A 72,089-nucleotide genomic window follows, 5' to 3' on the forward strand; every position below is an offset into this window, starting at 1 on the left:
GCAGGCAGAGCACAGGAATGTGTGAATGAATGAACTACAAGTCCCATCTTCCACCACAGCAGACAGTTTGTAGTTTTCAATGGACTGCAGGGGCACTGATGAGTACCCTCATAGTCTGTCTACTCTTTCTGCAGCTCTAAAACCGATAGCCTATATGAAGGTATGGGCTCAGAGCTGTAGAAAGAGAATGCAGGAGCCTGACTGATCATGGGTGAAATGTTCTGCAGGCTCCTGAGAAAAAATAATAAATGCCCATTTTTTACCTCCAAAAATACTGTATGTGCATTTATTATTTTTCAGGTTTTCTAAAGATGAACTTTGCCTTTAAACTATTCAAACAGGAATAGAGGGGAAATTTTCTAATGGGTACACTGGTTCCGATTTTATCTGTCTAAAAGGGAATCTCCCCAATCAGACAGAGGGCGAAAATATAGCAGTTTTAACCCTTTCATACTTGCATTTATAAAAACGTCTTTAAATATACTTTCATCTTTCCATACATTTACTTTAATGATTATTTACCAAAAAATAATACATGTACAATATAATACAAATAAATAATACATGTACAAAAATTATCTGGGGGCTCAGATCAAAATGTTTTTATTTATTTGTAAGTGCGAATAGTAAGAGTGATATTGACTCCTGGCAATCACATGTTCATAATTTCTGTGACTTTATCCAGCCACTTTAATGCTGGTTGTCTTCTTGCATATTGGTCTTTTGCAGTGATTTGGTTCTTCCCATAACATGTCCAAAAAAAGACAGATTCAGCCTAGTCATAGGGGCTGCTAGTAGAAGGTTGAGCTTGATTTGTTGAAGGGTTCATTTGTTTGTGTTCTTTGATGTCCATATACTTGTAGAATGTTTTGCCAAAAAATCAAATTGAGATACCCAAATATAAATCAAGGTACATTAAAAAAATAACCTATGTAACCCTAATAAATTCATGGGGTGCATTGTTGCAAAATACAGCACTTTTAAGATAATAAGCATTAATCCCATCTTCCCTGGGTATTTACATTTTGCATTATTGAGTACAGGTATAACAATTTGTTTGTTTTTTCTTGTTGTTGTTGCTTGTTTTATACCTGGGATTTTTAATTTGAAAAACAATATATAAAATTTATTTTGATAGTATATTGTTAAAATGTGTTTTCCACATTTATCGAGCAGCAATCATTGCCTCAAACTCCCTTCTGTTATTGGGGTTTACTTTAGTTATGAGGTAAGAGTTTTTTAAACAAGGATTCACATATTTTTAAAATCCATGGGACAAACTATCTAGAATCAATGTGTCCTAATATAATTACCTTGAAATATAGAATACAATAGAGAAAACAATTTTACATGATTTAATACCCTGCAAGATTTTGACACATAATTGTTTCTTTCACTTACTACCAAATCTGTCTTATAGCTGTCTCTTGATATGAAGTAGATGGCATTGTCATTAGAAAAATGGATATTTATCAGAACAAAATATTTTAGTGACAGTTAATTAAAGCACTTTTTTAGGATAAGAATTATGTAAATAAATAAGAAAAATTATTTCCACTTCTCAGATATGATGAATTGCAACTTCCTTGGCACATGACAAGGATATTACGTTATAAATTTGCAAGATAATTAGAAAACGAGACAGATAGCCCGTTCCTGTTTTTGAGTAATGATCATGTATGAATACTTAATAACAACCCCCAAGTTACTGTATGTACTGCATAGAAAGCAAAAATTCCCAAATTCTGTAATATTAAATGTAAAGTCAGTTTTAAGTAGATGTGTATTTCAATGGACATACACATCCACTACACAATGAACCTGTAATCTATTTTCATGAAGTTGTTTCTTACTGTGTTTTTCTGCCTCCTTCTAAGGTCATCTGTGAGCCACAAAATCTCTACTTTTCCCCCCTTACTTTCATTTGTTTGGAACAAGCAGTGCACGTTAGTGGTATTCATAAACAATGTTCTATGCACATTACAAATCCCATAGTCCTTAGTCCAAGAGAGGGTGGCTATTTGTATCCTTCAGTGGGACCATGAAGAATAACTGTAGCCACCCTCTAACAGGTATCACAGCTGCAAAATCAAAGGAAGAAGAGAATTGGAGGTGGCTAAGGGTAAAAGAGGATATCTTTTTAAGTTAAGAATACATACACAGTGCAAGGGACCTGCAAATCCCAAGGGGGCTCAGTCTGGGAAGGTCCTGGATCCCCAGGTTCATGAAACCAAGGAGAAAGCCCCTGAACGTATACTCACCTGTCAGGAAGGTGTTCCAGGAACGCATAAAGAGAGGGCTCTGCTTACCGCTCAAAAATATGGAGGTAAGCAGCTAATATAAAGTAAGATGGAGGGAACAGTTAAAAAGCGTCTTCCTCCCCCAGCCCTGAGTTCCAGCAAAATGTATCCTGTTCAATGGAGAAAACACAAATACTGACCAGTTAAACGGGGACTTCCTTTTAAAGTAGTTTGGTGATATATTTCTATTCCTCTTGGAAATAGTGCCTATCTCCCATGTGCTGTCTCGGAAGATGATTTAGGAAAAAGGAATATGGAGCTTTGGAGGAGGCTGAGAGCAATAGAAGGTAGTTTTCTTAATTAAGAATACATACTTGAATATAATATATTTTTTAAACCAAAGTTTAGAGTCGCTTTAAAGGCCCTGGCTTATTGGGCATACTTGAAGATCAGGAACAGAGCTTCTTTGCTTGAAGACTGGAGTTAAGAGACAAAGTTGTATGGTGCCTTATTTATTTGGTCATTTGTATTTAACTGAGATATATTTCAGAGCTTTGCAGAGGGCAATAAGCCAGTCACACTAGGTATTGCCTTCAAAAGTGATTCAAATCTAATGCTGCAGCATCCTATATAGACTAGGATCAATTGGTTCAGGAGTTAGATTAAGATCAAGATTTAAGAGATTCAGGGTTAGATTAGGAGGCATGCTGGATACCCTGGTTGCTTATACTGAGAAAGGAGGTGACTTTCATGCACCTGAAGGATGCATGCCGACAACACTGAATTAGGTAAGTATAATATACTTCACATTTGCTTTCATGATTAGAACTACGGTTAGGGTTCAAAAGGTATATACTAGAGTGCAGATTAAATGTTCAGTGTAACATGAACAAGAGGAACTGGGCACACACCAATGAAATCCTGGAACTCCAGTCAGGTTTATGAAGCAGGCAAGAGTAACATACAGCACACAATGCAAACATTCCACCTCAAGGTATGCCACTAACACATTTCACCCATAGCAGGGCTTAATCATATGCCTACAGAAGACAGTAGATCAGCCTAAGGCCGGCCATAGACAGATAGAATTTTGAACAAAAATTCTTGCAAAAAGTATCAGAAAAATTTGTATGAAAATCCTCAGAACATTCTCAGATCATTTAAATGTTGTTCAAAAGATTTCATTTGCTTTTAACATTTGATTTTGGATTGAATGGACTTTATGGAAGGAAAACCACATAGATTGTTAGAAATGTGTTCACTCAAGAAAAATTTTCCATCCCTCTCCTTCAAATTTTCTCATCACTGCAGTTGAAAAAGAGTATATATTCGATCCACTAATGATTAGAAAAACAAACTTTCTTAGAACTTTTTTTCCTAAGAATTGTTGTTTGAATGTCTACCCAGCTACAGTATGACCAGTTTAACAGCCTGGAAATTAGCATTTTCAGAGATTCCACATTGACAGTTCCTTTGTTTATCTCAATACAGGTTCACTGTACAACATTGGAATATGCCTTGCATATCTCTGTACTGCTTCAGGAGCACCCTGGAAATCTCAAATCCTTGGATGCTCTAAATGTACAAATTCCAATACATCCTAGCTGTCTTGAGGGATGACTCTCTACTCCCACCATCTGTATTTTCCAGCTGGATAGTGAGCCTGCTTATCCCATTAACTATAGGTAGGTACAAGAATTGTGAAGCAGCAGGCAACCATAAAGGCAAACAGACACTGACTATTCTATGCTCTTATTTCACAGCAGCTGCTAATACTGATAAAACACATGAAAGTTTCTTTTGAAAAAGGATTTATCAACTAAACCAGGAATACCTATTTAACATGTAATCCAGTTTGGACATCATCCTTCACGTCAGTCTGGTGTTACTGTGTATAGTGTGCCTCCATACCTACAATACTTTAAACTCTTGGAGGTTTTGGAACATCACTGCTCTAGGAATGAGCAAATCTGCTTGTGGTTGGTGAATCCTGTTTGAAATTCAGCAAGTCCAAAGTTAGCTTCTATTTAAGTTAAAGGAAAGCAAATACTTTAAAGAGTAACTCCAATTTTATTAAGAAGAAAAACAATCTGGGTGATCAATGTGCATTGCATGGAATTTGACAAACTTTGTAGGAGATTCCTAGATATTGGTGCTCTGAAAAAATTGATGTTTGTTTCATCATGTATTTTGCAAATTGTTTATGAATGGGAGGGACTGATTCATTATCAGTTTTTGCAATGTCAATGCTCTAATGAGAAATGTTGCAGGGTCTGAATCACTTTTAAAAATTTTTAGCCCTTGGGTAATATCTCACCAAAACTGAAATTCCTACCACAGGGGGTGCCTACAGTTTGGCTTATATCTTAGAGCAGACTTTTGTGGGAATTAGGGAACCAATCACACAAGCAAAAATTACATATGTCATATTTCATTGAATTTTACAAAAAATGACAGTGGCTGCAGATTGAGGAAGGTAATTTTAATGAAATTAAATAACATGGCCTGGGTAGCAATTGTGTACAACCCTCCTCCCTTTGCTGTGCTTGAGTTTGTTGGGGTTTTTTTGAGGCTGCCTCAAAAAAACCCCAACAAACTCAAGCACAGCAAAGGGAGGAGGGTTGTTCCAATGAGGTAGCAATCAGAATTAACGCAGTTTCCTAATTGATCCCTATGCCTTTCTGTACAGTGTGCAATTTTTGTTTTCCCTTCCCTACATCTGCTTCAATACTGTTATAATACCCTCTGACAGGTGATGCAGGCACTTCCAAGTTACAGAATCTAAGTACCAGTTGGTCTTCACCAGAGTCCTCAATGATTGAGATGGCCAGAAAACTTAGTTGTCCCTAGAACTCTTTGTTGCAACTTGTTCCAAGTCACTGCTCCTGGGAATGGTCCTTAGGAGATATCAGGTACGAGATGGCTATGGTGAAGAAACAGAAGAACAGAGCTCAGCTGGGATTAAGCAGGTATTTTACAGGTGGAAAAAGAGAGAAGTCAGGCAGTCCAGTTAACCCTTTGAGGACCGTAAGGTTTTGGAACGCCAAAAGAATCAATTTTTTTGTTTTTAAAGTTCGTACACTTCAGTTGCTGTAACTAAGCCATTTCATGAAATAATTGGCAAAAAGCTAGATCCATTTGTTGTTTGTTGATAAGAATTAATATTTTGACTCAAACGAAAAAAAAAAAAAGTTTTAAGTTCTTAATCAGATGATACACGCAATTACAAACATGGGACAAATACGTCCCTTGGTCCTCAAAGGGTTAACTAATGAGTAAGGAGTAAACTAGGCTGGAGACCAAAGAGTAGTTAGGTTCAGGCAGGGGGCTTGGCAGGCAGCAAGCAAAATGTAGTCAGATAGTCTAGGCCAGCACAGAGGAAGTCAGGAGACAAAGCAGAAGATGAGAAAATAGTCAAGCAATCTAGGTCAGCAACAAGCAGGAACAGGCTTTAATATTATAGCTCTTGCTCCCAGGTAGCTGGTTTGGAGACATAGCACTATCCCCTTTTAAGACTAGAGCTTAACTACTCTCAGAGGACACATCTAACATTATTTCAGGAAACTCTGGAAGTCCTGGCAGGGATTCTGGGAGTCACATTGGAGGTCTACCTCGTATTACAGTAAATCCTCTGCTGGTTGAATGTCCTTAGTTATATTGTTAGACTATTTTCTCTATTGGTGAATGTTAACTCTCATGGTTGAATGCTCTTATAGCTATTTTTCTCTTAGGATCAAATGTTAGATGTTCCAATGTATATATTTGCTCTACCAAAGGCAACAAGGAAACTATTACACACAAATTACAAACATTACTGGTATTATTTTATGTGCTTGCACGAATGCAGAGACATTTGCAAAGCATTTTTTTTTAATAAATAGAACCCAATGACTGATTTGGGCACCCTTTTATAGTAAGTGGATTGGGTTATCCAACAGCTTCCTTATTGACCCTTCTATGCTCTACATGGTTCAAAAATCCATGCACTACATTATAGTTGAAAAACATTTTTCTTGGGCAAACCCATGATAGTGTTGAATTCAACTCTCATACCTACACTTAAATATTAATGTCAATTATGTTACAACAGGTGAAAAGTACAGTCTTGATCCAGGGCTTCTGATTATGTATGGGGCATAAAGCCCTTTTGATGTTCTGCAGCTGTAAAAACATTGCTATCTTGTTTCTCATTGTTTTAGAAACTATTATTACAAAATCAAAATACAAGACCATCAAATAACATTGAATCTTCTGATATTTAGGCATTAAAAAAGACTTTCTGGAGTGTTTTTGCAAAGAGCTTGGTGAGAAAATGTAATGTTAAATTGAGGCTATGTCCATGCTAGCTATTGCCATCATAAGGCTTACTGTATGTGGTCAGTAGTGCAGTGAAGAAATCCTCATATGACCCCTGGATTCTGGTCTCCCAATTGTAGGCCTTGGATGGGCATGGTGTTGTGTCACTGAGTAGAGCAGAGAAAGATTAGTTAACATCCATTTGCTTATCTTCCCTCTAGTGAATGAAAACAGACGCAACATGTTTTACATCTCTTCTGGGTTCAGAGCTCTCATTCCCCACCTGCTGTTGCTGGGGAAAGAATCAGTGAAGCACAATATCCCTGATGTCTCCTTAAAGTGGACCTGTTATATACAATATGCTATCACATACTAGCTCCCTATGTGTTAGCAATAAAGTTAAGTGAAAAAAAGTTGAAAAAATTAAAAATACTGTAAATAAAATAAAAACTGAGAACAAATTAAAGCATCCTTGCCTTCATGTAAATACACACACTGCTCAATAAAATTAAAAGAACACTTTAAAAACACGTCAGATCTCAATGTGGAAAAATATTATGCTGGATATCTATACTGATATGGACTGGGTAATGTGTTAGGAACATAAGGATGCCCAATCATTTGATGGAAATGACACCCCGAAAATCAAAGTCAGCAAAATGGACTAGCCTGCTGCATCATTTTTGCAAATTTCATTGCAGTAACTCAAAATGGTACTCAGTACTTTGCATGTCCGCCATGTGCTTGCATGCATGCCTGACAACATCGGGGCATGCTCCTAATGAGACAATGGATGGTGTCCTGGGGTATTTCCTCCCCGATCTGGACCAGGGTATCACCGAGCTCCTGCACAGTCAGGGGTGCAACCTGGCGGTGTTGGATGGACAAAAGCATGCTATCCCAGAGGTGTTCTATTGGATTTAGGTTAGGCGAGCGTGGGGTCCATTCAATGGTATCAAATCCTTCATCCTTCAGGAACTGACTGCATACTCTCATAACATGAGGCTGGGCAGTGTCGTGCACCAGGAGGAACCCAGGACTCACTGCACCAGCGTAGGGTCTGAAAATGGGTCCAAGGATTTCATTCCGATACCTAATGGCAGTTAGGGTACCATTGTCTAGTCTGTAGAGGTCTGTGCATCCCTCCATGGATATGCCTCCCCAGACCATCACTGACCCACCACCAAATCGGTTATGCTGAATGATGTGACAGGTAGCATAACATTCTCCATGGCTTCTCTAGACCCTTTCACATCTGTCACATGTGCTCAGGGTGAACCTGCTCTCATCTGTGAAAAGCACAAGGTGCCAATGGCGGACCTAACAATTCTGGTGTTCAATGGCAAATGCGAATCAAGCTCTATGGTGCCAGGCAGTAAGCACAGGGCCCACTAGAGAACATCATGCCCTCAGGACACCCTGATTGTTTGGTCAGAGACATTCACACCAGTGGCCTGCTGGAGGTCATTTTGTTGGGCTCTGGCACTGCTCACCCTTGCACAAAGGAGCAGATACTGGTCCTGCTGATGGGTTAAAGACCTTCTATGGCCCTGTCCAGCTCTTCTAATATAACTGCCTGTCTCCTGGAATCTCCTCCATGCCTTTGAGACTGTGCTGGGACACACAGCAAACCTTCTGGCAATGGCACGTATTGATGTGCCATCCTGGTGGAGTTGAACTGCCTGTGCAACCTCTGTAGGGTCCAGGTATCTCCTCATGCTACCAGTAGTGACACTGACCTTAGCCAAATGCAAAACTAGTGAAAAATAGTTAGAAAAGATGAATAGGGAAAAAATGTCAGTGGCCTCCACCTGTAAAACCATTCCTGTTTTGGGAGTCATCTCATTGTTGCCCATCTAGTGCATCTGTTGTTAATATCATTAACACCAAAGCAGCTGAAACTGATTAACAAACCCCTCTGCTACTTAACTGACCAGATCAATATCCCAGTTTAACCACTTGAGCTCCTGAGGATTTACCCCCCTTAATGACCAGGCCTCTTTTTGCTACTTGGCGCTGCACTAATTCAACTGATAATTACGCAGTCATGCAATGCTGCACCCAAACGAAATTTATGTCCTTTTTTTCACACAAATAGAGCTTTCTTTCGGTGGTATTTGATCATCTGTGCGCTTTTTATTTTTCACGCTATAAACAAAAAAAGGCCAAACATTTTGGTGAAAAACAATATTTTTTATTTTCAGCTATACAAAATATATAGTAAACTCAAAGTTGGTTATAAATTTAGGCCAAAATGTATTCTGCTACATGTTTTTGGTAAAAAAAATACCAATAAGTGTATATTGATTGCTTTTTGTGGAAGTTATAGCGTCTACAAACTATGGTATAAATACTGCATTTTATGCCATTTTTCTGCTAAACAGCGCTGCGCTAGTTTAACGGACAATTGCGCGGTCATGCAATATGGCACATAAATGAAATTTACATCCTTTTTTTCCCCACAAATTGAGCTTTTGGTGGTATTTGATCGCCTGTGCGGTTTTTATTTTTTGCGCTATAAAAAAAAAAGGCTGACAATTTTGAGGAAAAAAAACAATATTTTGGACTTTTTGCTATAAAACATGTCCAGTAAAAAAAAAATGCAAAAATCAAATTTAGTCATAAATTTCTGCCAAAATGTATTCTGCGACATGTCTTTGCTAAAAAAAAATCCAATACGTGTAAATTAATTAATTGGTTTACGTGAAAGTTATAGCGTTTACAAATGGCGGGAAAGATACTGGGATTTTTAGGTTTTTTTTATACTGATAATGGCGGCGATCAGCGAATTATGGCGGCGATCAGGGACTTATAGCAGCAACCAGCGACTTATGGCGGGACTGCGGCGGACATTTTGACATTGGGGGGTACTGACTTGGGGTCACTGACATCCCCAAAAACACTAATACAGTGATCAGTGCAAAAAAAAAAAAAACTGACACTGTAGTAATGGCAATGGGGAGGAAAGGGGTTAACTTTATTTAGCAGGGAAGGGTTATAGGAGTGAGGAGAGTATTTTACTAGGGGGCGGGGGTGTGTGCTGGGCGGGACAAGGCTGATCGAGAAAGAAAAACTGTTCTTTCTCGATCAGCTCATCCTCGAGCTGTCAGGGAAGTGACAGACAGCACAGCTACTGCAGCTGTGCTCTCTGTCACTGTTTGCCGCCGATCGCCGGGACATATCCGCTAAAGAGCGGCTGTGACCCGGAGACTGACATCTGTGGCAGAGAACCGCGGGACAAATAGGGCGGCGGCGCGCCTCGCGCGCGCCCCCTATTTGTTTACAAAACACACATCTTAAAATGTGGTTTTGCCTGTGAGTGCCGCCCTGCCGCCGTATATGTACAGTGGCTGGGCGGCATGCGGTTAATCTACTTGATGCTATACTCTGATTAAAAAGTGTTCCTTTAATTTTTTTTGACAGTGTATATAAATGCATGCAGAAATGTATGAAAAAAATGCACTACACAGATTACATATCACTGTGCACACCAGAGTGAAATCAAAGATTCTAGAGCCATTATTTCTGGTTAACACTAACCTGAAGACCTGTAAAGCCTTTCAAATGTGTTGCCTATGGACAATTTTGAGTGCTTGCCACTGTTTCACAGTTTTAAGGCTTGACATGTTTGGTATCTCTTTGCTTTACATACCACCTCATCATTTCCATTTCACCAAAAATTGGGTAATCTATTGTATTTGTGTGGATTAAAGTTAATGTTAGGGAATTTTGTACTGAATATATGCATTTGATAAATACAGTTGCAAGAAAAAGTATGTGAACCCCTTGGGATTACGTGGAGTTTTGCATGAATTGGGCATAAAATGTGCTCTGAACGTCATCTAAGTCACAACAATAGAAGAACACAGTCTGCTGAACATAATACTACACAAACATTAGATGTTGCCATGGTTTAATTGCACATAACATGTAAACATTCACAGTGCAGGGAGGAAAAAGTATGTGAGGCCCTAGCTTAATGACTTCTCCCAGAGCTAATTGGAGCCAGGAGTGAGCCAACCTTGACTCCAATCAGTGTGATGATATTGGATGTGTTGCTGACAGCTGTCCTGCTCTTAAAAAACACACACCTGTTTTGGGTTTACTGGTTTCAAGAAGCACTGTCTGATGTGAACCATGCCTCGCAGAAAAGAGCTCTCAGAAGACCTACGATCAAGAATTGTTGACTTGCATGAAGCTGGAAAGGGTTACAAAAGTATCTCCAAAAGCCTTGATGTTCATGTGTCCACGGTAAGACAGACTGTCTACAAATGGAGAAAGTTTAGCACTGTTGCTACTCTCCCTAGGCGTGGTCGTCCTGTGAAAAATGACTGCAAGAGCACAGCGCAGAATGCTGCATGAGGTAAAGAAGAATCCCAGAGTGTCAGCTAAAGACCTACAGAAATCTCTGGCACATGCTAACATTTTTGTTGACACATCTACAATAAGGAAAACATTAAACAAGAATGGAGTACATGGGAGGACACCACGGAGGAAGCCATTGCTGTCCAAAAAGAATATTGCAGCACGTTTGAAGTTTGCAAAAGAGCACCTGGATGTTCCACAGCACTACTGGCGAAATATACTGTGGACAGATGAAACCAAGATTGAGTTGTTTGGGAAGAACACACAACACTATGTGTGGAGAAAAAAAGACACAGCACACCAACATCAAAACCTCATCCCCACTGTAAAACATGGTGGAGGGAGCATCAGTTTATCAAGACATTTTGCAGGAAAACGTACGGCCATCTGTCCGCCAACTGAAGCTCCGCAGAGGATGGGTGATGCAACAGGACAATGACCCAAAGCATACAAGTAATTCAACAAAACAATGGCTGCAACAGCACAGAATATGCCTTCTGGAGTGGCCCAGTCAGAGTCCTGACCTCAACCCGATTGAAATGCATGACCTTAAGAGAGCGATTCACACCTGACATCCCAAGAATATTGCTACACTGAAACAGTTTTGTGAAGAGGAGTGGTCCAAAATTACTCCAGATCGTTGTGCAGGTCTGATCTGCAACTACAGGAAATGTTTGGTTGAGGTTATTGCTGCCAAAGGAGGGTCAACCAGTTATTAAGTCCAAAGGTTCACATACTTTTTGCTCCCTGCACTGTGAATGTTTACATGTTATGTGCAATTAAACCATGGCAACATCTAATGTTTGTGTAGTATTATGTTCAGCAGACTGTGTGCTTCTATTGTTGTGACTTAGATGACGTTCAGAGCACATTTTATGCCCAATTCATGCAAAACACCACGTAATCCCAAGTGGTTCACATACTTTTTCTTGCAACTGTAGTTGCACCAATATCATCTTATTCTGCAGGGTGTCTGCTGTCTGAAAATATACAGTTTGTTTGTGGGGTTTAAAATAGTTCTAAAACCTTAAGGTAAAAAAAACTTCTGTGTTCAGGATCCCACCAGCCCTCCTTTAAACTTACCTGAGCCTGATCTTGATCCAGCACTGTGCCCAAAAGCAGTTGTCCTCTCCCTTTTCCTCCTCACAAAGCAATTTAATAGCAGTGGGAGCCATTGGCTCCTGCTGCTATCGATCAAATGATATGATTGGGGGGGGGGGTTGGGCAAATCCCTGCTGTCTGTGTCTATGGAAGCAGGCAGCAGGGCTGGGGAGAGAGCCTGCATGAGTACCTCCTTAGAGAGGGTCAAAAGAAACAAGGATAATACAAACGGTCTTTATAGGCACACAGACTAAATACACGTATTAATAAAATCCGTATTACTTTATTTGACATTACGTTACATATGAACCATAGTATTATAAAACTTGTTAAGTAATATCCCCGCAATGAATGTCCCAATTTGCATATAAAGTCCAATTGTATTATCCTTGTTTCTTTTGACCAGTATAAATTAGGACGTGGCACTAGTGTACATATTGGGTGTGACCCTTCACCCCAACCTCTCTTCATTTACTTTCTTAGAGAGTCACTCACTAGGGAGGTACATGACAGGGGGCAGGAGCCAGGAGCACTGGTGGGGAAACCCAGATGAGGAGGATCGAGGTACTGTAAGTATAACATTTGTTATTTTTAAAAAAGGTTTAGAATCACTTTAACTAATTTTCAGATTTAAAATGTGCATTTAAGTGTGCAAAAAAGGCAAACATGTCTCTGTTAAAGTGTAAAGGTTAAAACCAAAAGTTTAATGATGATTTGAGTCACTGAGAAATGATGGCACCAGAAGTTGGTTCACCTTTGTGGGGTCTATGCAGAAAAAAAAAAAAAAAAAAGATAGTCTTTCTAAAGGAAGAAGTAACTACACAGTAGGTACACACAGCTCAAACTATATCCAGACACTAAAGGGAAAGTTTCTTCTGATGTACTGACAGAAGGACAGTAGCACAGTGACCTAGTTGAGTAGAAAGGGAGTGAGGCTCTATACCTCAACACAACCTTGTCCATGTGTAGAATCAGAAAGGGTTCTTTACAAGTCAAAGTCAGCAGTCCAAACACACACCTCACTGAGGTAATAACAAAAACACAACAACAGTGTGAGCAAGTGTGGAAATAAGAATATCCCTTACAGGTTCAAAAGTTGTTTTTTGAATTGCTAAGGGAATGAGACTGAAATCCCGTGGCGTGAGTAGACAGGGGGAGCCACATGAAAGACACACTGTACAAAGGTCGCAATCAAAGCATGGGAAGTTAGTGGTTTCTAAAAAAGATCACAAGTGCTGAGATTTGATCCTTGTACTCAGGGCCAAATGCTGATCCAGGCCTAATTGCAAAAAAGTAAGGATACATCCCACAGAATACTTTTGGAATAAAAACGTCTTTCTCCACACTCTGGGAATGTCCTCTAAGTGTAATGGTAGAAGTGGATTCCCTAACTTTTAGCATCATAGGAATCATCAATTCAAATATACTCCAATCCCTTGAAGTCTGGGCTTTGTCAGCCATGCTGTTATAGGTGAGGTGTAGGGATGTGGAGTGAAGCATTTATGCAGAAGTGAATAGTTAGTTGATCCATAGATTGAAGACATTGAATCTAGGAACAGAAAGTTTGAAGTTTTTCTTGGGGCAGAAAACTCTGGTTTGAGCTTTGTCTAGGATAAAACACAGATACTCCAATGTGATGAGTCAGCTCCAACACAGACTTCTGAAGGTTCAGGATCCAGCTGAACCTATTCAAGGCCTGAATTGTTAATGCTATATTGTTGGCAAGAACTTGTGCCTTCTGTTCCCCCAACAGGAGGTCATCCAGGTACTGCACAATGTGGATGCCCTGGGAGTGTAATAAGGCTAGCTTAGGGGCCAGAACTTTGGTGAACACCCAGCTAGATGGACTTGTGTCTTTTTTCAACCATACTATGTAACTACAGTGTGTCGCATGTAGATTTGCTAATCTGTATATTAGTAGGCAGGTTGTAGCCCCTAGAAAACACCAATTATACCCAGGCATCGGAGATGTTGAATAAGGTCTAGCAGCAGGTTTGGGGTATTTGGAAGACCAAGTCTTTTGGCTGAACTGTGTACCAGTCTTGGGCCTGGATTTTGAGTTTGAAGCTTTGTAGCCAAGGGGTACATAGTTAGTCTGGCTGAAAAAAGACAAAGGTCCATCCAGTTCCATCATAAAAAAAAAGTTATAATCCTATACCCACAATTGATCCAGAGGAAGGTAAAAAAAAACTCAAGCAAAGCATGATCCAATTTGCTCCTGCAGGGAAAAAAATTCCTTCCTGATCCCCCGAGAGGCAATCGGATATTCACTGGATCAACTTTACCTATAAATGTTATTATCAAGTTATGCTCTGTGTATCTAAGAAAGAATCCAGGCCTTTTTTAAATCAATCCACTGAGCTGGCCAGAACCAACTCTTGAGGAAGTCTATTCCACATTTTCACAGCTCTTACTGTGAAGAAATTTTTCCGTGTTTGGAGATTAAATTTATTTTCCTCCAGACATAAAGAGTGCCCCCTTGTCCTCTGTTATAACCTCAGAGTGAATAGCTCTATACCGAGTTCACTATATGAAGCACTGATGTATTTATACATGTTCAGTATATCCCCCCTTAATCTCCTCTTCTCAAGAGAGAATTCATTTAGTTCCTCTAATCTTTTCTCATAGCTGAGCTCCTCCATGCCTCTTATCAGTTTGGTTGCCCTTCTCTGTACTTTCTCCAGTTCCCCAATTTTCTTTTTGTGAATTGGTGCCCAAAACTAAACTGCATATTCCAGATGAGGTTTTATTAGTGATTTGCACAGGGGTAAAATTATATATCTCTGTGTGGAGTCTATACCTTTATTAACCTCCCTGGCGGTTTTCCCGAGTGTAGCTCGGGGTAGAATTTCTATACCACAAGCGGTAACCCCGAGCTACACTCGGGCTTACCATGCGGCGTTGCTCTGGGGGTCCCTGCAGCACTTACCTTGTCCTTCGCTCCCACGATGTGTCCCCTGCAGCGTCCCCGGCCATCTCCTCCGGCCGATGCCGGCATCCGGCTTCTGTGTTCCGGTCCCCGTGACGTCGGGACGTACGGGCGCTGCCGGCGGCGGGAAATTTAAAAAATTTAAAAAATGTAATTTATTTTTTTTTCAATTTTAAATAGTAAAACATTGCTGTTTCATCCCATTTCACATACATATTGTCCCTAGTGCTTTGCCCTGTGCCCTGCCTGCATTTTGTCTGTTCTTTCTGCCTGGAAACTTAGAAAAGTCCATGGCGTCCAAAAAGCGTCCCTTTACGTCAAAAGCGGTTTTAGACCGGCTAGAGAACAGCGATAGTAAATCAGAACCACTTACAGAATTGAGTGATAATGATTTGTGGGGAAATTTTCCTAAAAATTACAGCCCACAATAAAAAACTATTTCCATGCGAAAAAATGGTACCACTTTCAGCACAAAAAATCAGAAGGAATCATACTGCCAAGGAGGTTAATACAAGAGATGATTTTGCTTGCTTTAGAAACTTCAGCCTGGCATTGCATGCCATTATTAAGCTTGTGATCTACCAGAACCCCCAGATTCTTCTCCACCATTGATTCCTCCAGTTGTATTCCCCTTAGTAAGTATGATGCATACATATTCTTAGCACCCAATTGCATAACCTTATATTTATCAACATTATACCTAATTTGCCACATAGTTGCCCAATTAAACAGTGCATTGAGGTTAGCTTGTAAGTTGAAGACATCCTGTAAGGACATTATTCCACTGCACAGCTTGGTGTCATCTGCAAAGACTGAAATTGTATTTTTAATCCCAGACCCTATATCGTTTATAAATATATTAAAAAATAAGAGTCCCAACACTGAACCTTGGGGTACACCACTGACAACCCTAGACCATTCAGAATATGAATCATTAACCACTACTCTTTGAATACAATCTTTTAGCCAGTTTTCTATTCATTTACATATGGATTTTTCCATGCCCGTAGACTTTACCTTACACATTAGCTGTGTGTGGGGAACTGTGTCAAATTCTTTTGCAAAATCCAAGTATACCACGTCCACCGCCACCCCTCTGTTGCAAAAAAAGTAAGCGGTTTTGCTCACCTCCTCATAAAAAGAAATCAGATTTGTTTGACAACTTTTGTCTTTCATGAATCCATGCTGTCTGTTGCTTAAAATATTTTTTCCAGCAAGAACTCATCTATGTGGTCTTTTATTTTTTGTTCCACAAAGTTTATTGAGAAAAATTCAAAACATATAAATGGTATAAATTGTACAATGTAATACAATGTGCCAAAGAAAAACGCGGTAAAACACAAATCGCACATGCCAAACAATAAGAAATACGCAGGCAAACAAAATAATAAAGCCATCTCGTGTCACCTGTAACAATAATGAAGGCGAATTTGGAAAGAAAAACACGAGAACACAGCAAAAAAAAAAAAAAAAGGAAGGCAAACACCAATCATAATCACCACATAGCGTACAAAATATCACCAAACGAGCAGGATCATGTATTTGCACCCCCATATATCTTTTATCGTAGAGTAGCAGAGTAGGGGGGAAGGGGATAAAGCTAAAGGTGCTGGGCTTCTGGTGCAAGGAAGAAGTAGCGAAAACATAGAAAGCTCGGTGTTATCCATGAAGAGCAGCAAAGGTACCACTCAAAGGTAGCCAGCGCATATGAGAATAACTCCGTGGAATGGGAGAGGCACATGTGCAAGTGTAATCCGGGTGTGAGATTAGGTTGCCTATGGACAGAAGAATAAACGTATGTGTAGAGGAAAAAAAAAAGGAAGAAATGAAGTGGAGAAGATGTGAAAAACAGCAAAGACAGTAATGGCAGGTACAGGGCACAATGAGGAAGGAGTCGGGAGAAAATAAAAAATGGTGAGAAGCTGGAAAGCCAAAGAAGGTAGAAAAAAGGTGTAGAATAAAAAAAAAAAAAAAAAAAAAAAAAAAAGGGGGGGGGGGGTAAGGGTCAAAGGGGAAGGAGACTAAGGGGGGGGGGGCGGCATGGATAGACATGTCATATAGGTGGAAGCTCCAGGACAGAGCTGGTGTGCTCATCCCCTAGGGGATAGAGACATAAAGCAGACAATCGGGCACCAGGGAAAAGGAGTGTCTCACTACCTGATCAGGGAAAGGGATATAATATAAAAGTGTTATCGACAGCCTAGCAAGGGTCGAGGAGTCAATACAATACAGAGTGTAATACAAAGCCACAGGTCTGGCTCAGAGTCAGGTAGCAAGACCCATGATGGAGTGGTATTCGTGGGTCGTTCGGAAGTGAATCCAACACGACCAAGTATGGGAGAATTTAGTCGGGTTATCTTGGGAGGAAGCAATCAGCTCCTCCATCTCTGCAATTCTTCCTAGACGAGTGAACCAATCTTTTATTGAGGGGGGTTGAGTAGATCTCCAAAGCACAGGAAGACAGAGTCTAGCAGCATTAATCATATGCATAGCTAACGATCGGAAGTAGAGACGTTTGGGGAGCGGTGTATGGTGGAGGAGAAATTGGGCCGGGGAGAAATCGAGAGGTAAAGTAGACACAGACGAGGTTATACGGTGGACTTCCTGCCAGAAGGGCAGGACGATAGGACAGGACCACCAAATATGGAGAAGGGACCCATCAGGTGCTCCACATCTCCAACAATTATTGGGTAGAGAAGGGTTAAAACGATGAGTTCTGGAAGGGGTAACGTACCAGCGGGAAGCTAGCTTGTATCCGTTTTCTTGGGTCGATACATTCAGCGAACATTTGTGGGAGTATGTAAAAATTTGGTCCCAATCTGAGGAAGAAAAATCTATATCAAGGTCTCTCCTCCAAGCTCGGCAAGCAGGGAGCGAGTTAGGATTCCCATCACCGGTGAGAAGGAGGTACATGGATGAGATTAGATGCCGCTGGGGTTCAGCCTTAGAACAAATTGATTCAAAGGGGGTGAGAGGATGAGTCCATTTGTGGCGGTGAGTAGAGGATGTGAGAAAATGCCTGATTTGAAGGTAGGCCCAAAAGGGGAAGGTACGATCCTTCATGGTGCTCGCCAAAGAGGAGTAAGATTTCAATTGGCCTTTATGAAAAAAGTGTTCCGCTGTCACCTGGTCATACGGCCAATGTTCCGACAGGAAGGCCTTGTGCATACCCGGAGGGAAATCCGGGTTTAAGCAAAGGGAGCTTAAAGGGTTGGGGGCATCCGAGATGGAGGCCGACTTGCATGTCAAGCGGAAGATGCTCAAGGTAGGACCAATCAGTGGATGAGTGAGAAGGGCCTGGGGGGTATGTTTCGTCAAGAGCCACGGGATCGAAGCTATAGGAGAAGGAGAGAAGGAGTTTTCGAGATGCACCCAGTCTTTGGTAGTTGAATGGATATTCCAATCTATAATTCTGCAAAGATGGCAGGCCCAATGATATTGCCTGAGGTCTGGGAGCCCAATCCCACCCCTGGATTTGGGGAGAACCAATTGGCAGAAAGATATGCGCGGACGCTTGTGGTTCCAAAGGAAGAAGGAGCACATTCTCCTACATGAAGCGAAAAAGGCGGGTGGCAATTGGATAGGTAAGGTTTGAAATAAATAGAGGAGGCGGGGGAGAATGTTCATTTTCAATATAGCAGCTTTGCCGAACCAGGAAAAGCATGGTCGATGCCATTTAGTGAGATCTTCCTGAATGGATTTAAGTGCTGGGATAAAGTTTTTTACGTAAAGGTCAGAGAGGTCGCACGTAAGCTGAATGCCCAGGTAAGTGAGAGTCTCACTGTCCCATCTAAACGGGAACTGCGATCGGCAAAATGAGACTACATCAGAAGGGAGGGTGACATTGAGGGCGTATGACTTTGAATGGTTGATTTTAAGGTTCGATATGTATTGAAAAAGTGAGAAATCTTTAAGCAAATTGGGCAATGTGGTCCGAGGTTCCGTTAGAAACAGCAAAATGTCATCCGCATAGGCGGCGAGTTTATACTCTTGAGCCGGTGCGGAAACGCCCTTAACATCTGGGTTGGAACGGAGTTTACGCAGCAGTGGCTCTAACGATAGCACAAAGAGGAGAGGAGAAAGGGGGCAGCCCTGGCGTGTGCCATTGCCGAGAGAGAAATGGTTTGATAAATGGCCATTCACCCGAACCTGTGCCGTGGGTCCAGAATACAAGGTCATGATGAAATTAAGCATGTGTTCTCTCAAACCAATCGCCTGAAGGGTTGCCCTCAAATAATCCCAGGACACTCTGTCAAAGGCCTTCTCAGCGTCCAAAGAGAGAAGGAACCCAGGATTCTTCGATGTGCGAAGCCAATGGATAAGGTTTAGGGCCTTGATAGTATTGTCTCTCGCTTCCCTGCCAGGGATGAAACCCACTTGATCGAGGTTAATCAAAGAAGGGAGTAAGGGGAGGAGACGGTTGGCCAGAATTTTAGCATAAAGTTTCACGTCTACATTCAGAAGGGAGATGGGCCTATAATTGGAAACCAAAGTTGCATCCTTATCTCCTTTGGGTATGACAGTGATGTCTAGAAGGCGATGACACGGCACAGGGAGTGAAGAGAAAGAGTTGAAAGCCGAGAGGAAGGGGTTGGACAAGACGGTTAAAAACTCCTTGTAATATACTGCAGACAGGCCATCAGGGCCCGGGCTTTTACCAGACTTCATTTGTTTGACGGCCCGCGACAGTTCCTCTGCCGTGATATTTTGCTCCAGTTCCAGGGCGGATGTCTCAGAAAGTGCAGAAGGGCTATAAAGATGAAGAAAGTCCGAGATCACCGTGGCTCTGAGCTTGTTGGTTTCAGGTGGGGGACGTTCCGGAGGGAGGTTATATAATGCCTTATAATACTGCTCAAAATGAGAAGCAATGTCAGCATTAGTGGTGGCAAAAGAACCGTCTGGACCCCTGATTTTGTGGATTGTTAAGCTTGACTTTTTCGCTTGAAGGGATCTGGCGAGGAATCTCCCGCTTTTGTTCGCAAACTCATAAAATAATTTTTGAGACAAGACATATCTACGTTTGGCCACCTTGCCCAATTCGGTCAAAATCTGCGTGCGAGTGTTTGTGAGTTCAGTCAAGGTAGAAGCTGCTTGACTGTGTTTGTGAACTCTCTCCAAAAACTGGATGCGCTCCATAAGTCGTCGCAAATGTGCTTGTCTCTCCCTTTTACGCTTCGTAGCCATAGCTATGAGAACCCCGCGAATTACGCATTTATGTGCCTCCCATTGTGTCAAGGAGGAGGTATCTGAAGTCTGGTTGGTCGCGAAGTAATCCACCAATTGGGAGCGGATCTCGGCTTCGTTCGTTGGGTCGGAAAGAAGAGATGCGTCCAATCTCCAAATCTTGGAGCGGGAGTGTTTTTCAGGAAAACGCAACGTCAAGGTTATGGGATGGTGATCTGAGAGGACCATTGGTTCAATGGAGGTGTCATGAAGAAATGGCAGATCCACTTGCAAGAGAAAAATGTAGTCAATTCTGGAGTACTTATTGTGTGGAGGAGAAAAGAACGTATAATCTTTAACGTTCGGGTGTAGGATTCGCCAAGAATCGTGAAGTTGTAAATCTTGAAGTTGTGTGCGGATCTGTCTTAGGGATTTGTATGGTAAAAATGAACTGCCCGAGGAGGAATCCAGTAAGGGGCATAAAGGGACATTAAGGTCTCCCCCCAAGATCAGCACACCCGACTGAAAGGAAGAAAGAGAGGTGGTGATTGAGCGGAAGAAAGGAACCTGCTTGGTATTGGGCGCATATAGATTTGCCAGTGTAATGGGTCTGTTGGCAAAAGTGCCTTTTAGAAACAAGAACCTACCTTCTGAGTCAGGGAGCGACTCCGTGACAGTTAAAGGGAGATGTTTCGCAATCAAGATGGCGACACCTTTTGATTTGGCATGAGGGTTAGGGGCATGATAGACTGTCGGATAACGTGAGTTAAAGAGCTTGGGAATGACATCCTGTCGAAAATGCGTTTCCTGTAGAAAAACAATATCCGCTCTTTGTTTATGTAAGTATGAGAGCAGAATGGAGCGTTTTTCAGGTGTGTTCAAACCCCTCACATTAAGAGATAGAACTTTTAAGGATAAGTGTCCCGACAACGATTTGGAAGAAGACATGTCCAAAAAGGTATATGAAAGCAACCTAAGGAGAAGGAACACGGGGTACTAAGAGGATGGGAATAGGATTGAGGGGGGAAAGAAAAAAAAAAAAATTAAATTTAAAGAGATAAATGAAAGAAAAAGAAAATAAGAAAGGAGAGAGGAGGAGAATAGATACAGGTAGGAAAAAAAAAAAAAAAAAAAACAGAACTACCAGCGGGAGGAGTAGTCCAGCTAGTCCACCTAGATATATAAAAAAAGGGGAGAAGAGAAAGGAAGAGAAGATGGGGGGGGTTAAGGGGTAACAGAAAAGAGAAAGGAGGGAGTAAAAACAGCCGGCAAGAGTCAGTAAAAGCTCTCCGAGCTTACTGTGTGGGGAACGCAGTGGGTCGAAAACCAAAATAAAAAAAAAAGCCCGCCGTACGGAAGACCTCAAAAAGTGCAGGGAATGGAGAGGTAGGGCGAGGACAGGGCATGCACAGAGAGGGACTATGCCCAGCCGGCGAGGGAGATGTATCAACCCTCACCTGGTAGGGCGTATGGCTCAGGATTTAGCGGGAGATTGGAGTCAAGAACAAAACGGTAGCCTGCGCTAGGAGGGAAATAAGACAGACAGCAAGCCATATCAATGTTTGTGAGATACACATATGAACAGAGCACAACGTAGGAATGCTAGAGCGGAAATACGGTGTCACGAGTATACCGTGGTGGAACTACTAGGAATGTCGTCCTCAAAGGTATGGCGTCATAGAACGGTCAGACCGCCCTCTCCTCAGGGAACAGGCAGAGTCTCACAACACATGAAGTCATAAATCAGAGGAACAGTAAGGCATAACATGTGCAAAAAAAAAAAACATACAGATCAAATATTGCATATAAAAAAAACACAATATACTAAATTGAAAACAGCTAAAATGACATAACGACCCCCCCCCCAGCCTGGACTCTCAAGGTACCCCCGGAATCGAGCAGCACCTCATATCAGATAGGAGGAAAAGCGTGGGGAGGGAAGAAGAAGGCACAGACAGAGTACCTACAGTGGAGCCTCATCAATGGTACTATATTAGTATGCAGAGGGCGGAAAAGGATACAGAGCGGGATGGGAGAGACCGATCTCTGCTAGGAGTCTCCATCTGGAGAGCTTATTGAGGTGATGCTCGTTCCCAGGTGTACAATAACAATGTGATGGAGAAAAAAAAAAAAAAATTGTCCCAAGTCACCCCCCCCCACCCATCCCAATCCAAACTCAGCAACCCGCTCAGCTGAGTACATGAAAAAGGATAACTGATGCCGAGGACTTCTCATCATCCTCTCCGTACTCGGTCTTCTGGAAACGGTGGAAGACGAGTTGAATACGATGTGTGCGGGGGGACATAAAGTCCTTCAGTGGCGAACCCGAGATCCTCGGAGGTCCCCAGGGTAGGCTCGGAATCAGATGTGCAGGAGACGTAGGAGGATCGGAGCCCTCTGGAGTCCACCCGGGGTCTCTAGATGGCAATAGACCTGTCAGAGGTGTCATGGAGGAAGTTGGGCAATACATTGGTTGTAGACCCGAAAGTCCCGTTGCAGAGCGACAGTGGTGGTGCAAAAAATGGGCGGGTAGAAGGGAGGAGCTTATCGGAACGTTCTGTGCCAAACAATCTGTAAGGGTCAAGAATCGTAGGGATGAGAGCTCAGTGGCCCCAGCTGCATAGGGCCGCCAGTGTGCAAGAGTACCATTGAGTCCAGACCAGATCAGATGGAGGGAAGACCCCAGGATGATAGATCAGAAAGCTCCATAGGTAAGGCGAAATGGAACATGGGATTTTGCAGACAGAGTCTGAAGAGTGGCTGAACGGATCCTGAGCAGTGAAACCAGTGGTAATGTACAATAGATTAAGAAAATCAGGACAGAGCTTAGAGAAGGGTCTCTAAGCTTCATGACGAGGCCTTCGATGTGCAGGAGAGGCCGTCGGGCTGGTGATGCTGGTAGAGCCACTGGCTGGAATTCTCGGCGGGGTTGCGGGGACCAATCTGCGTCGGCAAGAGCCAGGGCCCTGCCATTCCATATCACTTGGTGTCGGTCCGGATTCCGGAACACCTGGGAGACGCATAGTGCTGTACCAATCGGGGAGGTCGATTAGTGGGATATCTAGGGAAGAGCAGAAATTAGGCAGATCCTCCGGAACTCGCAGGTAGGCTGTGCGCCCCTGCGCCTGTGCGGAGAGACAAAATGGGAAACGCCACCTATATGATATGTTATGTGAACGGAGTACATCCAATAGGGGGCGAAGTTCCCGTCTTTGTTGCAGAGTAAGATTGGAGAGATCCTGGAATAAATGTATTTCTGACCCCTGATATAAGAGGCGCCTTCTGTCCCTGGCGCGCCTGAGGATGTCCTCTTTTAGTGGGAAGCTGACTAGGCAACAAATTACATCTCTTGGGGGATCAGAATCTCTGCCCCTGGGACGGAGTGCTCTGTGTGCTCTTTCCAACTCTATAGGCGTGGCCGGCGGGCGACCTAGCAGGTCATTAAAGATCGCCACAACCGTTGTAGAGATGTCGTTCGGTTACACAGATTCTGGCAAAACACGGAGTCTAATGTTATGTCTGCGTCCACGGTTATCCAAATCCTCTATTTGTCTGTAAAATTCACGGATATGCGATGCGTGTGAGACTGTTGTCTGCTGTATTTCTGCTATGGCATCTGCATTAGTGCGGTTAGCAATTTCCACTCCCTCCAGCCTTGTGCCCAAGGAAAGTAAATCCTCTCGCAGGTCACTGAGGGCGGTGGTGAGTGTGACTTTAATGTCTGCAGCCACCGCCTGAAGATCTCTGAGGGATAATGCCTGGGAGTCAGAGGAGAGATCATGCTGTGGGACTGTGTCATGCTCAGTGTCACTGCTTGGAACACAGGCTGCCGTGGAGGAGGAAGGAGGGGGGGGGAGAGGGGGAAGCTGCTTGGGCCCTGTCCCTCTGCTGGGAGCGGAACAGCTCCTGTATATGCCGCGATTGCGGCTGATTAGGGACCCGTGGGGAATGGGAACGGGAACCGGGTGTGTTCCGGTCCGTTTTCCCCATGATTATGCGCCCCTGTCTCACCCGATCCTCTGTGAAGAGTGAGGAGAAGTCTTCGGCCGGCGGGAGCTCCTGGCTTAAGCGGCCATTCCGGATCGCGGCAGACCACGCCCCCCGTGGTCTTTTATTAAACTGTCCAGTATCTTCCCAACTATAGAAGTTAAACTAACAGGTCTATAATTACTTGGTAAAGATTTTGACCCCTTTTTAAAAATTGGCACCACATAGGCCTTACGCCAATCCAGTGGTACTATGCCAGTCATAAAAGAGTCCCTAAAAATTAGGAACAATGGCTTTGAAATGACAGAGCTTAATTCTTTAAGGACCCATGGGTGTATGCCATCCAATCCAGTTGCTTTATTCAACTTTGGCCGTAAGTCGCATAGGTTTGATTTTTAGCATTTTAAACTTGTTGCCCATGGGAATATATTTTTGCAGTGTGTTCACATACAGTCTTTTTGAAGAACTCCCATTTCTGTGTTGTGTTCATCGATGCCAATATGACAATATTCACTCCCAGTCTAAGTCTTGGAGAGCAGCTCTGAGCCTTGGAAAATTAGCTCTCTTAAAATTGAGTGTTTTTATTTTTCCCATATGTGGTCGCTGTTTACATCTAACAATAAATAAAATCATGTTATGGTCACTGATGTTCTTTTACATGGACATTCATAATAAGCTCTGTATGGTTTGAGATTACCAGGTCCAGCAGAGCATCATTCCTAGTAGGGGCCTCTATGAACTGTACCATAAAATTGTCCTGTAGTAGGTTTAAAATGTTTGCCCTTTAACTGGTCCTGCAGTACCATTACGCCAGTCAATTTCTGCCAGTCCATATCATTTCAATGCAGACCACTCTTTTGCTATTAAAATGCTGCTTGATTTCATAATATATGTGGGCAGCACACTGGCTTAATGGTTAGCACTTCCACCTGGCAGTACTAGGGTCACTGGTTCGAATCCCCACCAAGACACCACCTGCTTGGAGTTTGCATATTCTTCCTGTGGGTTTCCTCCAGGCACTTCGGTGTCCTCCCAAACTCCAAAGTCATGCTGTTAAAGTTAATTGGCTCCTGTCTGGCCCTAGTATGTATGTGTATGTATGACTGTGAGTTAGTGACCTTAGATTGTACACCCCTTGAGGGTTAGGGACTGAGATGAATGTGCAATATATGTATGCCCTTTAACTTTCCTGCAGTACCTTTACTCCAGTCAATTTCCGGGTAGTAAAATCCCCCATTATTATCACTGTCCCAGCCCTTGCAGCCCTTTTGATCTGTGCAAGGAGCTGAGTCTCCACCTCCTAATTATCACTGGGAGGCCTATAACAAACTCCAATGATTATCTTTGTAGTACGCACCCCCTATGTGCAGTTTCTCTCATAATACTTCAGCCTCATCACACTCTGCATCAACTAGGTCCACTTTCACACTCGCTTTGAGATCACTTCTCACATAGAGACAGACACCACCACCTTTCCTATTTACCCTGTTTCTCCGAAAGTGAACATAGCCAAGAATATTAATGACCCAGTCATGTGAAGATTGAAGCCAAGATTCAGCAATACCAATTAAATCATAGTTCTCTTCATGCACCGAAGCTTCCAACTCACCTATTTTGCTTGGCAGACTTCTGGCATTGGCGAACAAACACTTTGATCCATTGACACCTTGTTCACATGTTTTTTGCATATTTTTTATTTACATACAAATGGTACCAATTCCAGTGGTTGTTTGTAACATGGGAACCTTCTTATCTGCCATAGCCTTCCCCCCATCTTTCCCCGTCCACGCTCCAATAAGTACTGACCCCTGTCTGATCTGTCTATCCCATTTTAATCTAATTCTCCCACTCCCCTCAATCTTAGTTTAAATAACATGAGTTCTTTTTGGTCCCGGGGGGAGGAGGGGAGAAGTGGGCAGGTGTTGGAGTCTTCCTGGTCTGAGGTCTTGGTTTTTTATGCTGGGTTGGAGGAGTTACCCCAGTGACATCCTTCATGAGAGTGTCCAAAGTAGCTCCAAAGTAATATTATTTCACTAAGGACATACATAGCAAATGCTTTTTACATGTCTACTCCACATTTCAAAATTTCAGTAAGTGTCCAAATGGACTTTCTAGGCCCGAGAGCAATGGCAATTGTCAGCAAGTCTTCAGGAGAAACATCATCCATCAGGAAGACTGTAAAGAATGTAGGGACTCATTTCATACTATCCATATCAGGCCCTTGGGCAAGTTACCCCAGAACTGTTACTTGATTGTGAGCTGTAGGAATCCAGTAGAGTGGGACTGCCCCCATATATCTGGGATAGGATATGACACATTGGAAGAGATTTATGAAAACTGATGCTCAGAAACTGGCACAGCTGTGCATAGTAACCAATCAGCTTCTAGGTTTCATTGATAAAGCTTAATTGAACAAGTTAGAAGCTGATTGCTGTTTACTATGCTCAGCTGCACCAGATTCTGTGCGCACCAGTTTTAGTAAATCTCCCCATTGGAATGCAAGGACAGCTTAACCCAGGATACTAGGCAAAGCCTTGGTAAACATGAACTGACTGCTGGAAACAAAAGTGGCTAAGATGACCTAAGATGAGCATCTCACTACAGGCAGTCTCAAGGACTAATCAATATTGAACTGCAAGTCCCTTTGGATTAGGAGCAGTGGTGAAAAGGTGCTAACTCATACTAAATGATGGAAACAAGAGCACAAAGTGTGTTTGCACACATCAATACAGCAAGTGACAGTGTTTTCAAATGACAGCCAGGCAGAACTTTCATCTTTCCATGAGGACGTCAAATGACATCGACCACACCCCATGGGCACTATCTGTCACCGGCTGTGTCTACTGCTGCTGGTACTATGTAATCACTGTGACCAATCACAGCAGATCACATGATGATTGTAAATAATGAATAGCTTTGATTCATGCCATTCGTAGTGTAGGATTGTGTTGCCAGCTGTGATCACAGCCTATCTGCACCATGTGATTAGCTGTGGCCAATCACAGCTAACCAAAACAATACTCACTGAATGAATCAATTTCAATCCATAAAAATGGAAGCTTATACCAGTGAAATTCACTGCTAGAAAATTCCTGATCACTTTCCCAGAGTAGTACAATGTTACTATGGTAACACTGTACTGCTCTGGTCATGTTGTTTTAAAAAAAAATCGTAAAAAAAGAAAATGTAAAAAAGAAAGCAAAATTTGAATTGAAAAAATCATTATTATTTTTTTTTTTTAAATATTGCCACATTCAATCTGGACTTATGCTGATGATCCATGCTGGATGGATGGCCCATTAAGCAAGCTACCTTTTTCATGAGTGCATTTAGATCTCCAGTGCAGAGATCTATTATTATTGGTAAGCAGCTTTACAAGTTTGGTTTCACTCAAGCACTGAAGCACTGTGTTGGATTTTTTTTTGGCACTGTGAAGACTCACTGTATTTCATTGATTTTTATTTGGGACTTTTTTTTTTTGCACCTTATTTTGTGAGACTATGTTACCTATAAGTTTATTCATTTTTTTATTTAATTAATTTGTATTTTATTTTTGTGATTGAGTTACATACTTTCTTTACTTTTTTATTTAAGATTTTGTTACATATATTTTTTGCACTGTTTGGGACTTCGTTATATATGTTTAGAACTCTTTTCACTTTATATATTTTTGCAGTTTTTGAGTCATGTTTATAGCATACAATAATAATGGTGTAGCGCTAAATATATTAATTTAAACATACGTGAGCATGAAAAACATATACAATCACAAACTGGACTCGTGATTCCCCCACATATATATCCCCAATCGGGGGACCAATAATTAGTGAAGTGAGTGATTCCTCACAAGGGAACACAATAAATAGTACATGTGAAGAAAAATGTCCCAATGCAATGCATCATGCTATATTGCAGTCCATATTAGCAATTCCAAGGTGCAAGAATTTCCCGCACACATATGTGAATGTAACCACAGACAATAGGTGCAGCACACTGTGATGTGATATCCGTAAGTGGCCAAAGTGCCTCCTCACCTCCTTTATGTGACCACAAGGGCCTACTCACTTAGTGGAATTACCACATCAACCAACAGATAACCACGTCTCCAGATGTACCCTCCTGGATGCCTGGTAGCCTCCAATGTTCTGGATCACTCTCCTGTAACCTGGCGCTCACATGTATCCACTTTCCACCATAGGGTCATAACAAACATAAAAAAAGATCCTCCATAGGGTGATACTGCAAAAGCTTTATTGCCAGCCAGAATATATATAAAAAAATGCCCACTCATATATTCTGGTTGGCAATAAAGCTTTTGCATTGCCGGTCACCTCAGGAGGTGGACAGCAATGAAGCTCAGGGCAAAATAGCTACCTTTTCCCACAGTCCAATAACTCCTGGTTCGACATGAAAATGTTGCTTCGGCACCTGATTGAGCAGGCCAAAGCTGACGATGGTGAAGATTGGCTGAAGCTGTGCTTTGCCTTACCTGTGGGAGCAACAGGGCAAGAAGCTGGTGTGGGATCAGTGCCTGGAGGCGGAGGTGAGGAACTCCATGTTGTCCACGAAGAGTTGCTGGGGGAAGAGGTTTCACCTGCTGATCTGGCTCCGGTGTGCCAGTGGAGGCTGGCAGAAAGAGGAGACAATGGGGGCAAGAGGCTGGCAAAGAGGCAGAGACTGCAGAAGAGGCAGTACAGCCCAGAGACCTCTTGGGGATAGAGCGGTAGGATCATAGGGCCAGCCTCGCTTGGGAGGCGGAGCTCAGGTCATGCTGCCAAAGAGGGCGAAGAATCTAGGTGGAGAAGTCAGGCGCATCTGATTGCCCGGTGGTCTCCGTGGCAACAGGATGCCATTGCTACACCTCCTGATCCAACGGCTTTGCAGGCAAGCATGTCGGCAGGATCAAAACTGCTTTCACAGGCCTCTGTTGTCGGTATGGGATGGTTCTCTTATGATAAATCCTTTCATTATAAATTTTCTGCTCATTCTGGTCTACATTGGGACAATAAGGATGTAGGATTATGGTTGAATTTGTTTGTTCAACAGAGGCCTCTTCTGGGACCTCAAATTCTGTAACTTTGAGCTTGTCTTCTGGTTACAAATAGGGAATTTGTTTCTCTTTTAATGATGGCCTAAGGAAATGGACCAATACGTGTAGCTATAAACATGAATGCACATTTTGTTTTGTTCTGGCACTCATCCTGTGTCAAAATATTTTAATAAATAAGCTGCTAATGTTCAGCCTCCACAAAAGGAGTCTTTTCTTAAAATTTCGCACACTAGTGATTCTGGAAAATATGGTGCCGTAACTTCTAATATATCCAAATCAGCTAAGCGCATGGTTAATATTTGATGGTTTTCTTGTCAGTTTTCCGTTACCTTCCTTTAAGGGTGTGGGCTGTAGATAATTTGCCATCGGTATGTAAATTGACGTCCATTCTACGTAAAAAAATTGGCAAAGAATTGGAGGATGGCAGGATTTCAGGTCCTTTTCTTTCCAAGCCATTCCAGCTGAAAATTCTCTGAATCACCAGATTCTGGAAGCGGTTTCTTATGCTTCTTTTGAAGATGCAGTCTTGATTCTTCAAGAATTGGGACAGTCTGCATTATTCAACAAATATTACAATAGTGCCACGCTCTTAATTATTATTATTAACATAGTATTAAATATCACAAAAAATTATTTTAAATTAGGTCCATATAATAGTGTATACACAATATATATATATTAATAATAAAGTGCAACCATAAGTGACAATAAAGTGAAAATATAAATTATTGGAATTATTGGTGTGCTGACAAATGGCTTGCAAGTTAGAAGCTTAGAGGCATATTAAAAAATATGGTTTTGATGGAACTTTTCACGATTTTTGCTTCCATTGAAATTTGGGGTGAACAATTTTGTAATAGAAGACTCTTGTTTAGTACTGATAACAAGGGTGTTCTATACGACATAAATTGTTTATCACCCAAATCCTGGCATTAACCTGCTGAGATACCTTGTGTTTAAATATTTGAGTTTGAACATTTGGGTGAAGGCAACGTATAAACCGGATAAGGATAACCGGCAAGGATAATCTCATTTTCAGGTGCACCAAAAGAAAGCTCTATTTGTGTGAAAAAAAGATAAAAATTTCATGGGTACAGTGTGTTGTATGACCGCACAGTTGTCATTCAATGTGTGACACAGGTGAAAGCTGAAAATTGTGCAAGAAGGGGGTCAATGTGGCCTTATATAACCCTTGAAATTGCCTAATCCAGTGAAGTCAGGGTCTGGCTATGGCCTCCAAAGATATTGTTGAGGAAACACCAATCTGGATAACTGCATAAACAGGCCAGTTCAAGCAGCATGTAGAGAAGTCTTGAATGAAGTAAAAAATTATCTTGAACACTAGAAAAAAATGGCTAGCTCAAATAGATAAAACTTTGAGACAGTAGCAAAAAGCTGAAGCATGCTGGGAGTAGATGGGGTTTACACCAGGCTGGTCAGTGTTTTTTTTTGTTTGTTTGTCAGTGTCAAAATCATAATGTGGGTGGCAGCATAACCAATAGTCTCTAAATCCCATGTCCCTAATGATCAAGAAAAAAAAGCATTTCATCTATATAAAAAGTAAACACAAAAAGCAGGGCAGGTTGTTTAATCCTATTTACATGTGCAGATAAAAGTTAGTTGCATTAAACAAATAAAAATATTTTTGCTTTGAAAAAGTACGCACTGTTCTGTGAATAACATACAGCTTATAATTTGTCTTAAAACGACTGGAAAACCAAATAATTCCCATTTGGTAATACTGTGTATTTAGTTGCCAAATGGATTCAAGTAAGCTATTTTACCCCATTATTAAAAGCTCAAATTCATCCAAAACATTTATTTTATTCTAAGTAGAGCAACAAAGGTTTAAAGGATACGTTTTTCACCTTTCATACGTTACACCCATGTTTCAGTTATAACATGTCACATGTTACTGTAGGACCAGCCCCTGCACCCACCCCCCATTCCCCGTTGTATTTTTCATACCTTAATTAATAGTATTAATACCGTAAGATTGTAAGCAGAAAACATAAATTTTTTTTGTTTTTTTTGGAAATGATACCTGTTGTGAGAATTGAATTTGCCTGCTTCCTATAATATGTAATATGCCAATATACTTATACAGTCCAGTGTTCTTCATTATAGCACGCAATGGTAAGTGAGCTAATGTTCTGCTTAAATAAATAGTGCAGTCAAGTGAAGCAAAGAAACTCATTTCATTTTATGACAGAGGCGTGAATTCTGACTTGCTGGTAAAATTTATTGCTTGTTGCATCACTATTTCTCTGTGCTTACTGAAAATCCAGCATGTCAGATATCTGTTTCTTCTGATATGAGATCAAAGTGAAATGCTTTGATAGTCTAGATATAACATTTGGAAATCAGACCATGTTTTGCCAACACAACTGTCAGCCGGATTTCTCCAAAAGCCTTTTGTAATTTTTTTTACCTACTCTTGTAATGGTTTGATGAAAATTCAGAAATATTCTTCTATCAAAAGAACATATTGGAATAAACATAGCCAGCATGTAGCAGATTTATCATTACAAACTTATATTACTGAGAATACCAAAATGCAACACATTGGATTGATTTATAAAAAGCAGATAGACTGTTTCACTTTGCAAGTGCATTGTTCCCACAGTGTATTGAATGTTGTGGAATGTCACTTTGTAAAGAATACTCAACCAGATGCAAGCATAATAATATATAATTATATAACAATAATATTAACAATCATTTTTGCTTGCTGATGCTTGGAAGATTGGCCTCAGCAAAGCTTCACCTCATTTTCCAATTCTTTAATGATATGTGTATCTAAGCCTAACGTTTTTTTTTTTTGCTGTTGTAGCTATTTAATTCCAGAGGGATTGAAGGTCAGTTAGTAATATAAGATGTCACTATTTGGTTAATTTTAGCAATAGACTTAGTTTATGCAGACCATGACAAAATATTGGTTTAAGTGAAAAAAAGAAATAGCATTTTATAAGCATGTTAGGTGCATTACAATATTCATTTTGAAAACAAAGGTGCAGTTGTCTTTAAATAAATATCTTTTCAAAGTATGTTCAACTTTATGAATATTTTCTCTATCATGTGTAATTATATTGTTCTGGACATTAATACTGAAAATTTTAAGATAGTCAATATGAGGATAGGAGTTGCCTAATGGTTACAGAAGAAAAAAAACCCTTATGGGACTTTATTGCAGCAAACTGGGACATTGCACGTATACACCCAAGAAAACTGTTATTTTAAAAAATTCAACTTTATTACATAGACATGCTTATAAGAGATACATAATTTCTGTTAAAGAAAAAAGCTTTCTTCACAAAGTGAAAGGACACCCAAGAAAGGGAAAGCATTATTTCGACGAGTTTCGATCATTTCCCATTTTTGATCTTCAGGGGCCATAGATACAGAAGAAATTTCTAATGGACACATAGAGATAAATCGTAATATGTATATATCAACAATTAGTCAATGGCATTTATATCATTATCATGATAGTACTTACAAGAGATAAATATTAGTCAGAGGAATTGTAAGATAATAGCATCCAGGATAAACCCACATGAACCGGAGCCCCAATGGTGTGAACACTTGAGAAGAACAAAAATGGTCAGATGTCAATCCCATGGAACCATCAGCAACCAGGAAACACCAGATCACCCTCTGCACCTTCTACAAACATCACACAAAACAAAATGAATTACAGTATATACAAGGCTTATCTCATGGACCTGAAGGATGATACTCAAAATGATCTAAGAAAAGTAGGACTAACCATGTTGAAGCATGGCCAATACATGTGATGAATTGAAATGTTTCTGCATTAAATGGTGAAGGTATCATTAATCTCATAGGGCCACACCTCAAGGCAAATAATTACAAGATTCAAATGTTTTTTTCTTCAATGGTAAGAATCTCACAAATCCCATAGACCAAGAGCCTAAGATCATTATTTGAACTATAATAAAAATAAAAAAAATGATAAATGTATATACTGGAACAGGCTATCTTAGATAATGTTGAAAGTATTGTTATTACCCGATATCCCCTCCAATCGCTACATAATCCTCTGTTGTCGTTTTTACAAAACCCAGCCTTTCCCCCGGCCTGGCAGACGCCCCTTTTATTCAAAGCCTGGTCCTCTTCTAATTTGCTCTGCACGCATCATTTCCTGCAGAGGAATAAGTTTAAATCCTTTGCCTCGCTGCGGGAAACACATGGCCTCCCAGCTTCCGAGATATTCAGATACTTACAGCTACAACACTTTTACGCTCCCTACGCTACAACAACAAATCGGCCAGATGCTATGTCTTTCTTCGAACGAGCGTGCTACAAAGACCCCCATAGACGTGGGCTTATTTCTTGCTTATATTCACTCTTCATTACTTCGATTACCACGCCCCCCCCTCTGTATACCCATAAGTGGGAAGTGGATCTAGGCAAGAAACTCGACCCATCTGATTGGGATCACATTTGGGCTAACACAAAATCATCTTCGCAGAACATTGTAGCATTGGAAACAAATTATAAAGTTTTAACCCTCTGGTACTTGGTCCCAACGAGAATCACAAAATTTACCCCTAATTACTTGCCCAACTGTTTTAGAGGCTGTACAGACTTAGGAACACACTACCATATGTGGTGGGAATGCCCAGTGGCCCGAGTCTTTTGGGATGAAATTTTCACCATGATATCTACACTTAGCGCTACCACTCTACGACCTGATCCAACAACAGCCCTTCTCAATCAGTGCCCCCCTGGCGTCTCCAACTCGCAATTCAAGCTCCTTATGCAAGTTACAACAGCGGCTAAGCAGGTTATAGCGAAATCCTGGAAATCCCCCACCCTAAGTGTTGCTGCCGTCAAAACCAGAATAACACAAGCCATGATACATGCAAAGGTGGAAGCCACAATTCTAGACACGATCCCTAAATTTTTGCAAATATGGAACCCCTGGGTAGAGCGCTTCCTCCCGCCTAACTTTGATGAATCACTCCTTCTCCCTTGATTTCTATACTGTGCGCCTAGGATACTGTCAATAGTCCTTCGTAGGCAACACGTAGAGTCTGCTGTAAACTAGTTGAATGTTCATGGAGTCATTGTTGTTGTTCCTTTTCCCATACCCTCCCTTCCTCCCTGTCTGATCCCCCTCCAGACTTCCCCCTACTTCTTGAATGCACTTGGGAGACGTTGCTTTGATTGGCTGGGACGATGGTGTCATATATTGCCGACTCTTATGTTCCTGCTTTGCTAGAATTGTATAGACATCTGTAATGTGATCCTCATTCATTTTTCTTCAATGTCCTACTGCCTCTTCAATGTCCAATGTATATCAACAAAGTCTCCTTGGTTGTGTTGTTAAAGTTTTCTCTCTTGTTAATAAAAATGTTTGAACAAGAAAGTATTGTTATTGTAGTTATCCACAATACTTACTGGAATATAAGAATATCGAAGTATTGTTGCCTCAAATTGATTATAGAGATGTAAAAAATCTCACGGGGCAAAACTATATCCAAGTAGAGTATCTATAATAAACATCACACCAAAAGGTGAAATTACTGACAACTTAACATGATAATAAATATTGATCTCGCACAGAGGGGCAAGAATCATTGCTCACCAAGCCATCAAGATAAGACAGGGAACCATTCTAAAGACAGGAACACCAAACCACTGATAGAGTGTAGGAAGCTTCAGCAAATATGAGCTGCATCCAGCTTTTTAATCTATGGGAAAGGTAAAATCAAACCATTAAAAAATTGCTCACCAAACCATGAGGGTCATATAAAAAACCATCTTCAAGACAAGAAGCCAAGAACCAACTGCACTATTGCATCTAATAAATAGGGTTCAATGTGAGATCATTATCCCATCAGAGGGTGATCTAATGCACCTGTGCCACCAGTCCAGGGAAAGGGTGTCTGAAAACCACCAATGACACCAAAATGGAAACTCATCCAACACACTTCCAAGACAACACATTAGATGAGTCACAGGGTTTTATCATACGACCTCATATAGAAGGCAAAGCAGTAAGCGAGTTGGAATCTTCTTTTTCTGATTCCTCTAGCACAGTCATTCAACATTTGTCCCACTTCTTTGGAATGCACCAGCCACATCCTCCTGCTTTTTTAGGTCAAATTCATGGGAGAGGCCTCCGATGGGGGAGACCAGGTCGGGGTATAGAAAATGACCTGATTCGAACTTAACTACTACATTAAATATTGTCAATTTGTCCTCATATATGTTAACATAAACTGAAAAGAATTTGTTGTCTCGTGGGCTAAGTTTTTGTCCACATCAAAATGCTGATGAATTTGAAGTAGTTAAAGATATTCAGCTATTTGCCAGAAAACTTTCTCTTAGGTGTGCACATGCAAAATCTGACAATACAACAGTGTCATTCGATTGGTCTCAATATTCCAGCAGAGACTTCAGAGCCCTACGGGACTTGACTCTCTTGTTGGAAAAAAGCCAATAGAGTGACCTTATTTATCATTTAGATCTTGATTTATTATTGAGTGAGACAAATCAGCTTCAGCCTGACTCTCTTATTCAATTAAAAAAATTATCTTCCAAATTTCCTTTATTGAGTAAGTATCCTAGTATTGCAATATTTCTTAAGCAAACATGAAAAGATATTAAGAAACTCTCATATAATCAGATTAACAATGAGAATCTGTCGCAGATTGAACAAACAGCGCTACGCGCTCTACAGGAGAATGATAACATTACAATAAAACCCTCTGACAAGGGCGGTAACTTAGTTATTATGGACAACATACAATACAAGGAAATGTGTTATAAGATCTTGCTTAATAATAGTTGGTATCACCCCATTCCTGTTACTTTGTCCTGGATTTCTACAAACTACTTGATTGTGCTTTGGAGATGGACATTATTCAAAAGGAACTGTGGGAATTTATTAGGGTAAAATTTCCTAGAATTCCAGCTTTTTTAGTTTACCCAAGATACATAAGGACATCTGATAGTTTCGGGGAATGGAGGTTTAACAAAAAATTTGAGTCTGGTAATAGATTCATATTTACAGTCACATGTGTCATCATTGCCTTCATTTGTTAAAGACACTATCCACTTTTTTCAGATTATTGAAGACTCCAATATCTTCGAAGAAGTGTTTTTGGTTTCAATCGATATTGAGGCCTTGTATAGTTCTATTCCCCATGAATGGGGTATAGCGGCTATACGATGCATTCTCTCTCAACGACCTATTCAAGATTGGCCTTTGAATGATAGGATTAGACTTTATTCTTCGCCATAATTATTTTTCATTTGATGGTTCTCACTACCTCCAGGTGCAGGGCATGGCTATGGGGACTTGTTGAGCCCCATCCTACACCAATCTGTACCTGGGGGAGTGGGAACAGTGGTTCCTTGCAGACAAGAGCCTCACACTGTACACATGCATATCCATGTGGATAGGTATATCGACAATGCATGTTTGTACACATGCATATCCATGTGGATAGGTATATCAACAATGTTTTTCTCATCTGGGAGGGCCCTGAACAAATGCTTTTGGAATGGTTTGACAAAATGAATGTTAACAATTACAAACTGAAATTCACTATGTCTTACAGCATGGAAACGGTGACCTTTTTAGATGTCCACGTGCAGAAGGATGACAATGGCCACCTTTCTAGCGGACTATATAGAAAGGACACTACAGGAAATACCATACTACATGCATCCAGCCTCCACCCATAACCACTTAACAATTCTATACCTTACAGCCAGTATTTAAGGCTAAAGCGTAATTTTTCTACTGAACAAAGTTTTCATGAGATAGCAGAGAATCTAAGACAGCGATTACTTGATAGAGGATATAGCAAGACTTGTTTACGCAAAGCCTACAATCGTACTTGTCAGCAGTCACGACATGACCTTCTGTGTCAAAAAAAGAGAAAAGCAGATATGGCAAAAGTGCCCACTTGTATAGTGTTGAGATATTCCAAGCAGCATTCACAGATTAGACAAATCCTGCATCTATTTTAACAGATGATGACTGGTGAAACAATTTGTAGATGCTGCACCGTCCATAACTTTTAAAAAGACTAGTTTACTATGGGACAAACTTGTCCATAGTGAATATAAAGAAGAAGCTAGAGACAAGGACTGTCAGGATTATGGGACATATCCTTGCGGAAATTGCTTGTATTGTCCCTTGATGGACAAGAAGAAAGTAATTTTGTTACCTAATGGAACCTACCACACATTAAAACATCTTGCTAACTGCCAGATCAGAGGGGTGGTATATCATGTCATGTGAATGCGGTGCATTTTATATTGGTAAGACCAAACAGGAATTTTGGCATCGCATTTATAAACATGTTTATAGTATACAAATAGGAAATCCGTATCTCCCCATTGGAAGATATGCAGTACTAGTTCATAATTATAGAGTCCCTCAATTTAATTTTGTTGCTTTGGATAGTGTTCATATGCCTGACCATGGAGGGAATTGGAATAAAAATCTCCTACAGTTAGAACAAAAATGGATATATAGGATGCAGGCCACTGTACCCCCAGGCTTGAATGAAGCAATATCCTTTTGTCCGTTTTTGAAGGGATTTACTTCTGGTAAAACAGAATTCCTTCCTCACAAGAAACATTATTTTTTACATTCTAGTCTGCCTATAATCCCTGGACTCGCATATACCATATAATAAAGATGTTTTTTCATCTGCCTTAATTAGGCGTTCACTTAGGGGATGTGCACTATTATTATTATTATTGTTATTGATGTTTATGTATGTTGTGGAATTGAATGATATTGATATTTTTATATTTTGAAAATTTTCTTTGTTATTAATTTTTTGTTTTTTTCTTTGATTTTCTGGGATGGCGCTGGCCCTGGCCTTGATGTGTGGCTATCCTGTTGAACATCAGGCATGGGAGATAGCTAGTTTGGCAGGGAATTATTTCCTTGTGGGCCATCCATAACCCCTGACAGCGTGAAGAGGGTTTCCTCTCCTGTGGCCTGCAGGGGGCAATCTCCCATTCCAGCAGCGTTCTATGACTGCCCTGGATGTTGTGTGTCGCCGTGCATGCACCCTGCGTAGCTGCGTTTTCACGCCGGGTGCCGACGTGACATCATGCTGTCAAGTCCTTTATGACGGGTGTCAGCAGCGGATGCCGGGGGAGATGTTCTCCATCATGAATGCTGAGGTGGCCACATGGAGACACCATTTTTGTGTCATTGGTGGTTTTCAGCCGGCCTTTCCTTGGACTGGTGGTACAGGTGCATTAGATCACCCTCTGATGGGATAATTATCTCACATTGAACCCTATTTATTGGATGCAATAGTGCAGTTGGTTCTTGGCTTCTTGTCTTGAAGGTGGTTTTTATATGACCCCCATGGTTTGGTGAGCATTTGTTCTTGTTTTTTTCAGTGAAGATCAGCAGCTATCATTATGAAATACATTTGTCAATTTTTTCATGGTTTGATTTTACCTTTCCCATAGATTAATAAGCTGGATGCAGCTCGTATTTGCTGAGGCTTCCTACACTCTATCAGGGGTGTGGTGTTCCTGTCTTTAGAGTGGTTCCCTGTATTATATTGATGGCTTGGTGAGCAATGATTCTTGCCCCTCTGTTGGAGATCAATATTTATTATCATGTTAAGTTGTCAGTAATTTCACCTTTTGGTGTGATGTTTATTATAGATACTCTACTTGGATATAGTTTTGCCCCGTGAGATTTTTTACATCTCTATACTCTAATCAATTTGAGGCAATGATACTTCGATATTCTTATATTCCAGTAAGTATTGTGGATAATTACAATAACAATACTTTCAACATTATCTAAGGTAGCCTGTTCCAGTATATACATTTTTAATTAATTTATTTTTTTCTTATAGTTCAAATAACGATCTTGGGCTCTTTGTCTATGGGATTTGTGAGATTCTTACCATTGAAGAAAAAAGCATTTGAATCTTGTAATTATTTGCCTTGAGTTGTGGCCCTATGAGATTAATGATACCTTCACCATTTAATGCAGAAACATTTCAATTCATCACATGTATTGGCCATGCTTCAACATGGTTAGTCCTATTTTCCTTAGATCATTTTGAGTATCATCCTTCAGGTCCATGAGATAAGCCTTGTATTTAATTCATTTTGTTTTTTGTGGTGTTCATAGAAGGTGTAGAGGGTGATCTGGTGTTTCCTGGTTGCTGATGGTTCCATGGGATTGACATCTGACCACTTTTGTTCTTCTCGAATGTCCACACCGTTGGGGCTCCGATTCATGTGGGTTTATCCTGAATGCTATTATATTACAATTGCTCTGACTAATATTTATCTCTTGTAAGTACTATCATGATAATGATATAAATGCCATTGACTAATCGTTGATATTGACAGGGATCGCCGCGGCGCTGGTCCAGGCGCATGCGCATTAGGCCTTCTCATGCAGGGATGCGGGCGCTAGGTCCTGGCCCGCCGCGGCGACGGAGTTCGCCCATGCGCACTGGCGTTCACGGGTGCGCGCCTGGCACCAATGACAGCGCAGGGCGCGATATTTAAATCCCCCTGTGCTGTCACTGCTTGCCGAATGGTCTTCCTGCGATTCCTGTTCCCTGAAACCTGTGACTGTGAGTACTATTGACCCGGATTGTCTGACCTTTGCTGCCTTCTCCTGTCCTGACCCTTGGCTTGCCTGACCTCGCTCCTGAATGTCCCTATTTATATCTGATCTCCTGTTACTGACCTGGCGTGTGACCCGACCATTCTTTGCCTGCTGCTTTGTACCGCACCGACCCCCCGGCTACCGACTCGGCTTGTCTGACCTAGCTTTAGCTCATCCATCCATCTCACTGGGACCCCCCGGTCCCCTCACATCAGACTCTTACTCTGTGGGAGCCTCTGGCGGACTCCTCTACCACTGGTAGTCGCGACCTGGTCTCGGAGCGCTCCAAGTCCATCCCCACCATCAGGGGCCCTGGTGAACAAGTGCTCCGGAACTTAGACTCTGCGCTCCGGGGAAGCCTGACGAGTGGGATGCTAGAGGTGCTGTCAGGTGGTCCATTACAGACATATACATATTATGATTTATCTTTGTGTCCATTAGAAATTTCTTCTGTATCTATGCCCCCCAAAGAAGATCAAAAATGTGAAATGATCGAAACGCATTGGACTAACTCTCTCCTTTTTTGGGTGTCCTTTCATTTTGTGAAGAAAGCTTCTATGTATCCATTCAGGGACGAGAAGCCAGATACTCTACCGTTCTGGTAAATCATATTGATTAGTGTTTCCAAATAACTACTGCAGTAGGGAACAGACACAAAACGATAAACTCATCATCTTTCCAAATCACTGCTCTGTTTATTCAGCACATTTGAAGTTTTTTATACACTTGATTACGTAGGTATCACAGTAATATTACAATTGGAGTTATATGGTAATAAGGGGTGTTACATAGGTAGACTAATTTCTTTTTTTTTTTTTTATTATTATTATTATATTTTTATTAAACACATTTTACAAAATACCAACACAACACTAACACATAATCTTCCACAACACATTTTACAATCCAATCCCCCCCCATTCCCATCTCTCGAACCTCCCCTTCCCTTCTCTTCTTGTTCTTCTGTTTACTCTCTCTATGCCTTTATTAAACCTCATATCTCTCTGTTCCCCCTGTACTATTTCCTTCTCCTCTTTTTCCCACCACGTCAGCATATTTCTGTGTGAACTCGCACTATCTTCCTCATATTTTTTTGAATTTTTTCATTTTATCCTCTCCACTATAATAAAGTTCTTCTAACCTATAGCAATATTCCAACCTCCTTGTCCAATCCTTAACCTTTGCTACTTCTTGGGCCTTCCAAAATTTGGGTATTAATCCTTTCAGTGCATTTCATAAATAAAATAAAATTGTGTTCTTATATTGTTTTACTGTAAGGCCAGTATTATGAAATAAACACACCCATGGGTCCATTATTATATTTTCTCCTGTCATTTCTATTATTTGTTGTACTATCCTCTGCCAGAAATCCTGTATTATGGGACATTCCCACCATATGTGTATAATTGTACCCTCTATCCCACATCCCCTCCAATAGAGCGACAAATTCTCTAAATGGTACTTATGAACTCTACTCAGCATATTGTACCATCTACTCAGGAATTTATAATTAATTTCAACTGTATTCATATCAGTTGCTCCATGTGCAATTCTAATTATTTTATTTTTCTGTTGTTCATTTAACTGTGTTCCAAATTATTTTTTCCATATATTGTGGAAAAACCAGTTCATATATTATAGTGAGTGTCTTATAAATACGAGAAGTGTAATGTTTTTGTGCTTCTTTTAAATTCATAAAGTGATCTAATGGGTGCAAGTTTTCTACTGTTTTTATTGACTGTGGAAGTGCTACAACAAAATATTTAAGTTGGTGATACTTCCATTCATCTATCACATAAAACATATCCCTTTTGTGTTTCAGCTCCTGAAAAGAACACATTTCATCCTTATTCATAATATCTTTTAAACATGCATTCCTATCTCTTATCCACATCCTTGATATGTTCTCCAACCCAGGTGTAAAATATTTTGTGCCTACTACTGGTATTAATGGTGAATTACACACCCATCCCATCTGTTTATACACTAGATCCCATATCCTCAATACATTCCGTGTTAAAGTGTTATTATTCTCCGCTAACATTATTGTTGTGGAATCCAGAGAATCTTATCTAATTGAACTTCACTCAGTGTATTTTCAATCTTCACCCAATTTTTCCCCCAGAAAATTATACACCCAATCCATTATTCTTGAAAATATAGCTGCAAAATAATATCTTTTAATATCCGGCATGATTTGACCCGTTTATTTTTTCCCTACATAATACCTCCTGCTTTACTCTTGGTTTTTTATTTGCCCATATGTTTCTCATTATTACTTTTTGTAGGGCCCTAATATACACCAGCGGCAAATAAATTGGTAACATTTGAAATTTATATATTATTTTTGGCAAAATCACTATCTTAACCATATTTATTTTGCCTATCCAGGAAAGCAATCCTTTTGGGTTTTTCCTCAACTCCTCCCTAATCTCGTTAATTAGCAGGATAAAATTTGCATGGTAAATACCCTTCAGTCACTGTGTTAGCTTCACTCCTAAATATTTTAATTCCTTATCTTTCCAAATATAGGAAACCTTTCCTTGTACTGCCTGTTTCTCTGCCTTCTGTAGATTTATATTCAAAATCTCTGACTTTGCAAGGTGTATTTAAAATTTTGACAACTCTCCATATTTTCTTAATATACTCATTATGATTAGTAATGTTAGTCTAGGATTTACAACATAGAATAACAAGTCATCTGCATATGCCGCAACTTTATGTACTGTTTCTCCAACCTGTATCCCTTTTATATCTACATTATTCTGTATTGTTGCTAAGAGGGGCTCTAAAGATAATACAAAAGAGGTGAGAGTAGACATCCCTGTCTTGTTCCATTATACATTGTAAAAGGTTGAGACAATGTACCATTTATCTTTACTGCTGTCGAAGGGTAGCTGTGTAGATTTTTTTATCCATTGCATAATTTTATTCCCTAAACCTAATACCTCTAAAGTACCAACATAAATCCCCAGTCTACCCTGTCAAACGTTTTTTCAGTGTCTATTGACAGGAATATAACTGGGTACTTCTCTTTCTTTCCCTTCTGCAGAAGGAGCAACGATATTAGACCGTTGTTTCTTCCTTCTCTCCCTGGTACAAATCCCACCTGATCGGGGTGAATCCATTCTGGCATTAGGGCTTTTATCCTGCTGGCAATTACTTTTGCATATAGTTTCGTATCAGCATTCAGCAATGATATTGGTCTATAGCTCGCACATTGAGATGCATCTTTTCCTTCTTTAGGTATAATAGTAATATGTGCCAGAAGTGACTCTTTCCTCAATTCCATCCCTTTTCCTAATGCATTCATATATTCGCACATTCTAGGCACTAGGTTATCTTTAAATTTCCTGTAATATCTTACTGTGTACCCATCAAGCCCAAGCTCTTACCCACAGTTGTACTCCCTAATGCTGCTTGTATTTCCTCCTGTGTTATTGGATTATCCAGCATTGTCACTCTTTCTTCTTCTAATCTGTGTAATCCCCCTGCTTTTAGGAAAATCAGTATTTTCGTTCTTCTATCTCCCTTTGGGTCACTTTGGTCCTTTTTGTTTTTTGATTTTTAATTTTTTTTAATAAACCTAATTAACAACCAACAATTTAAACATTGAACTGATTGGCTTAAATTTACGGGTCTGTGGAATACGACGTCTGCTGTGGCACCCTAGCACAGAAAGGTGTCTGCTGAGGCCAGAAGGGCTGCACTATAGAGGACAGAGGCCTGCAGTGTGTTGTTCATTACCATGGAATTGATGGGCATTTTGGAACCCTGTGATGCACCTAAAGAACTGATGTGAGCCTTATTGAGGAGGAAATGAGGCCACATTGCCAGCTGAGGAGAGCAGTGAGGGGAATACCTGACCAGACCAGATTTATAACGGGAGCTTGGAGCATGCCCTACATGAGCATTGTCTCTACATGCGCAGATTAACTGTGCATCTGCTGCGTGCACAGCCTTATCATATATACTGACTCACTATCTGGTTTGAACGGACCACCTATTGCTGGAGATATTCCAATCTCTTATATTCACATTTGGACTATCTATTCCATTGTTCACCGTGAGTCACTTCTGCAGTGACGGAATACATGATATCATTAAAGTCACTTTATATGTTGGCACCTTGTCACAAGTCACTTTATGTATTTTATATAATTCTCATCTATACCTTTGATGCATTGATTATTGCTTGAGTGCCGCACCCTATATATGTTTATGTTTTGAAAGGTTTTTTTGGTATCCTTTGGTGCATTGGCTGCTCTTCTGATTTATAGCGCTCGCTTTTACTTTGTTTTTGATTTGGTACTTTTGTTTAACTGCATACAGTAGGCTACAATATTCTTGAAATGTGCTATCAATCTTTTTAGTTGGGTATACTATTTCTCCTGATTTTGTTCCAGATCTTCTCTAAAAGGATTTTTAACATGGTGGCAAAAGAAAGATACCAATGGGGGAATAGACCAGAAATAAATTTGGCAAAGATATTAAGGGAAAAGAAATCTGTAAATTATATAGTCTCCTGTTCCAGTAAGTCATTTAATTATTCTCTTTTTATGGTTATCTTATGATGTACCCTCCTCTCTAATGTATTTGTTCTACTTCCTGTATTAATGTTCTCACCTTTTTGGCCAGATTTCTTTTTTTTTCTGCCTCTACTGAAATCACTATACCCCTTATATAGGCCTTAAGGGCTTTCTACGTCTTTGCCCTTGAGATATCCTCTGTATTATTTAACTGAAAATATTGCTTGATTTCTTTTTTTATTCTTTCTTCAGTCTCTTGTTCTTGTAAAAGTTACTCATTTATTTTCTATGTATTTATCTTATCTAAAGCCTCTCCCATTATCAACTTTGTTGTCACTGGTGCATGATCTGACAATGTTGTAACTTCAATGTTGGCTTTAACCAGCAATTCCAGTAATCTATGCTCAATCATAATATAATCCAATGTGGTATATACTGCGTGTACATAGAAATAGAACATATAGTCCTTTACCCCTGGATGCTTAATTCTCCAAACATCTATCAACTGACATTAATGTAACATTTTTTTAAAGCTTTTAAACCTTTACTTCCATCCCCCTGTACATGCAAAGAAGTATCCATCTGCGGGTCCATGCACAGATTAAAATCCCCAGTCACAATTTCCCTTTCTTGAATTCTATCAGTTTCCTTAATGTCTACATTAAATAGATCATTGCATTCTTGGTTGGATAGTAAATATTTGCAAGCATCCATTCCATAGCATATAAATAACCCTTCAGAAACAGGAACCGACCTCCTGGGTAAACCAGTCTATATTCTAAGTTAAATCTTAAATTCCTTGCCATCCTGATTGCTACTCCTTTAGCTCATTTTATTGGAGAGTCTGCATAATAGTGATCTTGATTGTAATTTAACCATTGTATCTAAAGGTAAATGTCTCTTGTAAGAATGTGTCTCTAGTAATCTTATAGTATGTCTTTCAACCGGAATATTCAGACCTTTTACATTGCAAGTCATAAAATTAACTATATTCTTGTCAAACATTTCTTAATGTTAAAACCTTTTTTGCTTGGGTCACACAGAGAGAGCAATCTGTATAATAAATTTGAAATCAGCAAAGAGATTCGGTATACCCTTTTCTAGCTTTCCAAGGGGCCGTGCTGTCTTCCTCTAGCTGCTTCCCCTGTCACTCTCCATCAGTCCTCCTCTTCCCGTGATGCCGCACACTCAGTGCTACTCCAGACCAACAGAGCCAGTGGAGCCACCACACCAAGCCGAGGACCACATTCTCACCAGGTATGCCCACTACTGCCCTGCTTCCTTCATTCCGGCAGGCACATGGAGCCCTCTAAATGCTCCTATTCAGTGCCATGATCAGGAGGCAGGCTAATTTCTAATCAGGACTTAAAGGAATGTAAACGTAATGAAAATATTATTAGTGCCATGTGCACAATGAGTGCAGTGCACAATACATAGGCAAAGCATACACAATAGAATACAATTTTATACAGAATTTACAAATTTCCTTTACTATATGTACACAAGGATTAATTAGAAAAAAAAATTGATTCTCTGTAGCCCTAATTCAAAGGAATAGTGGATGCTCTATTAGCCAGAGAATAGGTGGCCTTACCATTTGCTCTAATTTTCAGAAGGGAGCTCTGAAGCTGTACTTGTATTACAAACCCTATGTTTGGCCCAGGTGTCCCCTCGTATGCCCATTTACATTTCTGATTTCCTGTTTCATACATTCAGTTTGTATTTTCTAGATGGTATTGCCTGTAATGGAAATGCTTCAATTCAGCAAATTCTTCAGATTTCATAAAATCCAAACTATCATGCATTGTTAATAAATTTTGAATTCCTTACTGGCTGGTATGATTCAGCTTTTCCAAGGACAGAGAGCAGTTAGTTACATCAATGAAACCACTACTAGTTAAGATTCCCACTTCATTAGACTTTTGGGGGGAAATGTATTAAAATTTTCACCCTAAATTCATATACCGTTCACGCAATCTGCACGTTTATTTTATTTAACTTTAAAAAAAAGTGTACATTTTTTATAAATGTTGTATAAATCTTTGGTAAAACCATTGGTAAACTGTCCCCTTAATGAAGTTTGGCTTGATAAACTGTCCCCTTAATGAAGTTTGGCTTGAAAGATTAGAGGCAGTAAAGCACTTTTATTGTGTAGCATAACCATACAGAAAACACAAATGAATAAGTAATCATCAACAGGGGTGGACTGACAACTCATAGGGCCCCCGGGCAATAGGGGATCATGGGGCCCATGTGTCCTTGCTCAAACTCAAAAAAGCATATGAAAAAGGTACCAGGGGCATCTCATGGGGCCCCCTACTGACTCCGGGCCCTCAGGCACTGCCCGAGTTTCCAAATGGAAACTGCCCCTGATCATCAAGCATAGCTATTCTGGGATACATAATTGAAACATGTAGAGAGAAAGGCTTTAAATAAATGTGTGCATATTTGCTTTTTAAAATTTGTCAGGAAAAATAAATACAATATATATGTTTTTTTAATTCAGTAAATAATAAAAAGTATTTAAATGTAATAATTGTTGCTAATATTTTTATTACACATTTTCAGCAAATAGAAATATTTAAAAATAGATCCAAAACAGATCAGGCAGTAAACAGTAATTGACAAACAACAGAAAACTACAGAAGGGGAACCTCAGGTACATATAGTTCAAGATGTACATCAGAAATCCCCAAACATGATTAAGAACCCAGCAGAAAAAAATTATTATATAGGGTATACCCACAAACATATCTCAATTTAAGGGAGAGACGTTAGGGTCTGGAGACCTAGATCCCAGAGTAAAGCAACAACTCAGAATAATAAAATAACATATAAGTGTATACAGCGCCAAAAAAAAACTTAAATTATATTATTGTCATAAGCTGTTAAACATCACCCTCTAACAACGGTAACAGTATAAATAAAAAAAGGCAGCGCTTATTAAATCAACTCAATAATAATCATATGACAAATAAATCAACCCTTATTTGTGATGGTGACAAAATAAATAAAAAAGAATATAAAATTATATATGAATTTTATAAAATACAATAAATGTGCTTCAAAAAAATATTTCTGATGTCTTTCAATTCAAATAATACGATGTGAAGAAATCCATCACCAATGTGTAACAATCCTTCACAAATAGAAATAAACTCACCAGAGCAAGTTGCTAGTAATATTATAAACTAGCAAATTGCGCATTTGCTCTGAGAGCAATGATCTGCAGACTGGTAACCAAAGCAAAAAGACTCTCCAATATTATCCTATAGTATATAGGCTCAAAGGGAAGAGAACAAAGCAGGCGATAGTGTAATACTATAGATAAATAAGTGGGGTGTAGCGCTCAAAACAAATAAAAACAATATGTCCACATATATAAACGCATGTGAATGCGTAAACGGATATAGAGTCTGTATCAAGAAGAAATATAGCAGATGAACTTGTGACTCCAACCAAAAGTGAAAAATGCGCACTCACCGGAAGCGCATAGATAATGTGCATACATATATAAATTTCCAGAGTAGATTGGCCAATCCGGTGAACTTTATCCTATGGTGCAGTCATCAAGCCCTTGGAGAACGGTGTTGAATCCCTTGACCAGGAGTTCCTTCTTTAGGCTAAATGAGGTAATGAGCCTGGATACGGGGCTTCTGTTCCTCCAGATATGTTGGATACTGACAGGTACCTGTGGGCTTAATAGCTCCAAATAGGAGCCATAAAAAAGGTGCCCATAGTGTAGTATGTTAATAAACCTTTATTTGCAGTACCACATATCACAGACAGGGAAAAGTGATATACAATAAAAAAAGCACTATACCTTCATTTAAAATAGCCGCCCGGGCTTCAATCCAGCACCAGGCGGCAGAAGTGTGCTGTACTGTCTAGGAGGAACTGTTTACGCATTCACATGCGTTTATATATGTGGACATATTGTTTTTATTTGTTTTGAGCGCTACACCCCACTTATTTATCTATACTTTTACAGAGTTTTTATTGGTACCTCTTGGTGTTTTAGCAGCTACTTTTAGGAGCGCTCACTTCTATTTACTTTTATTTTGATAGTGTAATACTGTATAGCAGGTATTTTGTTTATACAATCATATTCAAACCAGTCACATGGTAAAGTGCCATAAGCCGACACTAGCATGAACCGCACAAACACATAAGCTGTCTCAGAAGCCGGAAATGCCGGCAGCTATTGGAACATAGTGACATCAGTCCGAGAACCCTAAGCGTTTCGTCACTTGACGTCTTCACGGAGTGGAAGGATAAACGTCACTACATGCCATCAATTTATACCCAGAATGCATATCTTTGCTCACCAGCATTTCTATGAGCCCTTGCCTTTAGCATACCCAGCCTCTAATATTGGGAATGGCCATGACCATCAGCTATAAATGGCCATAATGCAGCAAATACTGTGTCTAAAAGGATGGAGGAAACCATCAAGAAACTGCTTAAGCTATCGCTCAAAGATATACGCTTAGCCTGGAGTGAGGGGACATTCCTTGGGCAAACACTGGAATCGTCGAAGGACTGGCAGTGTGAGTCCAAGGAATAAACTAAATCAATGAAAACATGTAAACAATAATCTAAGGTGGTGTCTAGATAACACCATGGACCCAAAGCTTAAGTTGATGGTAAAACAGGATGAGCTTATCCTGGCGGGGTCAGCCAGTTAACCTGGATTACAAAAAAAAAAAAAAGGAGAGAGAAAAGGGGGAGAGAAAGAACAGAAAAAATAGTAGACAGTAGTTCGAGACAGGTAAGTATCAGTCATCGAGAAGAGAAGCCACCTGATGTGTGGGAAGAGCAATCATATTGGAACCTTCATGTAATGTTGTGCTAATATTTTAATGTTCTTTTTGAGCCACAAGGTGCAGTATTAGGCTCCTTTTTAACATTTTTCAGTTTAATTACTTAATAAAGCCTGTCATTCTGTGAGCTCTATAAGTGGCACAAGGTGAATTTTACACAAAGAAATGATTGAGTCCAAGCAACACTGTCTAAGGTTTCAATAAGAGCCAGTTTGCTCAAAGCCCAATATCAGATGATTTTTTTTCTAAATTGGTTTACAGAGGGGAGGAACTTACATTTTTGGCAAGCTGTTATTTCAGTCTGACATTAGGCAGAATTTCCTCATTGCTGTACCTGTGACAGGCTGGCACAGATAAAAATATTGTCATAAATTCTAACCCATTCTCTTCATTCTCTTTACAGAAAATGAGGGAACATCTTTCCAATAGGCTCTGACCTTAATCTCTCTATCCAAAATAAAATTAAATGCTTGGGCTGAAGTCTTTCTTTCAGGGGAGATGAGTGTTCCTGTGTTTTTTTTAGCTAATCACAAGTGCTCTAGAAATCCTTTGTCATATATTAGATATGTAGCTAAAGAAAGCATACATGCGTATACAGTATAAATAATGCAACATCAACAAACGTGAATAAACTAACATGACAATAAAAATACATTTGACTCATCTATATACTCTACAATGCTGCACCTTATTTGTTCACATTCGTGTATATATCCACAAGTGCTTAAAAGTAGCAATGATGAAATCAGTTGCAAATGCAAATAGGAGTTGTTGATTCTCCCAAATATTTGAATGCAGTTCTCTTTGATCTGTGGAGAGTCATCCAACTCAGGAATCTAGGAAATAAGATTTAATTATTGCATGATTCTTCACTGAGTGAAAAAAGCTGAATACGTACTTTCAGAAAAATTGCTGTTAACTCTATTTACTGATTGACTTTTCCATCACTATTTAAGACTACAAAATCCTTTACAGATTCCACTGTAGCTTTCACTTGGGAAGGAACTGATATTAATTTCACATGTTAGGAAATATAGTTGGATGTGATATTTCATAGATATCAGTTTGGACCACTTTAAGTTCTCACCAGCAAAATTTCTGTTTTTGAATATGAATGAATGCTGGACAAAGAAAATAAATGAGAACATGAACAGCTATATTAGTGTTGGCAGTATCAAGCCTAGCAAGCAAAGTTTGAAAAATTGTGTGTCATTATAAAAATAAGCAAACAGTTTTGGAATAGAACTAAACAATCATGTTTTGACACTTCATATTTTTCACAGTACTTTATACACAGGAAATATTTTGGTATTTCTTAGCAATCAATCTGCTTGGCAAATCTCAGAGTGATGCTAAAGGTTTCTGCGAGTTGATAATGGAAGTTGCATAGTTTATAGCATTAACACATACAGAAGAAAATAAAATATTGTTCTAAAATACAGTACATATATTAAATTTACACATAAGTAATTAGCATTAATAAAAAGTTATTTAAGGAGTAGGGAAAAGTTAAAACACTTGTCAATCTTTTTTGTATTTGTGTCCCATTGGAGATTTTTTTTAATTTACTTCCTATTTCAGAAACATGACAGGAAGGGAGAGAGAATAGGTCTTCAAAGTAGGAATAGACAGGTGTCGCTGGAAGAAATGTCCACATTGGAAGATTTCTATCTCTGTTTCAGTAACAACTTTACATTTTTTCTTCAATTTCAGTGCCAGTGGTCACCAGAACAATGGAAACAGTAAATCTCCCTAGCTGGGACAGAGACAGATGGAAAAAAAAAGTGTGCCTGAAGCCAAATCACTTTAAAACATGTGAACCAAAAAAATAAATTAAAAATTATTTCCACTAAAGTGAAATCATGCACCTAAAGCATATATGTGAAAATGCTACGTAAATAAAGTGAACTAATCATATAAAAATATTAAGTGCTCATTATAAATGTGCATATATATATATACACATATACATAACACATACAACTCAAGTGTGTATTAACATATATATATAAACCCCATAAAGTGCAGAAACTCAAAAAGTGCATATATGTGAACTTGGTACATGCACCTAAACATCAAAAATAATATTTCCGTGTATATAAAGTCCAAACTTAAAAATGATCACACTCAAGTGAACAAAAAACACTCGTGCTGTTATTTGTGTATAGAAGTGAGTTGATAGTTGAACTCATCAGAACACCGGCTGAATCAGCCTCTCACCTTAAGGATTCGACCCTTGCGAGTCAAAGCGCTTATTAGGATCCCTCTCACAGATCCTCCAGGTAAGTATCTCTCCAAAAACTGCTCACATAGTATCTGAAACTCCCCCCAGGGATCCGCACTTCAACACTGGCTCCTTTCTCCAAGTGGAATCAAATGCTGCGCCAATCACTCATATGAAACATAGAACACAAGCCTCCATTGTGTAATATGTTTATTATCAAAAGTCATAAGCACATAGAAAGCGCACTTACATAAAAAACGTTCAGGGCTCCAATCCCACGCTTTTGGATCCAATCTGCATGGGTGTAGAAGGGTATACAGAGGTGTACCAAAATGGCCGCCACGCTGGAAATGCGTCACTACGTTGGGCCGACGCGTTGTGTCACAGTATCATGTGACTTCCTCAGGGCTCTGACTCTAATAAATTAACTTTTGCACAATATTCTAATTTTTCGAGTTTCACCTGTAGATCTATACTGTAGAAAGGAACACTGAAATACACCTGGGTTAAGTCTAAGTGTCCTGGTCCTCAATTGAATCTGGAGAATCCACCCAAATATCCCATATTTTATGAAATGTATAAGGGCATCCCTTTGAGATGTAGGCGGCCTTATACAATGACAACATCAAATTTATTATCTTCTTCTAGGAGTTAGATGTAGGGGCATTAGGGGACTTCCATTGCAACACAATGACTTTCCTGGCATAAAACAATAAAATGCCCACTAAGGCTCTGGTGGCCCTACTGTGCATCAGCAAATCAACCAGCCCCAGCAGACATACATCAACCGAAAGTGGTACTTGAACGGTAGTAACTGAAAAAATACAGGCCATTACCGATCCCCAAAAAACTGAACATGTGGGCACTGCTAGAAAATATGAATGAAATCTGCTGGGGCTGCCCCACATCTCCAGCAGTCAGCTCGAACTGAAGGATATATTCTGTGAAGACAAATGGGAGAACGATAAATATGGTCCAGAATTTTAAACTGGATCAGCCTATCATTAACTGAGATCAACGGTTGAAAGGTATTTGAAAGACCATATTGCTATTTCAGACTATCAATTATCATGTAATTATCCCCGCAATACAAATTTGAATAATATACTTCATACCATATGAGGATCAGGGATAGTGAAGAATTAAGGTAACCTAGGATTACACCATAATAGAACATGTGGAGAAACAGCATGTTTAGGGGGAAGCCCCTAAACATGCATGTGTTGTAGACCATGCCCATAATACTGCTTGCATCACCCCTGTCAATGACAGAGGAGCCAGAGGGCCACGATAAACCAGATTCCGCAATGCTTCGTAAGATCCCAAATAGGAAGCTTCCAACCAACCGACGCATTAGAATCATCCACGATCATCTAATTGTGGGTGTGGGTGAGCGTAGCAGCCATGTAATATTTAAATAAATCAGGGAATGCTAAGCCCCCCTGATGCCAGGGTCTTTGCAAAAGCATTAAACAAAAGCTTGGCTGTTTTGACCCCCCCAAAAAAGTGAGACATGTATTGACCAAACGAAAATATTTTTTTGGGATCCAGACAAGTGAATGGTGCAACACATAAAAAGGAAGCCCGGAAGCAACCTAATTTTAAAAATATTGATCCGACCCACCAACATTAGAGGAAGACCTTCCCAGGCCTTCAATTTGATTTTCATGTTAGTTAACAAGGAGGCCAGATTCATGTTACAATAATCATTGGTATATGGGGAGATCGAAATGCCTAAATATTTAAATTTGAATGGCCCACGCCAAGGGAATATTATTATTATTATTATACAGTATTTATTATACAGTACTTATATAGCGCCAAAGGGTATGCTCAGCGCTGTACAGTAGCAAGGGGAAAGAACATGAGACAAGACAGTAACAATACACTACAGGAGGGGTTCAAGGGCCCTGCTCTTTCGAGCTTACAATCTAGGGAATATTGGGAACAGCCTGTCCGTGAGCGCCTGGGTCGATAGGTAGGATTTGTGATTCCAGCCAGTTGACATGCAACCCCGAGTAGGCAGAAAAATCAGAAATAATTTTCAAGGTCTTCTTAAGGGAGGGGCCCGCATCATTAAGAAATAAAATGAGATCATCAGCATACATGACCAATTTTTCACACAGTACTCCCACCCGGATACCAGCCACCTCTGGGAAACAGCGAAGAACAACCCATAAAGGTTCCATCATGAGGCAAACAGAGTGGGCGAAAGCGGGCAACCCTGTCGAGTGCCTCTGCCAACCTAAAAGGAAGCCGGGAGTGTCCCATGCAATTTGATTTGGGCTGTCGAGGAAGAGTATAGTAAACTAATCCACATTCTAAATTTAGGCCCAAAACCCATGCGTTCAAGCACCGCAAACATATAAGGCCAGGCCACCAAGTCGAAAGCTTTCTCTATATCTAGAGCCACAAGTAACCGAGTAGAAGAGGTCCCCGGGGTAACTGCAAATGAGTAAGTACCCTGCACAAATTCACATCAGTCGATTTCCCTGGTATCAAACCGGTCTGATCAATGCTAACTAGGGAAAACAAAAGTTTCATCAATTTGGTGGCCAGTATTTTAGTTAAAATCTTAACATCATGGTTGAGCAAGGAAATAGGACTATACGATGCACAATGAGACTGGTCCTTGCCGAGTTTCAGCAATAAAACTATATGGGCCTGATACATGGAAGGGGGCAATCATACCTGGGTCCTACACTCCTAATATAAATAAAGAAGTCTAGGCACCAGTGTGGGAGCATACATCTTATACCACTCCCCTGGTATACTGTCTGGGCCAGGAGTCTTGTTGCCTGACAAGGGCTGTATAGCAGACTTGATTTCCTCCACCATGATATCCTTGTCATGTTTCTCAGCCTCCTCCTGTGCAAGTCAAGGAAGATCCAGAGCGGACAAAAAAAACAGAAAGGTCGGAGCCAACCACACTAGAACTAGCACCATAAAGACCACTATAGTAATGCATGAACTCCTGAAGGATACGATCAGGGTCAGAAGTTACAGTGCTAACTGCACACTTGATATTTGAAATAACCATGTGTGCCCTAGAATTCGCTGCCAGATTAGCCAACAATTTGCCATTTTTGTCCCTAGACTCAAAAACCCTGCCCGCCAGTGATCTGAGATCCATTTGGGTAGCAGAGGTTAGGTGGAGGGACAAATTATGTTTCGCTTGGGCAAGTAAATTAAAATTAGCCGGGGTTGGCGAGTCAGCAAAACATGTTGCTGCAGACTTCTCACACTCTATCTGTTGTAACTCCAAGGACATCCCGCCTAACCATCTTAATGGCCGACACATATTCCCCCCAAACATGTACTTTAAATGCGTCCCATACCATAGGAGCAGAGGCAGAACTGTCATTCACCTCCCAATAAAGGGACATGGTGGAAGAAATCGCATCCCCAACCTTGGGGTTCTGTATACATTTTTTGTCTAAATGCCAACAGCCAGAATGATGGGCATTGGACAGTGTGACCCTGAGCTCCACAGGAGCATGATCCAACAGACTGATGGTAAATAGGAGACCTCTCTAACCGAGGACAAAGCACGAGCATTCAGAAAAATGAGGTCTAAGTGAGAGGCCGATTTGTGCATGGAGGAAAAACAGGAGTAGGCTCTGGTGAGGGGATGTTTCCATCGCCAAATTTCAGTAAACTCAAATGCCTAGGCCCAGTGAAGCAAATCTAAATGTGCATCAAGTATCAAATTGAAATCACCAGCAATATACAATTGTGAACACTGAAGAAGAGCTAGTTTCTGTAAGGGAATTCCTGTACGGCAACTGGCTAATAGAAATGAGCATAGGCGCGCGCACATGGGTGCACACATGCGGGAGCGTGACCACTGTTTCTGGCACCAGACAGACTATTTAAAGGAAGCTCTTACTCTCTGCCAGTGCTGACTGGTTTTCAGCTAACTTCCTGTTTCCTGCTGTATCCTGTGTGTATCAGTTACTAACCCGGCTTGCCATTGACCTGCTCTTGGATCCTGTTTATGCTTCTGCTCATCGGTTTCTGATCCTGGCTTCCTCCTGACCACGTCTCTGTCTGATGTTCTGGTACCTCATCGCCTGCTCATCGCTGACCCTGGCTATTACTCGGACTATGCTTCTGGTTCCAGTTTTGGCTCTACAGTCCTGCTGAGTGCCTGTCCTGGCTGTCATTACATCAGCTCCTGTTGTCATGGTGTGCTCCGGCCTCACGCTCATCAGAAGTTCCGGAAAACCACATACCCAGATCTTGCAGTTCCAGTGGAGTGCTTCCTAAACTTTAGCTTGCTGTTTCGGCATCTCCTCTGTTCCTGACTGGATGCCCTGTCTGATTTACCGAGGTTACATCACCAGCTGCAAGTTCCACAATCAATATCCACAGGCACTCGTGTTCCTCCTGTCCCTCGGCACCATCTGTTTTACCTTCAGTGGGGCCTGGGTTGGAGATACAAGAGAGGTTGACCTTGTCAATTCAGACTTCTATCAGGTACGTAGCAGTTTCTCATATATGGTGTATAGAACCTGTGGATTGAAGGGAGGAGGGACATATACATTAACAATAGCAAACACGACCGCTCCAATTTCCAGTAACAAAATAATGTACCTGCCCATGGGATCAGTAATTAGGTGCACTGCCTTATATGCTAAGGGTTTATTTAGGATAATGGAAACTTCCCTGACATAACAGGAATAAGTGGAGTGAAAGGAATGTTGAATCCAGGATCTACGTAAGGCCAGAGTTTTATTACTCATGAGGTGGGTTTCTTGCAGGAGCAAGATATGAGGCTTATAGCGGTTCAAATATTTAAACATAAGCATTTGTTTGAATTTGTCATTAAGACCCCTAACATTCCACAATATTACTTTCAACTCCATAGACTAAAGGTGGCATAGAGAAGCAGTATCGGAGATCCCCAATCTAAAAACCGAGAGTCCTCATAGAGCCCCAGGGAGTTCCAGAACCTCAAAAGCATAAAAAGAGAGATAAAGGATAATTCACAAAAAAAATCATAGAGCCACATGAGAAAATGAGCGTACACTTCCAAAACAATAAATAACTCCCTACTGACCATAATCCTCAACAGACAACTGAGGTCAGTTTATTTCCCTAAACAAAAACTGCAACTTCTTCAGTACTCCAACATTCAGTCACTGAAAAAGAAACTGGGGGGATAGCTAAAGTACTCTGTATAGAGGCAGAAACATGTCTCAGTGCAGGATACACCCAATAAACAGATGGTGGTAAGGGGAGAGCTGACACTGAGTAATTATGCATTATGTTAGGCAATAGAGATGAGCGAATCGAACTTGGCGAAGTGGAATTCGTTTAGAATATTAGGAAAAATTCAATTCGCGCCGAATCCGAAAATTAGCAAACTTCGGATGCACGAATCGAATTTTCCCCGATCGGCCGATTTTCATCCCTTCTACAGCCGGCAAAAAGTGTCCCTGCAGAGAGCTCCGCTATTTCTGACAGTTCTCTGACAGTTCCTTCACATTTACAGCGGTTGAAACATTGTATCTATTTGTTTCCATTTAGGATACAGATGTTTTTATTCGGAAACAAATAGATACAATGTTTCAACCGCTGTAAATGTGAAGGAACTGTCAGAGAACTGTCAGAAATAGCGGAGCTCTCTGCAGATACACTTTTTGCTGTACTGGAATTCTTCTTATTTTCATCCTACTTCTTCTTCTTCTTCTTCTTCATCCTCATCCTCTTCCTCTTCTTCTTCTTCTTCATCCTCATCCTCTTCTTCATCCTCACCCTCTTCTTCTTCATCCTCATCCTCTTCTTCTTCTTCTTCTTCATCCTCATCCTCTTCTTCTTCTTCATCCTCATCTTCTTCTTCTTCTTCTTCATCCTCATCCTCTTCTTCTTCTTCTTCTTCGTCCTCATCTTCCTCTTCTTCTTCTTCTTCTTCTTCATCCTCATCCTCTTCTTCTTCGTCATCCTCATCCTCTTCTTCTTCGTCATCCTCATCCTCTTCTTCTTCGTCATCCTCATCCTCTTCTTCTTCATCATCCTCATCTTCTTCTTCATCCTCATCCTCCTCTTCTTCTTCTTCGTCTTCTTCTTCATCATCCTCATCCTCTTCTTCTTCTTCTTCTTCCTCACCATCATCCTCTTCTTCTTCATCCTCATCCTCTTCCTCTTCTTCTTCTTCTTCTTCCTCCTCATCCTCTTCTTCTTCTTCATCCTCATCCTCATCCTCTTCTTCTTCTTCTTCTTCTTCCTCATCCTCTTCTTCTTCTTCTTCTTCCTCATCCTCTTCTTCTTCTTCCTCATCCTCTTCTTCTTCCTCATCCTCTTCTTCTTCTTCTTCTTCTTCCTCATCCTCTTCTTCTTCTTCTTCTTCATCCTCATCTTCTTCTTCTTCTTCTTCTTCATCCTCATCCTCTTCTTCTTCTTATTCGTCCTCATCTTCCTCTTCTTCTTCTTCTTCTTCTTCCTCTTCTTCTTCCTCATCCTCGTCCTCTTCTTCTTCTTCCTCATCCTCATCCTCTTCTTCTTCTTCTTCATCCTCATCCTCTTCTTCTTCATCCTCTTCTTCTTCTTCTTCTTCTTCATCCTCATCCTCTTCTTCTTCTTCATCCTCATCCTCTTCTTCTTATTCTTATTCTTCCTCATCTTCTTCTTCTTCTTCTTCTTCCTCATCCTCTTCTTCTTCATCATCCTCTTCTTCTTCTTCTTCTTCTTCATCATCCTCATCCTCTTCTTATTCTTCTTCTTCATCCTCATCCTCTTCTTCTTCTTCTTCTTCATCCTCATCCTCTTCTTCTTCATCCTCATCCTCTTCTTCTTCTTCTTCTTCTTCTTCTTCTTCTTCTTCTTCATCCTCTTCTTCTTCATCATCCTCATCTTCTTCTTCTTCTTCATCCTCATCCTCTTCTTCTTCATCATCATCCTCTTCTTCTTCTTCTTCATCCTCATCCTTTTCTTCTTCTTCTTCATCCTCATCCTCATCCTCTTCTTCTTCATCATCATCATCATCCTCATCCTTTTCTTCTTCATCCTCATCCTCTTCTTCTTATTCTTCTTCTTCTTCATCCTCTTCTTCTTCTTCATCCTCATCCTCTTCTTCTTCTTCTTCATCCTCATCCTCTTCTTCTTCTTCATCCTCATCTTCTTCTTCTTCTTCTTCCTCCTCATCCTCTTCTTCTTCTTCTTCTTCCTCATCCTCGTCTTCCTCATCCTCATCCTCTTCTTCTTCTTCTTCTTCTTCATCCTCATCCTCATCCTCTTCTTCTTCTTCATCCTCATCTTCTTCTTCTTCATCATCCTCATCCTCTTCTTCTTCTTCTTCTTCTTCCTCATCCTCTTCTTCTTCTTCTTCATCCTCTTCTTCTTCTTCTTCATCCTCATCCTCTTCTTCTTCTTCTTCTTCATCCTCATCCTCTTCTTCTTCATCCTCATCTTCTTCATCCTCATCCTCTTCTTCCTCATCCTCATCCTCTTCTTCTTCTTCTTCATCCTCATCCTATTCTTCTTCTTCCTCATCCTCTTCTTCTTCTTCTTCTTCCTCATCCTCTTCTTCTTCTTCTTCTTCTTCATCCTCATCCTCTTCTTCTTCTTCTTCATCCTCATCTTCTTCTTCTTCATCCTCATCCTCTTCTTCTTCTTCTTCTTCTTCTTCATCCTCTTCTTCTTCAATTGAAGCTGCTTCTGCTCCGCCACTCTGCCATTGGACTCTTGATAGTCGTCTCCCCACACTGCTGCTGGGGGGACATTTTTTTAAACATAGGCCTCTGTATGGCCTTCAATTTAAGCTGCTTACGCTTCGCCACTCTGCCATGGGCCCCTGTACCGCCTCCTCATGCTGCTGCCAGGTCCAGAGTGTGTCATGGGTCCCTGTACGGCCTCCCATTGCTGCTGTCTCCATCGCCACACTCTGCCATGTGCCACTTTCAGGTCTCCTCACACTGCTGGTGGGTTCCATTTTGTCATAGGGTGCTGTATGGCCTCCCATTGCTGCTGCCTCCACCGCCACACTGTGGCTCCACACTCTGGTTTTGGCCCCGTGACTGCCCAAATGAGAGAAGTGTGCGGTGATTCTAAGATCGACGGCACTCATCTGCATGTCATACTGACTGACAGTATTATTTCTCTTCCCCAGCAGACTCCAAGGGCATTTAAATTAAAGGTACAGTGTTCTGTACTAATATAAAGGCTCTCTGAAGCCTAGAAACCCTTTTAATAAGTTAAATTTGCAGCGAATAAATTCGCATCGAATTTATTCCGCAAATTCGGCGAATCAGCCGAATCAAATTTTTGAATAATTCGCTCATCTCTATTAGGCAACATTACCCACCAGCTAAAAAAAAAAAAAAAAGGAGAACACAAGTTTCCCTATATATAAAGGAAAAAAAGGAGGCAACATGGAATAACTAAAACAATAATATAGCAGGTCCAGGTGTTCGGCACATCACCAGGTCCACAGAAAGAAAGGACCACAATCTTCCCATGGGTGACAAAAAGCAAAAGAAGTCAGAGGCAGTGTCTTAATCTGAAGAAGACAGGCATAGATCTTACCTCAGCATGTTCAACCAGGTGTCCACCTCTGCTGGGATATCAAAAACTTAGCTGACCCTTCATATGGTACACACGTAGATGACTAGGATACAGCAGGCCATATTTGATGTTATGATCCCCTGGACATTGGTGAACTTCAGTGAATGTCTTATGTTTCTTTTGCAACTCTTGTGAAAAATCTGGAAACAACATAACGTTAGCATTGCCAAACTGTAGTGAGGGGTGTTTTCTGGGCTCTGTGAGAATACAATCACAATCCCTATAATTAAGTAAACAAACTAAAAATGGGTGAGGGGGTGCCCCAGGAATAGAGTGGAGAACAGGTACCCGATGAGCCCGCTCTGCTACATACATAGGAGAGACTGCGGTTAAATTTAGGTAATCCTTGAAAAATGTCTCTGTAAAGTCCGTCAGCCGGTCCCCCTCAGCCCTTTCTGGCAATCCTAAGATTCTGATGTTGTTACACTGAAGACGATTCTCGGTATCATCCGATTTAGCAGTCAGGAGCTTGACTGTCTGCTGAAGATCCACAAGCAAATCATCATGGCGATTAGCACAATCCTCCACATGTGACATCCTGGCTTCAGATTCTGACAGGCGGCTTCTGATCTTATCTAAGTCTTATCTGATAAGGCTGCATTCTTCCCCCATCTTGTCAATCCAGACTAGCAGTGAAGACTTACTGTGCTCAATGGCCTCAAGAATTAAAGATGTATCCTCAGCAGGTGGGTGATCGGAATGAGGAGCAGGAGACTCTGCTGCTCTGCTCTCTCCCATCTCCATCAGAAGGGCCTGTTTTTTGTTGGCCAAGAAGGCGTTGACACATGGGGAAGGTGGCACTGCCGCATCTGTCTCCTGTACTTTGCTCGTCTGAGCAGCAGAGGAGCTGTGTTTTTTTTTTTTTTTTAATTTAAATATTTATTAGTTTTTCATATTATTACAAAAAAATTCCATAAAAAGAGACACAATACATTTAAGTAGTCTTAACATTTCTACTTTACCCCTTCTAATAACTCTTTTCTTTCCCTCCCCTCCCCCCCCCATTCCCCTCCCCCCTCACCCTCCCTCCCCTCTGCAAGTTCTCCAATCTCACGAGGCCCAATCACTTTAAAATAACTTCCTAATTTAAGATTTTCTATATTTCTCTTTCACTTCTGATTTTTCCCATTTTTCCCATCTCGAATAGTATGTTCCCAGACTATCTTCCTGCATATAGTAAGATTTTTCCATTCTACTGATCTGATTTACTCTGTTGATCCAGTCTTCCTCCTTCGGCACCTCTGTTTTCTGCCAGAACTTGGGTATCAACCCTTTTGCAGCATTTAAATAATACCATACGCCTGATTCTTTATATTTATTTACTGTTATCTCAACGTTATGTAGGAGACACATCGTTGGGTCTAACCCTATGTCATTTCCAGTTATTATTTCTATCAATTTAACTATTGTTTTCCAAAAGGCCTGAATGTTCGGACATTGCCACCACATGTGAAACACCGTGCCTATCTCTCCACATCCTCTCCAACACATTTTTGAATTCTCCCCACTCATCTTGTGCTCAATACTCGGTTTAATGTGCCATTGTGTCAAACATTTATAATTAACCTCCACTTCTCTCATACTAACGTTCTCGTGTATCAATCTAAATATCTTTTTCTGTTGATCCTCATCTAACACCACCTCCATATCTCTTTCCCACTTCGTTATAAAAATTAACTTTGTGTCTGTGTCTAATTCTGTGAGTATTCTATAAATTTTGGCAATACCATGTTTCCCATCTCTACGTGTTTCTAACAACCTTTCAAACATATTCCACTCCTTTTTTAATCTCAAGGGTTTTGGTAGTTTCCCAATAAAACATTTTAGTTGATGATATTTCCACTCATCTATTCTAATAAAAATGTCTCCCTTCTTCTCTTTTAATTTTTTAAATGATCTCAATTCCCCCTCTACCAGTACATCTCTCAGTTGGACATCTTCCCTCTCACACCATCTCCCTGATATCTCGTCCTTTCCTGGGGGGAAATAATCAGTATTTGCAAGAGGCATTAATATAGAGTTGAATTCCCATTTCATATTTTTGTGTAAATTATCCCATACCCTTAAAACATTTAAAGTGTAAATACTTGTGTTTTCATAAATTTTTCTAAAATGTGCTGGAATCCATATCATCTTACTCAAACTAATCCCACTCAGTTCATTTTCAATTTTTACCCAACTCTTCCCCTTCTGATTAAATGTCCAATCATAAGTTCTTGCTAAAATTACTGCTTTATAGTATCTCTTGACGTCGGGTAGTCCCATTCCCCCTTTTTCTTTAGTCCTACTCAGTATTTCGTATGATATTCTTGGTTTTTTATTCCTCCAAATATATCTTGTTAACATTTTTTTTATTATCTTAAAAAAAACCTCTGGGAGTTTGATCGGAACCATTTGGAATCTATACAGTATTTTAGGTATGATTACCATTTTAACTAGGTTTATACGTCCTATCCATGATGGGTTTCCTCCTAATATTTTCAATTCTTCCTTAGTCTCATTTATCAAGAAAATATAGTTTAATCTATACAGTTGTTTATAAGAGATAGCGAGTTTTATTCCTAGGTATTTTAGATCTTTTTCTCTCCATATAAAGGGGAATTCTTTTTGTAACTTTTCCTTTTCACTCTTTAATATATTGATGTTCAGGATCTCTGTTTTTGTTGGATTAATTTTTAAATTTGATAGTTCCCCATACTCCTTTAAAAACTTCATTATATTTGGTAATGTTATTCGGGGGTTGCCTACATAGAACAATAGGTCATCCGCATAGGCCGCTACTTTGTGTTCTATATTTTCGATCTGGATTCCCTTTACTGCACCACTATTCCTTATCATTGACAACAGGGGTTCCAATGACAAAACATATAGCAGGGGGGACAGAGGACAGCCCTGTCTTGTTCCATTGGACATCCCTATAGATTCCGATCTCTCTCCATTTACCGTAATAATTGCGGTGGGCTCCCTGTATAATTTACCTATCCACTCACGCATTCTCTCTCCAATCCCCAACACTTCTAAGTTGTCCATCATGAAGCCCCAGTCCACTCTATAGAACGCCTTTTCGGCATCAATCGACAACAGCACCACCGGGGCTTTCCCTTTTCTACTTTTCTGGATTAGCATCAGAGTTCTCAACCCGTTGTCCCTACCCTCTCTCCCTGGGACAAAGCCCACCTGGTCTCCATGGATCCATTCTGGCATTAGATCTTTCAGCCTATTTGCTAGAACCTTTGCGTACAGCATAGTATCGATGTTCAGTAATGAAATTGGTCTATAACTAGAGCACTGAGAGGGGTCTTTTCCTTCCTTATGAATGAGTACAACATGAGCCTGAAGAGATTCTCTTCTACTCTCCATCCCTCCTCCCAAATCGTTCATATACTTCTTTAGCTTAGGTAACAATATTTCACTATATTTTTTATAGTAATTAACTGTGTACCCATCCGGTCCTGGACTTTTTCCACCCCCCGTATTTCTTATTGCTGCTTTTATTTCATCCTGGGAAATTTCCGCATCTAGGGAGTTCAGTTGTATTTCACTTAACTTTGGTAATCCTGCGTTTTTTAAATAGGTCTTCCTTTTTTCTTTGATATCCTCTCCATTTTCTTTTGACGAGCTTTGGGGGCTAATATTATACAACTTTCTATAGTACTCCGTAAACACTTTAATAATCTCTTTAGTTGAATAAACCAACTCCCCCTTAGGATTTTTTATCTTTTCTATATAATTTCTATTTTTGTTTTTATTCAGAGCTCTCATTAAGTATTTTCCTGGTCTATCTCCCCAGCTATATCTTTCACTTAATACCTTATTATATACTCTTCTCCTCTCCTCTTCCATCAATCTCTCTAGCTCATCTTTTTTATCCATTAACTTCTGTTTTGTTTCTCTTGTTATTTTCTTCTTTTGTATCTGCTCCAAGTCCAAGATTTCTTTCAGGAGCCCACTGACCCTCTCTCTCCTTTCTCTTTTCTTCCCTGCTCCCATCGCGATCAGGATTCCTCTTATATATACCTTGTGACTTTCCCATACTGTAGCTGTCGATACTTCCCCTGTCTCATTCTCCTTAAAATATACCTTAATCTCTTCCCCAATCTTCTGAGCTATATCCTCGTCCAAGAGAAGGGCCTCATTTAGTCTCTATCCTAGGCCTCCCGTCCACCGTTTCCCCCATCCCATTTTCATTATGACAGGGGCATGATCCGAGAATGTACTCATCTCTATTTCTATTTTAACCAACAGTTCTATGAGTTGATGATCTATTAGGATATAGTCCAGTCTCGAGTATATCTCATGTGCATTGGAGAAGAAGGTATAGTCTCTGTCTTTCATATGCATTATTCTCCAGGTGTCCACCAGTTGGTACTCGTGGATCGCTTTTTTCAAAGCTCTCAGAGACCTACCACCTTCTCTCTGCACAGAGGAGGTTGCATCTTTTTGTGGGTCCATGCAGAGATTTAAATCTCCTGCTACTATCAAACGCCCTTTTTTAAAGTCTATCAATCTTTTCAACAGACCCTTCAAATAGATCTCCGGCTTTTTGTTGGGGCAATATATATTGGCTAATGTGCACTCGATTCCCTGTAATTTACCTTTCAAGAACAGGAATCTCCCCTCCGGATCGGTCTTTGTATCCTCCAACTCAAATCTGATGTTCTTTGCCAACCCTATTGCCACCCCTTTTGCTCTTTTAATTGGAGAGTCAGCGTAATACCATGTTGGATAATATTTGGATTTTAATTTCACATTTGACTTTATCTCAAAATGTGTTTCCTGTAAAAATACCACTGATGTTGCCCTATGGTGTAGCTCTTTAAACAACTTAAATCTTTTCCCAGGGCAGTTCAACCCGTTCACATTATATGTTATAAACTGTATTTCTTCTATCCTTCTTAATTCTGTCTATCTCTCCTCTAACTCGCCTCCTCCTTTTAGGCCCTACTATCTTGCAGAATATTAGCCCAACCTCCCCTCCCCCCGCTCTCTCCCACCAACCCCCCTCGCCCAACCCCACCCCCCAATCCCCATCTCACCCCCCACCTCCACCCCCCCTTTCTTATTTTTCCCCTACCCATTTTTAGGCTTATAACCTGCCTACAAATCATTTGTGGATCCAATTCCACGATTGATTTAAAATTTTGGGCGTAAGCTCCGCCCATGGACGGCTAACTCTCCTCCGACCTCCCCAGGTCCCCTTTCTCTATCAACTGGGCTCGACAATAACCTTTACTCCCCCCCCCCCTTAATCGGAGCTTCCTGAAGGGCTTCCACATCAACAGGGGTGGGGCAGGGGGGGATGGGAGAGTAACAAAAAAAAAAGGGGGAAAAACATATTTTTTACTTAATTATCCCTCCCTTCTCTCACCAACCCCAGGGCCTCCCTCCTTCTCCCCCCCACCCGCTGCCAGTCCTCTTTTCTTGTATCAGCCGTAACTCCTTTTTCTTCTTCTTCCCACCCAGCTATCTCCAATCTTTGCAAGTCCAGTCTATCACAAAAGTCTCTCAGTTCTTCCGGGAATCTCAGATAAGCTGTAACCCCATTTTTCCAGCCAATTAGAGATGCTGCATTACCCCATCTATACTGCACATTCTGATTTCTCATTTGCTCCAACAGGGGTCTCAGGGATCTCCTCCTCCATAGAGTCTCTGATGTTAAAGCCGCATAAATTTGGATAGTACAGTCTCCATATTTTTAATTAATGATCTTCCCTTAATCTTCTTCCATATCTCATCCTTGACCCCAAATTTTTGGAACTGGACAATTATATCTCTCGGTCTTTCTTTCTCAGTAGCTTGTTTGAACTTTCCTGTTCTGAACACTCCATCTAGTTTAATCCCGTCTGTTTCAGGTCTGTCTCTTATGGAGTTTAAAATTTTATTAACTAGTTCATATAATGTTTCCCCTTTTGCAGACTCTGGGATTCCTCGTACTCTAAGGTTACTCCTTCTTTCTTTATTTTCTTGAACTTCCATCCTATAGAGCAGTTTTTTCTGAGTTTTCTCCAGATGGGTTGTTTTTTTCCTTAGATTATCTATGGTTTGGGCCTGGGTTTTAACTTTCTCCTCTATTTCTTCCATTCTCAATAGCAAATGCCCTAAATCGTTTCAAATAGCTGTCATTTCATGTTTTATCGTTTTCTCCAAATTTTGAAACATTTATATCATCTCCTTCTTATTTGGTACTTGTAGTTCACCATCAAGGTCTTGTTTCCCCAAGCCATCCGCTATTTGTTGGTTACAGGAGCTATTCATATCCAGTGATAATCTAGGACTATTTCCTGAGCTATTGTCCATTTCCCCTTTTGCGCTTGCGCCTTGGGCCCTTTCTGGTGTAATATTTCCATGTGATGTAAATGTAAATTTCCATGCCTGTTTGAGACACTTTGAGCCCTGCTCCCTTGGGACCTTTATTCTTCATATCCTCTATATGTCTTTTATCTTCTATATTCTCTAGATGGGGTTATACCGCTCCTTTATGATTTGTGGACCAGATATACTTGTGATTTTTCCTTATTTTTTGTTCTCCTAAAGCACCTAGGACTCTTCTCTTGTTCTCTTCTAGACCCAGGGAATCCTCCCCTCACCTCCTTAGCCCCTTTGTCCCCACTGTCACTTAGGGGTCTATTACGCCATAAGCCCCCATCAGCTCTCACTCACCCTGACAGCGGCTCCAGGCTTGACTGGAGATCCTTCACATCAGCTCAGTCCTGGGGGGGAGTCCTCTGGGTCTCCGACACTGTGCTTCACTTTTCACTTTAAACTTCGCCCCAGGGACGCAGGGTGGGTCTCCTGGTATTCCCGGGTCTCCCTGGCCCAGGATCAATCAGCCGGCCGAGGGTTATAGTCAGCAGCAAGCCGGGGGTTATGAGCCACAAAAAGCCGGTAACAGTGGAGCGGCAGCTCCCTGTCACATCAGGATGCCGGCCGGTCTCCGCTTTCCCCCAGAGATCCTCCGCAGCTGGTCACGTGCTCCCTCCATGTCACCTCACTTCCCAGCCGCTTGGATCTCTCTCTCTGTACAAAGCGCCGGGGGAACCGGCACGTCTCTGCAGCCTCCGTCTTGCGGCCATCTCCGGCTCTCCGGGCTCAACTCTATGGCCCTCCAGACTCCGGTGAGGCGGTTTCTGTAACGGGTCACTAGGGAGGTCGGGAAGCGGGTCCTAGCAGCCAGCAGAGGAGCTGTGTTTAGATGGCATTGTTCCATGCCCCAGTGTCAGAGGTACCCCTAAAAGGTGTAGGGAAACTTTAGATTACCAAAGAAATAGTAAGATAATGCAGGATGTTAGAAGCTCCACTGCTCACGTCTGCTCAGGTCCTCATCTGGCCATGCCCCCCAGCTTGTATCTGAGCATCACAGATAGAAAATGCTATTTAATTCATTTTTAACATTCAAAGTTAACTCACCCACCTATGCTTTGGATTTTTATGAAAAATCATTTTGAAGTATTTTGAGTGCTACTTGGAATCCACCTGCTCTTAGTTCAGACATGCAGGTAGGAGGGTGTGCTTACCTGAGAAAGTCCCTCTTCCAGATGAAAGAAAAAATGCTCATGAAGACTCTTGGGATGCATGGTCTAGGTCAGGAACCAGGAAGCAACTGAAAAAAATGTAAAATAAAAGTTTAAAACAAGTAAATATAATATACTGTGAGGAATTAGCTCAATGGGTTGTGCATGACCCTCTGAATGAGTTACAACATGGTTGAAAAGGCACAGCAAGACAGCAGGATCTTGGTGAAACACAACTGTGGTTTATTTACAAAGTCTGTGTTACAAAGTGCAGGTATCAAAATGGCAAAAAAACAGAAAATAAACCCTGGCCACGTTGGGTGTCTAACTACAAACACAGGAACCTAACCGCCTGTCCTGGAACAGCCTACTGCTGCCCAGGTACATGACTTCCACACAAAAAAGTCCTTAGTCACCCACACTTACTCTCACCATACAAGAAAATGGCACAGACATCTGGTTCCAGGATGGAGCCTCCTCCCTAAGCAACCTGAGAGTTGTATAGAGCCCAGAGAAGTAGACCTGCCTTAGCTGAGCTTGTTAACCCCTCAGTGAACCAAACAGGCTCAATACACAGCGCAAAAAATACAACAATCTATGTATTGCTTGAATCTGAGAGAAATATACCTCCTATCCTGGAGATAACCAGAAGTTTTTCCTGGATTTTTCTCACAATACCTTCCTATCTATTTACTAAGGCTTGCAGCATAAGGATTAAACATAGTTAATGTTGACTGAGAGAGTTTAGTGCTGCTATAAATTTCAACTCTATCCCATGTTTTTGCTGCAGTCTGTGACCCTATTGGAGTTTTTTGGCAGACATTGGAGATATATAGTACAAATTCCTATATATGGCATTCAGTAACATATGGCATTCTAAGAGATAGTGTATGAGATTGGACAACTGACAGAACTTCAGTTTCAGACTTTCAGTCCTCTTTTCCCTGATTGCCTCTGCATTGGCAGTTGTCATGTTTATTTCCTGACAGGTTTGTTTCAATGAGAAAAACAGTTCCCTCATCCACTTTAGCACAGCCCATATCAAAGAGGTTACTTGTATTTTGCTATATCTTTCACTCGTAAGAGCAACAGTTAGATACCTGTCAGATTTGATTATAAATATTCTGCTGCCTCTGCAGTCCACTAACATCTTCTGCAAGCACACTGCTTTTTAACTTTTCCATAGGATCCTCTAAGCCCAAATCTTATATACCACTCTGACCACTGCTTAAGTGGCCAGCCAAAAATAATCTCTGTACTATGTGTGCTCATAGTGTCATGTGAACATGTCATGTGTAGAGCTGCTCCCCTTACTAAAACAAAGTCCTGCCTTCACAGCTACATATAGTTACACTATAAGGGTGTTGCTTTAAATTATTTTTTTTTCTTTTTTAAATTCTAAGGGCTGAAGAAATCCTTGATATCTAATGGAGATTAGAGACCAGGGGCGGACTGACCATTGGAAACTTGGGCACTGCCCGAGGGCCCGGTTTCAGTAGGGGGCCCCATGAGATGCCCCTGGTACCTTTTTCATAGGCTTTTTTGAGTTTGGGCATGGACACAGGGGCCCCATGATCCCCTATTGCCCGTGGGCCCCATGTGTTGTCAGTCTGCCCCTGTTACAGACTGACATTTTCTACATTGAAAAACCTTTTGGTCCTGATTTTTTAATTGTTAAATTAGGCATACACAGGCTTTCTTTTGTACAAGATCTTAAAAAAAAAATTATCAGGAATAATGGCTCCCACAATAATTGTGAAATTCATCATCAGTAAAACCTAGTTTGGGTAACATGGACACTATTTTATATAAATAAGCTGGCCTTTGCCTTTCCCCTGCTCAATTAAATAGACTAATTTACACTGAAGCTAAACTATAGTGGGGTTTTTTGCATTCTGATTTTAAACATCTCTTAGTTGTAACAAATCTGAAAATCTACTGGAATAAAACAAAAAAAATTAAAGGATCGATTGCATCGATTACTACTTCACTTCCACAAATAGATAGAATTTGTTATATCACAAAGTATAGGATTCTCAGTGTTCACTGCTCCCACATTGACCTCCATTAAGCTCCAGTTACTGAGTAAGTTAACCAATTAGCACCCTACAATTATACAGATGCTATGGCACATAATCACAAGAGTGTGCTGCATCATCAATAACAAAGATTCCCTTATTTGTACTTATTTTTATTAACTTGCCACAGCATCTTAATAAACATGTCATTATGTCACTGGAGGTCACACACCTACAGATGTATTTCAGAAGGCAACACAGACACCACCCACCTCCCCCCCCTAAAAAAAAAAGAGAAATTACCGTTTAAATTACAGTTCTATAGTATTGTTTATCAGTCAAACTAAACCTGTATTGAGAGAGTCATGCATTTTGCCATTGCTGATCTGCCTTACTCAGCAGATCACAGATACTGTTAATGACTTAAAAAGTTTTGAAGCCATTGAATCAACGTGACTAGGCAACTATACCTTTTAGAAAGAGGGGTCAGCAAAGGAAGACTTTTTTTTCTCTTAATTCACGTGTCCTTTACATACGCTTCATCTTAACTTCTGCAGACTATTATAGAGTTATCCTATTTATTTCATACTCTGTTGTATTTGAGGTATATGCTCTAGATAGTCCTGACAACTAAAAAATAGGCAAACCAGCACAGTAGCTTCTTTTCCTGACTAACCTTGTATCGTTTATATACCTGACAGGTTATTTGTGTTCTTGGACAACTTGTTGAAAATTTTAAACTTTATTTCTTGACATTCTTGAATGGAGTTAAAAATGACTACATATATTCTGTAAAGGAGAGTCAAATATACATTACTTTAAAGGCCAGTGACTGGTGATATTTATAATGTAAACATAGGCAAGAAATGACAGTGATAGATAACTATATTGTAGAAGAAATTGCTGCAGCTCAGAGCCATATCACTTCCACTTCAACCTTGGGGATTGGATGCAAAAAAAAATTTACTTTGATTTCACTAAGATAACATACGCCCTAGATAGATGGGAAGCCCAAATAACAGCTTGTAGTAATGACTTTTGACAGAGAGCAAGAGGAATACACAGAAGATAGCACAATAGATTTTGCTCGTCAGGCAGTTTTCAGATTACAAGCCTTGATACAGTCTTTTGGGAAGCATACACTACAATTCTCTGTGTATTACTTACCAGGCTGAAGTAATATGTCCTCCAAGAAGAATCATATTGCTATATTCTAGGGAAAATTTATTTATAATATCCTTCCTTGAGAATGGTCATTACTATCTAGTCTGAAACTCTTCGAAGAGTCTTTTTACCTTGTTCTTTTGGTATTCACAAACAGAGATACCAGTTCATGAGTATTATCTTCCTTTAAGAATTATTACATTTATTATATGTTTGTTAGCCTAAAATCTTTTGCAACAAAGAACAATGTGGTACTTGGCTGATCTCAAATAATTTTAATGTAATTTTCAGAACCGTGGTCATAAGGATGGCTAATAAATTCTTTGATATTCCAAAGTTCAAATACACATAATGAAATTGTTCTTCAGTATCTAGCTTTGGTCCTGTGAATATACAGGTCGTAGATGTTGTTTATCAAATTTAGATTTTTCTAATTACAAAAACGGGACTTTAAAGCCCTGCAGGAGCTGATTGAGTTACTGGAGGAAAAGGATAATATGGACTATATTGATGAGATTGATAAATGGGACTTAGCCGAACTGCTGGTTGAAGACAGTTCCCCAATGACAGCCTGTTTTCCTCTTCAAGATAGTGTCAAAAACAAGTCAAATACCTTCCTCTAGATATCTCCCAATGGCAACATTGTTGCTTTTGTACAGCAAACGACCAAATAAATTACTACCCCTTCCCCTTCGACCTCCCTAGGTACTAATTTAACCAAGTTGGCACTAACCAGGCTAAAGAATAGAAGGGATTTAGTTATTAAACCTTCCGACAAGGGAGGCAACATCGTGGTGATATCATGTGATCAATATAGGAATATGTGTCAACAAATTTTACAAAATACTAAATGGTATAAAGAAGTCTCTCACTACCAACTAGAGAAGGGTAAAATGGCCACGACTCTCAACATTCTATGCCCTACCCATAGTGCATAAAAATATCCAGAAACCTCCAGAAAGGCCAATAATTCCTGGCTGTGGTGGTCTTACAGAAAATGCTAGTATTCTAGTAGATATACATCTAAGACCACATGTTATAGTATCTTTTATCATGAATAAAAGATACTATATATACTATTCTCATACTTTGGGATGGCACCAGAGAACTTCTTGATGTCTTCCTTGTATGGTTGGGCAAAAATGGCTTCAATCTGTCCTTCACCATGATGTATGATGACTAACAGATCTCCTTCATAGATTTTTTCATTAAAGAGGATCGTACACTTGGGTCCACCCTATTCCGTAAGTGCACAGCTGGCAGTACAATACTTTGAGCCAACAGTGGCCATCCGCCAAGTTTGATCAGGTCTATACCATATAGCCAATACTTACATCTTAAACGTAACTATTTCGACCAGGAAGATTATAAACGGGAAGCTGATGCTCTTAGAACAAGACGTTTAGCATGTGGATATTCCAAAAAAATTTTGAAAAAAAGCCTATTCTCTGGCAAATAAAACAATCCCATACAGAT

Source organism: Staurois parvus, unplaced genomic scaffold (genome assembly GCF_062004578.1).
Source record: "Staurois parvus isolate SC_StPar_1 unplaced genomic scaffold, SC_StPar_1.0 ptg000006l, whole genome shotgun sequence".
In the NCBI taxonomy this organism is placed as follows: domain Eukaryota; kingdom Metazoa; phylum Chordata; class Amphibia; order Anura; family Ranidae; genus Staurois; species Staurois parvus.